Source organism: Telopea speciosissima, chromosome 9 (assembly GCF_018873765.1).
Source record: "Telopea speciosissima isolate NSW1024214 ecotype Mountain lineage chromosome 9, Tspe_v1, whole genome shotgun sequence".
In the NCBI taxonomy this organism is placed as follows: Eukaryota; Viridiplantae; Streptophyta; class Magnoliopsida; order Proteales; family Proteaceae; genus Telopea; species Telopea speciosissima.
In genome coordinates this window covers 16659089-16730895 of record NC_057924.1, presented here as the reverse complement: position 1 = coordinate 16730895, position 71807 = coordinate 16659089, and the positions used below count along the sequence as shown (strand labels likewise).

At 37.9% G+C, this 71807-nt stretch overlaps 4 protein-coding genes across 5 annotated transcripts; 1 reads left to right on the top strand and 3 right to left on the bottom strand.

Moving 5' to 3' along the window:
- Nucleotides 1-15598: 15598 nt before the first annotated feature.
- LOC122640558 (protein DEHYDRATION-INDUCED 19-like) lies at nt 15599-23690 on the top strand. Its single transcript, XM_043833782.1, has 5 exons — nt 15599-15828; nt 15953-16092; nt 20928-21005; nt 21150-21433; nt 23174-23690. The coding sequence occupies exons 1-5, from the start codon at nt 15747-15749 to the stop codon at nt 23280-23282; spliced, it is 693 nt and encodes a 230-aa protein (XP_043689717.1). The 5' UTR covers nt 15599-15746; the 3' UTR covers nt 23283-23690.
- A 3273-nt stretch (nt 23691-26963) lies between these two features.
- On the bottom strand, nt 26964-29955 carry LOC122639462 (reticulon-like protein B18). Of its 2 annotated transcripts, XM_043832330.1 has the most exons (8): nt 29360-29955; nt 29115-29268; nt 28947-29021; nt 28723-28864; nt 28561-28630; nt 28383-28448; nt 28161-28283; nt 26964-27128 (listed from the first exon to the last, which is right to left on the bottom strand). In XM_043832330.1, the coding sequence occupies exons 1-8, from the start codon at nt 29898-29900 to the stop codon at nt 26998-27000; spliced, it is 1302 nt and encodes a 433-aa protein (XP_043688265.1). In that variant the 5' UTR covers nt 29901-29955; the 3' UTR covers nt 26964-26997. The 2 variants fall into 2 exon arrangements, with proteins under 2 accessions (XP_043688265.1, XP_043688266.1); XM_043832331.1 differs by lacking the exon at nt 28723-28864 and having other exon boundaries at nt 28947-29019; nt 29112-29268.
- A 12019-nt stretch (nt 29956-41974) lies between these two features.
- On the bottom strand, nt 41975-44953 carry LOC122639281 (D-amino-acid transaminase, chloroplastic-like). The gene is made up of 5 exons (XM_043832098.1): nt 44796-44953; nt 44546-44611; nt 43253-43428; nt 42189-42866; nt 41975-42075 (listed from the first exon to the last, which is right to left on the bottom strand). The coding sequence occupies exons 3-5, from the start codon at nt 43369-43371 to the stop codon at nt 41982-41984; spliced, it is 891 nt and encodes a 296-aa protein (XP_043688033.1). The 5' UTR covers nt 43372-43428; nt 44546-44611; nt 44796-44953; the 3' UTR covers nt 41975-41981.
- A 2533-nt stretch (nt 44954-47486) lies between these two features.
- LOC122640844 (probable aminotransferase TAT2) lies at nt 47487-52456 on the bottom strand. Its single transcript, XM_043834101.1, has 7 exons — nt 52107-52456; nt 51406-51745; nt 51090-51308; nt 49115-49174; nt 48242-48397; nt 48064-48157; nt 47487-47933 (listed from the first exon to the last, which is right to left on the bottom strand). Exons 1-7 carry the CDS (start codon nt 52448-52450, stop codon nt 47815-47817), a joined length of 1332 nt encoding a protein of 443 aa, XP_043690036.1. The 5' UTR covers nt 52451-52456; the 3' UTR covers nt 47487-47814.
- Nucleotides 52457-71807: the final 19351 nt, after the last annotated feature.

The window sequence follows — 71807 nt, the reverse complement described above, 5'->3', positions numbered from 1 at the left end:
ATATTTTGATTAGTCATTGATCCTAATACTCGTGGATTAATTTACAATGAGCTTGCTTTATTAGTGCATTATTTTATTTGATACTTGTGATCATGAATTGAGGATGTTGGTAGTGAAGGGGTAAACTGTGATGAAAATATCTACCGCATGGATTTTCATGTAACACCATTGGTAAGATTGTCCTTTTGTACAATTAAGGACAACTTAATGATCACCCTTTAGGATTACACCACTTGGTTTGATCTCGTTAGTCTATTTGGAATCATCAAATTAGGGGTTTTCTATAAAAGAGAAGTCTTAGCCCAAAATTTAGTAACACAACATTACTTTGTTTTTGGATTAAACTTGAAAGCAATAGAAAAAGAGACTTCTTACTCAAGAGCATAGAACAAAGGAGATTTGGGCTTGAAGGGAATTTGTAGACAACGATCAAGTGCATGTGCTGCAATCCTTTAGAAAAACATGCCAATAGTGCATTCTATATAACCTTCAACCTAGTATTGATTCATATTATTGCATGTGTTCATCGAGATCCTGTCTCAATTTAATTTTTGGAATGGTATTGGTATCGTTTCACTTCTATCGTTGCTATCAGTACCATCATATAGAACTAGAACAGAATTGATAAGATAAGTAGATTGCACCATTGTGTAAAACTGGGGAAGACCGCACCAACATGCATAATTGAAATGGACTCCATGAAATAATTGGATCACACTAGTGTGTAGAACTAAAACAGACTCCATGATGTATCTTGGAGTGCGCATGATAGTATTGTATTACCCGCAGGTGAAAAGCAAAGTTTTAAGGGAAATTTACGAAACACCCCCTGAAAATGGGTCGAAACTCAGATCACCCCCTGAAATTTGAAAATACTCAGATTACCCCCTCTATAGTAACGGTGTTAGTCTGCTGTTAATTATTATTGTAAAAGGACTATTTTAGCCTTGTACTAAAACATTAGAATTCAATTTACAATACTACCCTTCCTTCATCTTCAACCTAAGATACCCCACCCCTTCCTTGCAACTCCGCTGGCAGCACCGCCACCACCACCGCCGCCGCCGCCACTGCTTCTCTTTACTTAGGGTTTCAATAACCTTGCGAAGAGAAGCTAAAAAGAAATCATGTGCCCTTTTGTTGCTTCATTTGGGAACGAAAATCGCATGATTCCTTCGAGAATGGGGACTCAAATGAGCAAAAAGTGTAAGTTCATTGCCGATGGAGTTTTCTTTGTGGAGCTCAACGAGGTTCTCACCAGAGAGCTTGCCGAGGATGGCTACTCTAGTGTTGATGTCAGAGCTACTCCTATGCACACAGAGATCATCATCAGGGCTACTTGTACCCAGAACGTTCTAAGTGAGAAGAGCAGAAGAACCAAGGAACTTGCTTCAGTTGTTCAGAAACAATTTAAGTTCCCGAAGAACAGTGTGGAACTTTATGCTGAAAAAGTTAATAACAGAGGGCTCTGTGGTTATTAAAACTAAGATTTGATTTACTGAAGAAAATCAAAAGAAGGCACTGCCATGAGAGATGGGAATTTAAAGAAAAATTCACAAAATTTAATTCCTGAGATTTAAAATGGAAAACCCAAAACGAGAAGGTTCTAGGGTTTTGGTTCTGCCGATTTCGATTTCTGCAATTCTTGGGTTGGGAGTTTGTTCTGTTGGTTTTGGAAAGGGTTATGGGTTTTCTGATTTCTCATATGATTGTCTTCATCATTTTAAGGGCTTCTAAAATTTGGTTTGTGTGATCAGGGAGAAGAAAGAATAAATGGGAGTTTTTGCAGGGCTTTGGCTTTTCTTGGTTTTCTCTAGTTGGAGTTGGTAGAAGAAATGGGACAATGGAGAGAAATCGAATCGGCTGTTAGCCTTTAATCTTTGCAATCCTCCTCATTATATCCTTTTATATCTCTGCATTTTGCATTTCCAGAAAAAAAGAACTTACAAAGGATTTGAAATCCATTTCAGTTTTTCTGTTCATTGACATTCATGGGTTTTGAGAGGGTAATTGAGAGGGTAAACAAAATCAGTTTAGGGTTGCAGGTCGGTAGTGGAGGGTTACAAGTCGGTAGTGGTGGGTTGCAGGGGAAGCCCTTAGCTTTGAGAAACTGTAGGTTGCGAGCTCGGTTAGGGAATCGGAAGAATGTTGTCGCGACAGTGTTTATTAGCATCCAACCATAGGTACCTTAGATGAATCAGATTAAAAATCACTTTTGACTTTAATCTTGGCAAGCCATGTTTCAAATTCGTTGTCTTTCTTCACTCCGGCAAACTTCAATTTTGGAGTTGCAGGTCATTTAGGAAGAGAGTGAAGAACGAAGAGGAAAACATTCGAATTTGGGGGTTTTCTCTGCAAGGGTAATATTATAACTTTACATTGCACAAGGGTAGTTTAGGGTTTAAAAAAATATTTAAGTAGCTGACTTCATCGTTTAAGGGTGGATCACTAACGGTAGGGTGTAATCTGAGTATTGGGCTCTAATACAGGGGGTGATCTGAATTTTGACCCATTTGCAGGGGGTGTTTCATAAATTTCCCAAGTTTTAATTAATTGTTTTCCATAAGGTTTTAGTAAAAGAATGATAGAGTATGGTACAATCATATTTAATTTATGGGATCAGTCGATTTGGTATTTTATAGCAGATCAGGGAAAGCGGAATCGTGGAGGAGAATACAACCGTGATGCTTTAAATGTATTTTTTTATCCAGAATATTATCTGGGACACAGGGAAGCCCCTAAAACTTTATTAAATAATAAAACCAAATAGCAAACTACAACGGGGGGGACATAGCCCGCCTTACCTTGACCCAAGGAGACAAAAGAAACGCTCTCACAACTCCAAACCATAGAAAAAATAAAACCCCAAAAGCCCAAGAGTACAAAAACAATTAAAACAGAAGACAGGTAACCTAGCCTTATCTTCTCTAAGAATTCGAGAAAGGTCAGAAGGAAGCTCTCGTTGCGTGATGCTTTAAATGTAACAACCCCGATAGGACCAGAAAATCCTAATTGTTACTTTATTGGTCGAGTTTCAGATGACGATATCAAGAGATCCGACTGTTGGCTTTTCGCAAGCCATATATCATTAAAAAGTTTTTTTTTTCCGAAATTTATCCGATGATGTGAAGATAAGATAAAGTATGTTGGAAATACAGTCAAAATTATACTCAAAGCGGATGGACCCACAAAATAGTAATTCACATTTAATAATGGCCAAACGACGTCATCTTTGCATCAAAGGCTAGGTTTTGGGCTTGAAATGATGAAACAAAGTTATCCTAGAAGTTCAGCCAATTCTAATAAGGCATGTGCACTCAAGTCACCCTAGGGGAAACTGATAATTTTTCGTCATGCAGTCTTTGAGAGTAGTGTCAGACTCGATTCATCATCGTCTCAAGGATCCTCTAGTGTGACAAAATCCAATGTCTACAGAATGCCCCTCTTTTGCTTAGAGCACGAGTGGGCGAAAGTTGAAGACATGATTCTGTATTTTGTCACATTCAAGTTACATACAACATGCATATTGTTCAAAGGTGTAGGCATGGCTACCTTGGTAAACACGATTAAACGGATTGGTACTCAAGAAATTTCCAAGTTAAAAAATGGTAAAACGTAATGCATAGGATGTGGAAAATAAAAAAAGTTTGCGCAGGAAAATAAAGGTACTGATCATGGTGGCAGGCTGAGTGGCGGAGCGTGACTATGACAGCGGGAGCAAAGCCATGACGAGGATTCAAAACACTACAAAGGCATCAACAATAGAATTGTGCGAAAGTAGGATCCTTGCAAGTGTGTTGGCCAGAGCCGTGCGAAAGATTTAGATCCCTAAAAGGGCAACGAAAACAGAGCCCCGAAAAGGAAAATCCCTACAGGGGCAGCAGCTTGGCGGCAAGATGATGCTGGTGGCGGAAGCCTAGTTGGTTGTGGTGATAGGTGGTAGAGAGGGTTAGAGATCTCTGGACACAAAGTTACTTAGTGCACAACCATGGTTCTTATTCCATATTAGAATGTGTAAAACTCTTCGTGTTTGTATTCTTTATAGAATAATTTATACAAGTGTTGAGTGTTGTACAATGCAATAAAGTATAAAGATTGTAAAGTGTAAATGTAGTAGGTGGTAAATGGAACAATAGTACAAATGTGAATTCCTTAACATACCAGTCGCCATCTATAGAGGGACGAAGGAGGCTCAGTTAGGTCAATTTTCTAGGGTTTGTGTGGTTATTGAGGACTCACAGCCAAGGCTTGATGCTATTATGGTGGAAAGGGAATGCTCAGGTTCTTTGGAGATGTTTCTCTTTAAATAAGATTTTATCTGTGAGAGTTCTCCATCTAGTTGTGGGGTTTGTAACAAGTTTGACCATGCTATGGTGGCTTGTCGTGCCAAGGAACCAGAAGACTGTTTTAATTCAATACTCTCCTGATATTTGCATAGCTATCCAGAACTTTAATTTTCATAGAAAATGTCTTGATGAAGCGGATAAATAATAACTTTATTTCTTTGATCCCAGATGTGGAGGGTGCATTAAATCTGGATAAATTTAGGCTGGTCTTCTTGGGAAACTCCATTTATAACCTCATTTCTAATTTGTTAGCGATCATGCAATCAACTCTCCTGTCTAAATTACTATCAAAGGAGCAAGGTGTTTTTGAGAAAGGGAATATTATTTTGTCTAACATTAGTATGAATTTAGAATTCACAAATATCATGAGTAGAAAGGTCATATGGAGGTAGCATTGGCTTAAATCTGAATGTTCAAAAGGCTTATGATTCCCTAGGATGAGAATTTTTATTTGAGCTTCTGCGAAGATTCGGTTTCTGCATCAAAGACTGTTACTCGATAAAACCTTGCAATACGCGAACCATAGGTCCAAACTCTTGCTCAACCTATGGCAGAAAGACACCATTCGAGCATAGCAAACCCTCGAAAACCCTAGGCAGCAACCTGCAACTCTCCTCTCTCTCGTTCATTTCTCTCTTGCTTCTGTCATCGTCCTCACCTCAAGCTCGAGATCTCTGCAGCTGTCCCTCCACCGTCCAGGTAAATCTCTCTCTCTCTCTCTCTATCCCTCTGTATCTCTCTTTCTCTCTCTCTCTCTCGTTCATGGTGCTCACGGACTGTGAGCCGCGTCGTTCATGGTGGAACGGACTGTGCGTGTCCGGAGAAGCAGCAACCTGTGGAAAAGGTTAGAAACAGGGAAAAAACCCCTCTGTCCCTCTCCTTGTGCGCCTCAAATCCCTAAGGAACTGTAATTTTAAAACCCCTCTTTCGTCAAGTTCATTATTTGGGCAAAAAATGCAGGAGTGAGATTCAATTTGCATTCTCGAGGTCGAATACGACTTCCAGCTCCCAGCCGATATAGAGCCAGAACCTGTGCCTCCATTATAGAATCTATTAAACTTAGAAACGTTGGAAGCCACGGGCATGACTGGAACAGCAATCTTGGAGACCGGAGAAGAAGGAGCCTCTAAAACCGAGACCAAAGAAGTAGTTCGAATCGAAAGCGAATCTACATCGATTTGGATGTTCATGAAGTTTTATTTATTCAAAATAAATGGAAAACATGGTCTTCTTTCTTGCTGAGCTTGGTCTTGGTCTGGTGTGTTATGCAAGTATTATGTATTGTCCATCTATAGTAGCAGCTTTAGCAGTCTATGCTGCTAGATGCACACTGAGCAAAACCCCTCTGTGGAGTGAAATGATTAAATTGCATACTGGTGCTCTCTCCAGCTCTCGCCCATCTCTTGGTATTCAATGTTTTTGATGCATCACATTGTTCCTTTTTAGCATGATTTGCCATTTCATTGGCTCCAGGTCCTGATCATCTAGGGCACAAGTTTATTTCTACTTCTCTTTTGTAAGGCACTTATAAATCAGTTGTTTACTGTGCAGCAACTGAAGTTTCAGTTATAAAATGGCTTGAAAACATTATAGGAATTGTTTGTCTTACACCACTAAAGTTCTAATCTTTCCATAAGTGCAATCTGGGTTCCTTCTTTAAATGCTATTTTTGTGATTTCCATCGGATTTATTTCTTTATTGTGTTTTCTTCCTTTTGTAGGATCATTTCAAAGGTCTTGAATTGATTGCTTCCTTGCTGGTATGTTCTCTCCATATATTAGAAGTATGATATTTTGATTATTTGTTGTCCCTATATTAGAAGTATGTTCTCTCCAAAGTTTATAAAGTACCTCCTCTGGACCTAGCTTGATAAGAACATTTGGTTTAATAAACGAAAAATCAAGCCATATACCATAGTTCATACAAACTGAAGAAAACTAGCTATGTTAAATATGATAACTGCTGCCTACCTGGCCTCTTTGGATGGATGATCAAAATTCCCAACTATAATGATGATAATTTGGTCTTTGGGCTTGGAGGGGAGATTAAGATAAAATTCTAAAGATGAAGGGCTGTTAGGATGATAAAATTCTAAAGAACAGGGCTATTGAGACCCATTTTTCTCTCAGAAATTCTAAAGATGAAGGGCTGTCAGAAGAGAGTGCATGGACTAAAATAGTCTTAGAACCGATCAGTTTTTTTTTTTTTTTTTTTGAAAAAACAAAGAAAAAATGCTGTATGGAGTGCAATATTAATCAAATTAAATACATGTAATAGACTTTCCCTGAAACTATTACAGCATAAGAAGGGTTGTGGCAAGACCCCCATTGGGTATTATCATTGAAGCATGGTTTGTGGCATGGTCTCATGGTTACTTGTAAATGTCAAACTTTACTTGTTGGGTCTTTAGCTCAAATTGGTAGAGCACTTGGAACATGAGGATGTGTCAAGCATGTTCCAAGGGGATGGTGGTTCGAATCCACCATGACCCTTTTTATTCAACTGTTCATAGAAGACAATCATGAGCATCATACACGATGATGAGTAGTTTATAGAATCGTGTACCAAAAGCCAATCTCAGATTTCTCTTTGATGGGTAGTTTATACAGGTCCTGACTTTATGCTTGTAGTCTTGTAAACTACCCTTTGAGGACATGTACTTGGTGTTTCCGAGTGTTCCAAATTCGGTTGTTGGTTCATTATGGGGAGACTATGATAGCATCAATCATCCAGAGGAAAGCAGTGGTTGAAATGGAGTATTCAATGGATGATATGGGTTAGACAAGTTACAAAAAATAATTAATGTTGATGCCAAGGTATCTATCAAGTTACGTATTGGTTTATAACTTGTTTATTGATGTTGCCAATAATTATGTGTTTCTCAGGCTATTTCAGGATAAGCTGATTTCTCTTGTAAGGTAGTTCTGGGTTGGATTTTACTGCCTGGTATACATGAAAAACAGGAAGATGACTAGTGAAAACTGTGCTTTATTTTGGAGCTTTTTGTAAATTCTGTGCAACATTAACCATGTGCAATGTCTTGACCAATTGAGGAGAGATAGAGAGAGTAGTCCAGAGCTCTCACTGACTTGTACGAATCAATAATCAGTGATTCATTATATAGAAACAAAGAGGGACGGTGTTGGATCCTCATCACCTATACAGAGAAAAAGAAAAGAATCGAAATTGTAAAGCAAAGGGGTGAGAGCCATTTCCAGTTTTGCCATTTAGTAGTCACAGATGGGTTGAATAATCCGTTCACTCTCTCTCTCTCTCTCTGTACATGTTAGTATCTTTTCTTTCCCATGATTTTCAATATTTTAAAAATTGTTTTTTTTTTAATGTCCTATCATCCATGACTTTATATGTATTTTAGTGAAAATGACAATTTTATAATTTATATTAATCAATACAAAACTGTTATAGAAACAAGTTTTATCAAACACCCTTCAGTATTAATAGTGTTCTGAATACGTTTCTGGAACAGGTTTATCAAACACCTTTCAGGAAGCCAGTAACGTTATTCTGGTAACAGTAACACCAAAATACGTTTTTTGTCAGAAACGGCATAGAAACACTAGTAACGTTGTCAAACGGTGCCTAAGTGGATGAAAGAAAGATCTTCTATCTTTTGGTAAGCTGTCAATTTTGTTTAATGGGGGTCTGGTGGGTTTTTTTTTTTTTTTGGGTTGAACGGGGTCTACGTAAAGGAGATCCTCTACTCCCAATGTTATTTATCTTGGCAGAAGAAGTCTTGTGTAGGGGTATTTCATATCTTATTCAAGAGGGGAAAATTCAGTCTCTGAGAGCTCCCAAGGGAATTAGAGTTCATTCTCACCTGTTTTTTGCAAAAAATATTTTTATATTTATGAATGTAGTTACAAGATTTGTGAGAAATTTGAAGTCTTTCCTTAAAAGTTAAAACATATCCAGATTATTCGGGTTAGATCATCCAATTGGGAAAATAGTAAAATCTTTATGGGTAACCTTCCAGTAAATAGGAGAAATCAGATTGTAGATATTCTGGGATTCTCAGTTTCTTCCTTCCCTACTAGATACCTGGGCGTGGACATCTTCAGAGGAAGGGTGAAAAGGGATCTAATTCTTCCATTGGTGGACAAGTTTAAAACAAAACTGTAACGATGGAAAATTGGCCGATCCAATCCTATACCTCAAACCATGGTCTGGTATAAGAAAAGTGTGGGAATTTGTATTTTCTTATGAGATGTGGATCATTGGTGATTGCTCTAAAATTATCTTCTGGAAGGATAAATGGAATGGGGCGGAATCGATTGTAGAGTCATTTGGTTTGGGTATGGAGTTTTTTTTTCTTCCTAATTTCAAATTGATTTTATAGCTATACTGAATTGGAATTTTCCAGCAATGGAGTCTTCTCTTTGAAGTAGGGCTGTAAACGGATCGGATTCAGCTCGGATAGTGCTATATCTGCATCCGCATCCAATTAGCTATTGGACGGATTCGGATAGTGCTAAACGGATACGGACACGGATACGGATCGGATATTTTATCCGTTTACATGTAAATATAGCTTTTTGGATAGCTATAGTCTATCCGTATCCGCATTCGTTTAGCTTTCGGACGGATTCAGATACGGATACGAAAACGGATTTCGACTATTCATTTACACTCCTACTTTGAAGTCAATTTTTGAAAGGGGCAAAGAATATAAAGCTTTCTAATTGCGGAATTTAGCTCTTTTTAAATTGGCATTCAAAGCAAAAAGGACTACAGAGGTTATGGATTGGGAGCAAATCACAAGCTATGGTTACAAGAATTATAAACAATTCCATTCCTTTGATATTCTTGCAGCAATGGATTTATCTAAAACCATTTCTCTCTTCAATCCAATGGAGAATATCACATTGTTATAAGGAAGGAAACTCTGTAGCTGTTGCCCTTGCAAAGAAGGGAGCAACTCTTCGAGATTCAAAAAATTTGAATGACCCTCCTTCTTTTATATCTCAAGACATCTATTGGGACATTAACAATCGTTCTAGATATCGTTTTGTTAGTGAGAATCTATTTTTGCCTTGTTGACTTGCCTAAGGTTTTTGTTGATGATAATGCCGAAGGTAAGGTTTTTCGTGTTAAAAAAATAATGCCCAGAAGTGACGATTTGCAGAAGAAAATGAAAAATTAGAAAGCACATAACGCACAACATAAAGGATTTATGTGGTTCACCCCCAAGATGGGAAGCTATATCCACGACCGAGCAACAGAACAAGAATCAGCCCAGTTCACTTGGATAAAATCTAAAGCTTGGACAGCAAGCATTTAGATCTCTGTGGTTAGTTAATTCGACCACAGTCAGAGCCAGTTAAAGTCGTGCTTCCCTTGTGACTTCCAACCCGACAGGTGTCTAAACCAAGAGATGACACCTATGCCAATGAGAGATCCTATCTATCATCTATGATCAAGAAAATCACACACCGATCTACCATCACAACCCTATAAGTAGCAACATCTCCCCCAGGTAAAGGGGACTCTCTCATTTCCTGTTCTTTGGATTTGAGCTTTTTATCTGTTTTAGATATTTGACTTAGACATGGGAGTGTACTAACCGGCTCAGGCCGACACTCTCTTATCTTGTGTTGTTTATTTGTGTAGATCAGCTCGGTCAGGTGGACATCAGCTCAGATTTTGCCCAACACCCATAAATTTATCCTTCACATATAAAATAAATTAAGAGAAACAGAATACCACCTGGTCGCACCAGACACGCCGTCCTGGTGCTCTGACATAGAGGTGCACAAAATGACTACCCATACCTTGGTCATTTTCGAGAATCCAGGGGATGTGGTGGCCATATTGCGCCTCTTTTGTCATGGCGCAGGGGAGACGTGTTTGGCACGAGTGGCGTTGTTTCCCTTATAAGATTAAATAAAGACAAGAAGACAGAAGGACAAGAGAACCGAGGAGAAGTGTGGAACACGGATAAATGATGAAGCTGCAAGGGTCAGGTACTCAGGTCACCTGTCCCAAAGTCCATATCTTGGGGTGCGATTCCAAGTGGTGGATTTTTAACTTTAAAAGTGATTGGTTTTATTATTGGGACGAATCTACTGGTGGGCAGTCAACACTCAACAGTGACTCTAAAACACAAAAGCTACCTTTGTCTCATAATGGGGCTAAAATTGTCTACAACTCGGACAAGAAGAAAGAATCCATTACCAATCAGCGCCCTCATTATTCCCACCATCTCTCTCTTTCATTATTTATCATTCAAGGCATCATCTGCTTGCAGACACACTATTCCTCATATGCAAGTGGACCATGTCGATTAAAAGCAATAAAGCATCAATAGTAGTTTCAACTTTCAACTTTGATATCATCCAACCTGGTTGTTTGTGATTGTCCTTCGCTTTTATTATTTTTTTTTTTCATTGTTTGAGAATATTCTTATAATGTTGGCTCACTAAGATTGTACTCTCTTACCCCAAAAACAAAATTTTGTTCTCTCTTTGTTAAGATTGATAAAGGATTTTTTACCCAAAAAAAAAAAACAGAAAAGATAAAAGGAATAAGGTTAGATAACTCTTGGTAAAATAAATCTTAAAGAATTTGGATAAAGTTTGAATTCATCTATGGGGAAAATTTTTTTTTGGGGTGGGGGGGGGGGGGGGGGAGGACATGGATTGACCAGGCTGGAAAGAAGAAGTAGAAGAAGAGTAAAAAAAAAAAGAAAAAGGAACAGGAAGAAGAAGACAGGGTCATGTTGGGCTAAGCTCAGCTCGAGGCCTCAACCCTGACCTGTCCGTTGGGCTAGGGTATCTCAACCCCGGCCCTATTCGGGCTCAGGGTGGGCTAGGTCGGGCTTGGGCCGTCAAGGCCAAACTTGCACCCCTAATATAAGGGTGTCAAAACCTAGCCTGAACCAGTAAGACCAATCAAAAAAACCCGGACTGAACTGAACCGATCTTTATTGGATAGATTTTGGATTGGGGTATAATGGGACTGGCTGAAAATCGAATCGCACCGAACTGACTGATATCCAAACCAAAAATCAAACCGAATAAAACCAATAAAAAATATTAAGTATAAGGTTATGAATAGGTGAATCCATTGATTTCAATATTAGTAAGAAAATTTATGATTGTAAGGAAAATTGTTACAAATCAATGAGTATGTGGTTATGAATAGCAAAATTGATTTGTAACAATGCTTCCATTGATCTCCTTGTTCACTATACAAAATTAGTTGGATAGTCAAATGAATGATTTGATAGTAGAGTTCATTTTGTGATTTCAATATTAGTTATCTTCTCAGTGATTAGTTATTTATTGATTTCAATATTAGTTATCTTCCCCTTACAATTAATGATAAATAATGATATGATTTGTAACAATGATTTTGCTACAAACTCTATTTATCCATTAATTAATATTAGTTATCTTTCCCTTACAATTTATTCATCTTTGTTTAGATTACAATATGAATACTGTCAAAGCAATTTTCCTATTCATGGTTGTTTACTTGTTTGACTTGGGGAGGGTTAAAGTGTTTTTATCGAATCTTTTCTTATTACAAGTTATGAATGTAAGATTTCATTGTGTTTCAAACCTGAAAACAAATCGATAGAAACCGATATTAACCCGATATTGAAAAACTGAAAAAACCCGAAACCGCACCGGACTAGACCAAAATCGACCAAAAACCGAAGTTTGTTAACAGTTTGATTTTGGTCTAACTCATTCCGAAACCAAAACCAATTCAGCCTGATCGAAAAGCCAAACCGACCATTTGACACCCCTACCCCAATGTGCCATTTTGCATGCTCTCATTGGGCCCCCCACCCCCCACGTCGTAGGGCCACATTCCTCCATAGAGAACGTCGGTCCTTTATAGAAGAGGGTTATCTGAACAAGCAACAAAGCGGAGCACATCAATGAATAATAATGAAATAATTCCATACATTTAAGGCAATAGCTAGTTTTATGTATAGGTATCAGATCGACTGGTACGGTTGATCCGTTTTAATATTAACTATGATCAATATCGATAGAATACTGATACGTATCGTTGGAATCGACAAAAAGTAGTATTTTTTAAATTTTCGACAGATTCAGACCAATACCGTCCAATACATATCAATGTCGTTTTGGTATCGGTTATGACCGATATCCGATTTGATACTGCAAACTAAAACTATGGGCAAGATGTCATTTTATGTGAGGAGAAGAGAGGGAAAAAGAGTGCTAATGTACACTCCACATTGAGAATTGTTCTCGTTTTATTTTCTAAAAATAAAAAACTAGCAATTGGTTCTCTATAAGGCACTGATCAGCCATGCCTAAAACATTCGAACTACAAATAGCTTGTCTGATGGTTCAACCCTTTTCCTTGGATGCAGCTGACTCAATAAGTCATGTCCAACTACTAGTGAGATTGATGGTTTAAGTAATCGGTGTTGGATCGCTGATCCGTATTCGTATCGGTAGATGGGTTTGATTCCGTATCGTTGGTATTAATATAATGCTACAAATCAAGGGTAAATCTGTTAAAAAAATATCACCAAAAGTGAGGGTAAAACCGTTCAACACAAGTCGATACAGGCCAATATTTGTATTTGTATTGTATCGATATCGGCCAATATCAATGCCAATTACTTTAACATGGACTGAGATTACATTCTCTCTCAATGTAATGCCTTCTGTCTTTTTTATCATCCGAGAATGTAAAATCGACCTAGAATGCATACCAAACGTTGCCTAAAAATACTTTTTTTTTTTGAATCCAATAAGAGAATACTTTATCATAAGGTAAGAATATGTATAGTTCTTACCACAAAAAAACAAAAAAGAGTATATATAGTAGATGTGAAGTGATTATGTGGGAGCACATTAACTTGGTCTTTTTGGGTCAAATAACAAACAAAATATCATTAACGTGGTTCATGACTTCATGCGTAAAAAATTGGTCAAATGTTGCCAAAAAAATTAATAAAAATAAAGGTCAAATGTCAATATCGATCTATGGATGTAAGGCAATGGGGAGAGTTAATTGATGATAACCTTAGTGAATCGTTATCCCTTCCAATTCGCTACCTTCTTCAATTCCTTCAATTCTTCATGTGGGGGTAGAAATGATCATCCTACCCCCTGCCCCAAAAACACTGTCCAAGGTGGGGTCCACTCCCCTAATCCCCCCTATTAGAGGAATTGGAGGTGCCCATGAATTGGAGGTGATAATTATTCTAACCATAGTGACCATTGGACTGAAATAAACATTGGGCTCAACAATGCTTTTTTTCCCACTCAACACATGTGTATAATTGGAAAATCAGGTTTTGATTAAAATGAGTCACTTGAGTTGAATAAAAAAACATTAAACTTGATCAGGAGTCATGAAAACTCGCTCAAGTTCGAATCAATTCGAGTTTTTATTGATTTGGTGTTTGATTTGGTGTTTTTACTTGAGTAACGTGAAATTCACTTTTTATTAAGTCATGTACTATTCATGGACCATTAGTTTGGTCTACATCAACAAAACCATAGAATTTTTATTTGTTGTCTTTAATAGGAAAAAAAATCTCTATTTTGTGGTATTTCCTATGTCCTCTCACAGGGTAGATACCCAGGTGTGCTCACCCATTGGCCCAGACGCTTGTGTAGAGAATAAAGACCATGCGATCAAGTTGAGATCTGTTGCCCTCTTTAATATTAGCCCATTTTTTTCTTCTCATTTCTAGAACAATCATAGCTTTAATCCCACCTCATTCGGAGAAAGAAATGGAAGATATTAAAAAAACAAGAAAAAAGAAAACATGACTCATTCTAACCAAGTTCGACTCACCAGATTTTGAAACGAGCAAATCGAATCTAAAATCCTGATTTTCCAACTATGATGTGCATAGTGGTAGGTCTGATATTTGTTTCAATTTAATTATTAGGGGAATGTTTTCTGTGCCGTAGTGTAGCCTACGTCCAGGCACATGGGCAGCTTGTGCAGGGGTAAGATGGTCATTGTGCCCACCCCCATGTGCCTGGGCACAGGCTGTACTGCGGCACAGAGAACAGCGGCCCTTAATTATTTTGTAAATGGACATTAGCTCTTGGGTCTGTTAAAACCTTAGGATTGCATCAAATGATCTACTGTAAGTGTAAACCTTCTCCATTGTAGAGAAGGGGTTTACTGTGAGGTTGCATGGTCTTTGCGTCAATGTGGGACCCGATACGAGCATACACACAAGCATCTAAGGAGAGGGGCAAGGTGATAAATTCACTACCGCATGTGAGAGGGTGTAGGGAACACTGCTGGTTAAAAACCAGTATTTCTTTAAAGTAAAGTTGAATCGAGCATTTCCTCGCAAAGGAATCAAATTCTGATTCTCTAATCCAAGAATTGTTCAGATTCTCGTACGGCATCTGCCACACATATGGAATCCAGTCACTCTCTTGGATTCCATTTGTGCGGTAGATGCCGTACGAGAACCTTATCCAGCCTCCTCTAATCCACTGTAGATATTCATTAAAAAAAGGAATCATTTGAAAAGAACAGTTGGATTGATTGATTCCAACATAATCCGAATTGATTGCCTTGTTTGGTCCAGCTTTAAGATTATGGTTGAACCCATTCAACCACCTTGTTTTGGTAAAAGAATTGGTTGAACCTCTTGAATCGGACGGTCAGCAACTTAGCTTTGCAAAAACGAATAACCGGACCCAAGAGAATGGAAACATGTGGTTTCAATTTTTAACCCAATCAGCGGGTGACAAGAGAGAGAACCAGAGGTCACCCGTATGGTTTGAGGTATCGGTATCAAATCGCCTGATATAACCGATGCTACATTGTTTTGAAGGTGATCACTATCGATAAATGGTTGATATTGTATCGATGAAATGGTATGGACATGAGTTTAAATAGCCAAAAATCTGATTTTTTTTAAAAAATATCAGGGATAAACTTATCGGATATGACCGATCCATGTCGATACTATACTGGTATGGTATCGGTTTTGACGGTGACCGATACCAGTGCTCTAAAATCTTGGTCACCCGGTCCGGTTTATTTAAGAACAATGGATGTGAGTAGAACAGAGCCACATATTTTCTTTTTAAAATGGTCAGTGTATCGTCATCCTTCTCTCCCCCCAACTGCCATGTCTGGCTCTTGCACAGGCCACATAACCGTACTAACCTCGAAATAAAATAGGTTCTTCTCTCTCTCTCGGGGTTAATAAATCTTCCATTACCAAAGTTTCTTCGCAGCAATTAGTAAATCTAAGAAAAGGTCAAACATAATTGGGGAAAAAAAAAAATCTTTTCTAAGAAGAAAAATAAAGCAGAAGAAGAAGAAGAGAGGAGAAATCAATAAATCAAAAGTTTCAATTTTTTTTGTTATTTTGGTGTATTCTATTCATTCTTCGACCTCTCATGATCAATGGATTCCGATCTCTGGATATCTCGCCTTGCCGCGGCAAAACGCCAGTACGCGTTGCAGCATCATCAGAACTCTCAATTAGGTTTTTTTTTCTTCTTGATCTTGTTCCTTTTCTAGTATTGTAGGATTTTAATTCTTTATTTGATCTTTTCTTCTGTGTAAAAATCTGATGTTTTTTTTTGGTGGGTGGACGTGATTGTTATTAGATCGGTTGAGCATCGATGATTTTGAGGTTGAAGAGGAGGTTCGCCCTGATTTCCCCTGCCCGTATTGCTATGAGGACTACGATATCGCCTCTTTGTGTTCACATCTCGAAGACGAGCACCCATTCGAGTCCAAAGCCACCGTGAGTTGTTTCCTCCATTAATTGTGACTTGCGATTTTTATTTAATTTAATTTTTTTTTATCATCTATAGATTGGAAAACCCTCTTAAATCTATGGTTACATTGGTTGGCTGATTTGATTTTGTTTTAAATCTACGATCTTGTTCAACGTTTTCCTCCTATGATGATTTTCCCTTGATTTTTTTTTTGTTAAAAATGGCTGATCAGTCATCTTATTTTATTTTATTGTTGTTTGATTTGGTTGCTCTGATATTAGATTGCTTCCATTATTCGTATTTTGATGTTTGTACCTAAAGACCCTGTATCTACTGCTACCTTCATTTCTTACACTGTTGCTGTGATTTTGATCATTGTTCCCCCAACACCCCCCCCCCCCCCCAAAAAAAAAGAAGGTGAAACAATTATTTCGTTATAAGAGTTGAAATATGACACGGAGAAATACATAGGAGAGGTGTACCCCGATTTATTTTTTATTTTATGCTTTCTTTCCCTGGTTTTTGGTCATCTTTCTTGATTCTGGTTATTTCCTTTTTTTTATAAAAAAAAATAGTTGTTACACCATTTGGCTTGTAATTTAGCCACCCATGGCTATAACTGCATCTACCAAAGTGAAGTGTACAAAAATCAATTGCAAACAACATATTATGGTGCCCTGAAAAGTGGAGATTCACTTTGATGATGGGAATCCATGCGAGAAAATGCCATCTCAAACCCTGTCTTACAGGTTTTGAATGGGATGACCACTGCGGGGCGTGGATAGTTGTAAGTTCTTAACCTGGATGTAACCTGTTGGTTAATCTAGTTGAATTGCCAACCAGAACCCTGTTCTGGATGCCTAATTTGGCATGACGGTGGAGGAATTGCTGCCTGGGGAAATGATGGAGAGAAATGTGTGATAGTACAATTTCAGGATAAAATGCTTTCCAAGCAATTATTTGCATTTTGTTTTGAATTTTTTTATATTTCTACCAGTTTTTCTGATGTTTTCCATGAATTTAATTTTGCATTCCCATGAATTTGGTTATGCTTTTTCCCTTTTATTGGGAACCTGATGGGTTTCTAGCATAATTGTCATGTCATCTAGGCGACACAAGGTGTTGGAGGGGGCCTGGATGCAACGCGGTACCAACAAGGTGTCTAGGCGTCCGGCTAGGCAACCTAGGCGTCGCCTACTATGCCTTGGCAACTATGTTTCTAAAAGCATAAGGTTACTAGATTCAGAAATTCAGTGAAACCAAAATTGCAGTGATAGGTTTGAAACGAGATTTAAGGGAAATTTGATAACCAAGAACCAGAAACTCAGATGGCTTAAAAATTGATTGAAGGTCAAAATTATGGCCGAGAATAATTCTGCAAAAGATGAGTCTGATCATGGTCTGATCTGGAGTTATAAGGGAATCCTGTTAGGATTGTTAGGATTAAGATTCTTCAAAACAGAATTTCAGAAGTGTCCATCAATTGGAGATCTCATGGGGTTCAAATCAGCAATTAAAGAGTATTAAAACATTAAAAGATTTCAGCAATAGTATACGAAATACTAAGGCTCTCTTTGGTATGATTTTGATTTCAATTTCAATTTCAATTTCATATTGATTTCATGAAATAAGTCAACAAATAGATTTTTGGGCAAGAATTGGAAATTGTTTGGTTGCGTCAATTGAAATAATTTCGTCAAATAGAAATTGGTTTGTTAGTTCGGAGTTTAGTGTGATCGTTGTATTCCTTTAAAGCTTAAAGGAAAGTTCTATAGGACTGTTGTACAACCGGATATAATGTATGGGGCAGAATGTTGGGCTGTTAAGAAGTGTCATATTGAGAAGCTATGTGTAGCAGATATGAGGATGTTAAGATCGATGTGTGGAAAAACTAGGAAGGATACAATAAGAAATGATCGGATTAGAGCTGACTAAGGAGTTGCCCCGATCAATGACAAGCTCCAAGAGAGTCGTTTGAGGTGGTATGGTCATGTCCAACAGATGCCTAGGGACACCCCAGTAAAGAAGAGTAATATGATCTCGATTGAAGGGGTTAAAAGATCTAAGGGAAGGCCTAAAATGACCATAGGTGAAGTTGTGAGGAAGGACTTGCATAGCCTAGGTCACGTACCAAGTATGACATCGGATAGAGCCTATTGAAGGGCAAGGATCCATGTAGCTTAGTTGAGATTCTCTTGACCTACTGGGCTGTGACTTGTTCCTCTTACTTACATCTTCCATTTTCTTTGTATTTCTTTTTATTTTCCATCTTTCATTTATCATTTTCCATTTTTGCATTTCTTATCTCATCCCCCATCTCTTTATCCCCCCTTCTTTGTTTAGACCTCACTTTTCCCTTCTTTGTTTTGTTAGGATCCATGTAAGCCGACCCCATTGAGTTGGGATAAAGCTGTGTCTGCTTGTTCTAGAAATAGTTGATGCAGGTTCATCATAGAAATTGGCTTATTTCTTTAGAAATAGGCCTAGGGTTGGGTTATATACATGTTGGGCCTTTGTTCCCAAGGGTTTTGTATGTATTAGGCAACTTTAATGAGCCTAAACTAGGGGTACATAGGTTGCATATGGGATTAGCCCAATACTTAGTTTATTTTTATGTTTTTTTAATTGAACCGGTTCAAATTGGTTGCATCCAATTGGTTCAATTTAAGTGATCATGTGACTTGGTTAAGTGGTCATGTGACAACTTAAGTGGTCATGTGATGTAAGTTGGGCTGGATGAGGACTCTATAAGTCCAGACATGTTTTGAGTCTATTTCTTTTAGTATTGTAGTTTCCTAGTTAGTTTAAGTTGCCTAATAGGTTAGGGATAGGGTTAGGCCATTTCTTTTTAGTGTCTAAGTCTATTTTTGATTCTTCTATAGAAGTTTGTAAGGGAGGCCAGCATTGAACACTAATTTGATTAATAAAAACTCAGCTTTATGCTTGCTGCCTGTGCTCCATCGTGAGTGTGCCTTGTGAGTAATATCAAGGTGAAGGGATTGGTGGATCTCCAGTCGACTCCTTGCATCGTGAAGATCGGGAGGGCTGCTACTTATCTCCTTGCATCTTGTAGATCGGGAGACCCCATTGTTCATCTTCAAAGCTACTGCCATTGAAGATCTCTTCAAATCCAGTAAGTTTGAATCTGAATTTTGTTTAAACCTTCTTCTTCTCACTCATACCCTAACTAGGATTCCTCCATAATTTCAAAACTGTCCGTTAGTTTCAAACCAAACTTCCAGCATATAACCCCCACACTTCTCCCTACACTTGATTTTAAAACCCAGCTCATAATTCCCACTCTATCCCCTCCATTCCTCCACTCCGTTAAACCCAAAACCTGCAATTCAATTCTGTCCAGAATTGCAGAATTTTAAATTTATCCAAATCCAATTATTTTTATCCCATAATGACGTCCTAGACCTGCATATTAAAGTCATATAAGACCCATTCCCAAATTCCCATCCTAAACCTTAGAATTAACCTAAAACCTAGTGCTGTCCAGTCGAACCAGCAACCCCTTTTGCTATTGATCCTGTTATCTGGCTCCTAGTAGGTCTCTTACCTATCTAGGACTACATAAATAGGTTTGGTAGTCTACTTTTTAGAATAGATTTTCACACTTAATTGAATACATTTCTTTGAGAAAGGGTTCATTAAGCCTCTTAGTGTGAGGGAAATCTCCCATGCCACACCAATGGCAACGTGAGGAATGGTATCATCCACATGTGGCTCACATGGTCTGGAAAGGAGGAAAAAAACATATTAAGAGGGCATATGTTGCATTAGCCACATGAGTAAATTTTTCCTTACATTTGAACAAATTGGCCTACGCAATATGGAAGATTGAACATACTTCAGAGTACACCAAGTAGGCCCCATCAATTTGTCAAAGTGATGAAACAGATGTAAAAAATGTGGAAAAATTTGTTCAAATACTAGTCCATCTATGCTAGTCTTTAGTAAAATATACTAGAAAGTTACATAAAAATTCTGGAAACAGCCTTTTTATGAAAACAGGGGTAAGGTTGCGTACAGTATGACCCCTCCCCAAACCCCGCAGTGGAGTTGTAGAAAACAATGGAGTAATTACTTGAATATTGATAGAGAAGAAGAAGAAGATAGGACTAAGCATCCCACCTAGCCTCGACTGGAGCCCCACCAGCCATTAATGGTATCCCACCAGATAACACGGCATCTCACAGCAAATCTGAATCTCTCAGAATAAAGAAAAGGCTCAAGCCAAAATCTCATTAATCAAATTCGTGTACAAGGCTGGACCCCTGTACAAACTTATATGGAAGATTAAAAACAGACTTAAACACTAAAAAGGAAAGGCCTAACCCAATCTTTAAGTAATAAGATAGCATAAATTAACTAGGAAACTAGAATAATGAAGAAAATTGACTCAAAATAGGACTGGACTTGTAGAATCCTAATCCAGCCTAGCTAATACACTTAACAATTATTTAAATAAAGAAATAAAGACACTTACATAACTAATCCCGTATGCCTAGCCTCTACCCATATTATAGACCCATTAAAGTGGCCCATTACAATGAAAACACATTGAATCAAAGGCCCAACACATAAATAACCCGACCTTACCCAAAGCTTATTTTCAATAAAATAAGCCCACTTAGGTGATTTATCTGCATCAGTTATATTGCATGCTTAGGGGAAAAAAGGAGAAAAGAATGAAGAAGTATAACATCCACTCTCCAAGTTACCTTGCTTCTAATTCCACATAAAAGATTGGTGGAAACTGATTTTTTTCCTCTCATTTATGGTCTTGATTGATTTTGCATGGGGTTATGACATTACAAATCACTCACCTTCATTTGTACTCTTTTGTTTGCAGGTTTGTCCCATTTGCTCTGTCAAAGTTTCAAGAGACATGCTCAGTCACATTACACTGCAACATGGGCATCTATTCAAGATATCCTTTCAGATTTCATGCGGGAAATGAAATATGTTAAAAATAGTTTCTTTTATATGATTCTGGAGTGTCTGCTTGTGCAGTTAGTTATAAGTTTTTAATGAAGCTCAATGACACAGTTGTTCCCTTTAACTAAGAGATCACTTGCAGAGACGGCGCAGATTACGTAGAGTTGCAATTCCCAACAGTCAGACCCTGTCTATTCTGGGTCGGGATCTTCGTGAGGCCCATCTACAGGTGCTCTTAGGTGGTGGTGGATATCGGTCAAGCAATGCTACTGCATCTAATGCAGTTACTGACTCATTTCTTTCATCACTTGTATTGAACTTTCCCACATCTGAAGCAGATGAAATTTCAAAATCTGCAGCTTCCAGTGCTGAGGATATTTCCGTAAAGAATGTAACCTCAACACATCCATGGAAATCAAGGTACCCTAATCCCCTCCGCAAATCTCCCCCCCACCCCCCCCCCCCAAAAAAAAGAAGCCCCTCATTTGATGTGGATGGAGCTGTGTTTCATATTAAATTGCTTTCTACTTGACTAATGATGCCCTGGTCAGTTATTTGATACCTTTTTTCGTACATTATCTTTTGTGGAATTTCTTATCCCAGATTTCTACCATTTCCATATATCAGGCTCATATGTTTTAACATAAAATACTTTAACTTATCTGCTTGAAAATTAGTTGGTAGGTGGTTCAAGCTACCTAGATCTTCTCACTTGTATAAAACATTTTTAATGGCTCGAATATTAGGACTTGTACAAGCTATTTGTCTGATTTGGCAAGTATAATCATTTTTTGCAAAGTTAGTAGAGTAAAATCTTTTGGCTTTTAAATTTTATTTTATTCATAAAACTGCTGTTGCATTCTATCTATCTATCCGTTCATCCATCCATCTATATTTTGCATCCAAAACAATGGATTCTGAAGTCATTGCTAGCTAGATATTAGTTAATGTGTAAATATAATGAAAAGATTTTCTAGATTGCCATTGTTGGAAGCTCTCCTTCTCTCCTTCTCTCCTTGGTAGGCAGGTATATATGTGCATGAATTTCTGTTTGTATATGCTTTTGTTAGTTGTTTCTAAAGATAACAATATAAACTGCAAGTTCATATTTTTTGATTTAGTTATGATCATTAAAGCAGCTGTAGGTTACACTCACAAGTATGAATGTGATTCTGGTGAATATATCTATATCCATTTCTCTTGGTTTTTTTCCAGTCATGACTAGTCAAACAAAATTTATGCTGTTGATTGTCCCAAATTTTCTTATAATGCTTAATAAACTCAATATTTTATAAGAATAATAATAACTTATTCCATTAGCATAGTGGATCATTTATAATCTTTAGTTCCTAATATTTTACAGATTCCTAGAGATTCATAGGTAGTAGTAACTATTAGAATGTCGTGCACTTTATTTCCCCCTCTTTTGCTGAATAATAAATTGGATGTTCTCCATGAATGTCATACAGTACCCAACAACTATAGGGACCCCCTTATTTAAAAAAAAAAAAAAGGAAAAACAAGACCAACTTCGATGTAAATTGTAAAGTATAAGATATATATCAGTTCCTTTGGGCTATTCATTTCAATTCCTTGGAGTCAGTTATCTGGCATAGCACATGAACAAATAAATAGAAATTTAACATATGGGTTCTGTTTCCCAGCTTGGCCTTTACAGAAGACCTTCCTTTATAGCCCTATTAATTATCTGCAATGTCGTAGAGCAGGTGGGGCCTAAATTTTGTTTGCAAGTGGGTTCCAGGTTCACTTGCTCAGGTGTCAGTTTCAGTTCAAACGGAGTTTGCCATGTTGCAAAATAAAGCTTTAAATTCACTTAAGAAAAGGAATCTTTTGAAAAATGGTTGAAAACAAATGGATGGATGGAAATTCCAATACATGGAGGGGTATATACTTGAATTTGGCTCTGAAATTTGACACCGAGTGAGACTGCCACAATTGCCACTTGCGACGTCAGCCTTCCATGTTGCATAATTGGGTAGACCACGTAGGAAGGCCTTCGATGTGTGCCTGCAAAGAACCTTTTTCCATAATGGATCATTCTTTTTTATTATCAGTGCTTTAGTAGATATAAAGAAGGAAAACTATATTGAATGATGTTTCTGGAACTTTATGAGTTCTAAATTCTTTCTTTCCTTGCAGTTTCGATCCCTCATTGAGCTCTGAAGAACGGGAACAGAAGATGAAACAAGCTACTGTTAGAGCTGGTTTCGTGCAAGATCTGCTTCTATCTACTCTTTTTGGAGACTGAAAGAGTCAGTAGGGCCCCACAAACAAATGGTAAGTGATCTACTTGGTAATCTGATTGGAGATGGCAAGTTTGGGGTCCTGATGGTTGTTGGGTTAAGTGTATTTGGGACGACCCAATACAGGCCTTCTTCGGATGTTCTGAAGCAGCAGTATTAAATGGTGATGGAAGTATCCCATCCGTTTTCTGCTTTCTCATCACCAGAGATGTACAACGAGAAGTGGATGGTCTACTAGTAATTTGAGATTGACCATCTTAATGTTACCTCCCATTAGTTAATCTATTCTATATTATGACATTTTGATGCCTTATTCCTTGCTAGTAAGAGAACTTAGTTGGATTAAAATGTCTATTTGTGATTTCTTGTTTAATTAGCAAACCAAGAGGCTTTGTGAAACTTACTAGCGGTCACTTGCACTTGTTCATAGGAGAGTCCAAGAGCATCATTTTGCTAATTCCTTGTGATCCTTTTTTTTTTTTCTGGATAATATTCTTGGGGTAGGGTTTTTCTTCAGCCATGGTCACCAAGGTGTTCGGATGGTGTTGAGAGGGTATCAGAACAGTAATGGGGTATCATCGACTTCGCACTATAGAGGGGAAAGACACTAATAACCCTACATGGGTGTGTTTTTTGCTAAAATTAATTTCTTTTCCTGATCACTTCTTCCAACTAATACAGCAAGTCTCTCAGCTGCAGGTTGAAAACCTCTACCATGACCAATTGGGGATGGTTTTTCAATCCTTCCATATGTTTAAGATGCTGGTGTATTTTGGGAACATCATGACTTGTTCTACTAGTTTGGACAAAAAGTTAGTTTACAAGAAGAAAAACAAGAACAACAACTACACTGTCTACATGGATCCTTTCAAAACAACATAGGGAAAATTGAGATCCGCACAAAGGGGGAAAGGAAGTAAAATGAATGAAGAATAAAAATGAAAGAAATGAGATAAGAAAAGTGAGAAAAGGAAAATGAAAAATGAAAAATGAGAGTAAGAAAAAGATGATAACCCAGGAAATCAGGAAAATTTTAGTTACATAGTGTCGACGACGTGGATCCCCCTCTATTAGGCTCTAGCTGAGGTCATACTTGGCACAGACTTTGGTAGTATGGGACAATAGGTTAGTTTACTTGGGAAAAATCTCTATCAGGGCAGACTAACACAGCTAGCCATCAATTCAACTCCAGTCTTGTGATTGCTCTCCAGTTTTAGTAGTTGTAAAGGATACAGGCCTTGCTAAGATGGCATGGTTTCTTTCCACAGTTGAACTCTTCTTACTGAGTAATCCATTTGTTTGTTTTTAAAGGGAAAAACTTTAATCAAGTGTGCTAAGTCACTGCTAACAATTGTTGATAACAAACATTGTCCTTTCGTTTGCAACTTTGCATAGATATTTGTATTTGTGGAGCAACACGGTTTTAGTACGAGTCCCTTTCTGCAGTGTCGGTGTGATACTGAAGTCTGCAACCATGTTGAGCTTTCTGCTGGTATTTTAGACAACTTTTGGATACCTCTCACCATCTTAGGTAGGGCATCTATCTTTCACTTCTGGAAATCACAACCTCAAGAATTCGGTGTTATGGATTCGTCGTTATGGAAAAAAAAAAAAAAATGTATCCCCCACCCTATTTAATGGTTGGGTGGGTGTGTCTAAATTAGGCTTGCCGTATATTGACTGGTTGAAACCTGAGACCGGCCGGATTGATTGTGATTGGGCATTCTTGATGCAATATAATGGCCCAATGGTTGTCTGTTTTTGGACCGATCGAATATTGTGATCGATTGATGGTCTGATCTGATCGGTTGACACCCCTAGTTGTAATGCCCAAAAAAACATTGTATTGGAGTCATAAGCTGCTTAGGAAAACCCTTGTACTTTTTAGTTGTTACCAAGAACTAAAAAGAGCAACCCAGTTCATGAGGCTCCTGCTATTGTAGTAGGGTCGGGGAAGGGCAGATATATGCAGCCTTAACCCCTGCTTTGCAGCACAGACTATTTCCAAGTTTTGAACCAACAACCAACAAGTTGTAATAGTGCAAAACCGTTGACCAGAAACTATTAAAGGTGAATTTCCAATCAATTTTTGAAGTTTCAGATCTCTATGACTTCACATGTGTAGAAACTAGAAACTAATTAGATTGTCCATATCTTGAGTCTCATCCTGAGCTGCGATGTGAATATCATTGACGAAAACCAATTAAGTACCTCAAAAATGAAAATTTCAGACATATTTTGCCATTAACAAACTGTAAAATTCGAAGGAATACTTACTGTTTGAAGAGATATTTATCTAGGTGTTATTACTACTCGTACAACCCCCATTCTCACATCCATAGTAAATTCGAGTTTAATACGTGAATTATATGCGTCCCTGTATTTTTAGATAATGACTGTAATTGTTCACATATTTCCAAAGAGTGAAAAACACGCGCACTCTATATTATTCCATATTAAACGTGTAGTATATGTACTTTTTTCAACCGTTTAAATATAAAAAAACAAATGGAAAAACAGCGGCACACGGTTGCATCAGACATGTCATCCCTACGCCTTAACACAGGGGTGCACAAAATGACCATCATACCCCTGATCATTTTCAGGGTTTCAGGGGGTGCGACGTTCGTAAGGTATTCTATCTCTTAAGTCTTAATTGAAAAATAGAGACAGAACTCATAAGAGAATACTTTTGACAAGAATATGAAACTGATATAAAACTCCTTAATGATGCAGCTTGATGCTCCTAATTTCAAAGTTTCATATTCTTGTCAAAAGTATTCTCTCCTGAGTTCTGTCTCTATTTTCCAATTAAGATTTAAGAGATTGAATACGTTAGGAAGGATAATCTTATGTGATATACATGTTTGTTGCATAGTGAATATATGCTCATATTTTTTATTAAAAAATTATATTAATATGTACCGTATTATTGCCGCACAGATTTTTTTGTGCCAAATTTTTTAAAAAGTATTATTGATGCACAGTTTTTTTTTTTTTTCTTTTTTGATAGGTTATTGATGCACAGTTTGTTTAACTTATCCGTGCCCAACTTATTTACTCTACCATAAAATTGTTCTATCTCATCCGGTTAAACCTACATTGATGGTTAGGTTTTTTTTATTTTTTTGGATTGATCTCTTTTAGTTCTTAAATTCCTCATTGAAGGTAATGTTTAGATATGAAGAAAAGAAAAAAAAAATGAATTTGAGGAGAGAGAGACATAAATCAATCATTCATGATCTTTGTCTCATTATATTTTTCTCTTTCTTTTCTTGGCATCCAAAACATAGCCATGAAAAGAAAAGAAAAACATATTAGATGTGTACGAATAACGAAAGGGGTAGAGGTATTTGATTGAAGAGAAAAAGATCTCTACTTGGTGGTGTTTTCTATGCCCTCTCAAAGGGACATCGTGAGATGACGTCTCTGCCCCCTGGGTATCTACCCAGGGTGCTCTCCCACCCGTTGGTCCAGATGCTTGTGTAGAGACCATGCGGTCAAGTAGAGATCTCTTGCCCTTTTGAAATTCAACACGTCTGTCCATGTGATAGAATAGATGCTTTGTGATATTTGGTAAAATAACAAACTTTTGTGACAATAATAATTCACCGTTTTTTATTTATTAAGAATTTATATATTCATATGTAAAAAGATGACACCGTTAAATATTAGGAAACAAGAATAATTATTTAATGTGGTCTACAACAAGCTAAACTCCTACTTCGGTGATCCCTTTTCGGCAACCACCAAAGCCTGGTGCTGCTGTCTCTGTTCATCCGCTTCTTCTTCTTCTGCTTCCGCTTGCATGTGTTGTTGATAGTATCGGAATGTTACTACAGAAATAAATGCTGCAGAGAGAGAATTAGATGAAGTTGAAAATGATAACAATAGCATACCATGTAGATTTTTTACAAATAACAAAATGACCCGAAATTGCAATTGCAGGCACATGCGATAGGTTAGTATTCATAATTACTTGATGATTACAATTAGGATGCGTTTTCTTCCCTATCACTATGCCTAGTGAAGTATAAAGCTTCACTATTTGTCACATAACAATACATGGGTTATTTTCCATGTGATAGAAGACTAGACAAGCATCTCATTAATACAATTTCAGCTTAAAATGAGTGAAGTAGCTAAAATTACACAAAAATGTCAGTTCCTGTGCCCCAGTCACAGTCCGTGTGAATTTACCATTCAGCCCCCAATGAAATAAAAAATCACACTCAAGTACATCCCCCTACACAGCCTCTCATTGGCCCTCACGCTGGTGTAGGCGCTACACGACCCTTGTATTTTATATTCATCTTCATTGGATGGTATTTTGGTAATTTTATTAAAACTTTGAATCAAAGTTTGAGCAACTTTTTTTGCTTACTTTGGATTAAAATTTGACCATTGAGATCTACGTGAGGTCTGCTATCACATGAACTATCAAGTGACAAATAGTGAAGCATTATACTTCACTAGGCATAGTGAGGCCTAGAAGGACCTTGGATGAATTGAAAGGATTTCTATGGACCAGGGAGTTGAGATATAGGCATAAGGCCAAATGTTCTCTGTGCCGGGGCTCAGCTGCACCCAGACACACGGGGGTGGGCAAAATGACCACCTTTCCCCCTGAATGGCAGCACAGGCTGCGGCCAGACATATGGGGGGTGGGTGAAATGACCACCCTGCTCCCCCCTAAATGGCAGGCCCATGTGACTGGGAACAGGCTGCACCGCGGCACAGAGAACATCAGCCCTAAGCATAAAAACAAACTTATGCAGATACTATGGCAAATGAATATGGAAGTAATTTGATGGACATACTCACATACGTCTGTATGCAACGGATAAAACAGAAAACGTGCAATGAAAGAAGTGACAGTGTACCTGCTAAAACACGGGTCTTCACAGAAGACAGATTCCAAAAGACTGTAGCTGCTGATGCTGCCACAATCTTCTTGTGAGAGCAAGCTCCCCATGCGTCCCATACACAATATCTCAAGTACTCAACTGCTTAATCAGAACAGACATTTTTTACAAATCTGTTTAAGTGAGGAACACCTGTCGCTTGAAAGCATTGGGGGAAGGAAGGTTCCAACTCCACATTACCTTTTTTATTTATCTGCTCAGAGTAACAAGAATAGAACTTGGGGGCAGTGAAGCTTACAAAAAATCCTGCATAGATTTATAGAATCTATTACAGAATTTGTCTAAAGAAGAAGTAAAAGCACCAGAAGACAATGCAAATAGAATTTGGGGATGTGGGTTTAAGACATTTTTGGCTAACCAATTGCAATTAGTTTCCTTATGGTTATGAAGTGGCCATATTCAGCTCCGAATAAGAGTATGGGTGCTACCTGCACAAGGAAACATGGGCTTTTGAATTATCTCTTTTGGCAATTCATAAACATGGGAAGAAGAGGAAGGATAACTGAGATAATGCTCCCACTTTTAGAGTCATTGATGGGTCTCCTGAGAAGACTTCTCTGGTCTTAGCAATAGCAAGGTTTGCAGCAGGAAGGATCACTCGAGCAGCCCGTATAATGTCGTCTTCTTTCAGCTTGAAGTCCTGCTTCTTGGATTCCTTGTTTCTGCAATGTCACCTCTACAACTCAGGGACAGAAAGATGAAATATTGAGAAGTACATTTCAGAGAAAGTGAGTGTTTGAATACCTTTGGGATAATGAATTGCAGAAAAATGATAAACCTAAAAACAAAAGACCAAGTTGGGAAACCACGGAGAAAAGGCTGCAAGAGATTCAGAGAAGCCAACTCAATATTTCCAAAATCACAGCAAATTGGAAGAATGTAAGTCCAGAGAAGACAGAGGAAAATGCCTACCTAAAGCTCAATCCTCCTGTAAAACAAGAAGACAGGAAACAGAGGGACCCAAACCCAAACCAGAGGCTTGATCTGGCAACATCCTTCCACATAATAAGGTCGGATATCAGCTGCCCAACACGATCTAAGCTACTTTGATCTTCATCGCTGCTTCCTGGGTACCAAGAAATAAGCATCAAAATGGTAAGAATCAGAGTTATACAAAGGGGAAAAAGCAAAATGAGGAAGTGAAAATCTGAATATACTTGGGGATAAGCTTGAACAAGGAACTAAAGGGACTAGACTTAGATTCTCCCTTCGAGATCGATTACTCTGTTTTCTTCTCCTTGGTTTCCCAACCTCATCTCCCAGACCCACATCCCTTTCTTCTCGGATCTCTAGTTCCATTCGCTTCCGAGTCCTCCTTGCGTTTCTTGGGGAAGGACATGCCAACAGAGCCATGGAAGCAGCTCTGCTCTTGCATCTTCTGCGATGGCTTACCGGCTCAAGGACTTCTTCCGCCATTTCCGTTCTTTCAAGGAGCCGGGTTCTGGATCGTCGAAGAGGGGAAGGAGAAAGGAGTAACAGTTCTTGAAGAGGAAGAGAGTTGGTGGAGGATCTCAGAGAGAGACGAGAGGGCGAAGGAGTTTTCTTAGGTTGTGGAGAAGTGGAGGGAATGGGATCAGGAGCGAGATTTTCGGCTTCGACACCTAAAACCCCGATTGGAGGGAGAGGAGAAACAGATTTTCTTCGTAGACGGGGACCCGATTGATGAGATGGGGGAGTAGAATCCATGGCAGCATGCATCTTCAGACTTCAGTAGTTGGTTTTTGCAGGAAATTATTGGCTTTGCGTTGGATTGATAGAGAAGGAGAGCAGTAGATGAAGAAGAGGCTTTGCACTCGCTGATGGTGATGATGAAGTAGCCGTTGGAGGTATTTCTTTAATGGATTTTCACAAGTTTGAAATTTGAGGTGATTGGGTGGGGACCATATTACCATAAAGGACTATAAAACGGTAAGAATCGGACGGTGATTCTCCTTTTTTAGGTATTTTTTTAGTTCCTTTGGTTCGGTTTGTAGGGTCGATTTGGATAACCAAAAAGTCTTGGTTTCTTTGGATTCCGGAATTCTTTGGAGGCTTTGGACGGTCAGGGTTTGAACATATAAACTGTAGCGTTTTTTTTATTTTTGGTAGAAAATGTAAACTGTAACGTTGGGAGATGTGTAATTGTAATGTTACATGATAATCTTGTTGTAGCCGTTGCCCGTTGGTTGTGTATGGGCTATTTGGCTTAGATTCATCTTTTTATCCATTACTTTTATTCGAGTACTAAATAATAATGCTGAGGGTTTTAAAGAGGAGAGAGAAAATGATTAAAAAGAACCAGAGGCCTAAAGGTAGGGGTGTCAATTCTAGGCCCGCTTGACATGATCGATCGAGCCTGTTTGGTTAAAGCCTGGCCCGGTCGATTCCAGTGTGAGGTCTAAGCCTGTCGGGCGTTCAACTGGACCGATCGATTCCAGGCCCGACCTAGCCTGCCCGATTACAACTTGACCTAACGGTCCTAACCCAATTCATTTAAGATTGCTTGAAATTCCCAATTTACCCTAAGATACATTTTTTATTGATTAAGTTGATTGGATGAGTAGCTGGGGGCATAACTAGAAATATAATTTGGACATGTTAGAGCAATTGATTATTATTTTTAAGCTTTGGGTTGATTGACCATACTTTTGATGTCTTTAAAAAAAGAGTAAATGACACTTGAGATACCTAATGTTTGCAGAAAATACATCTTGGGTACCTAACGTTTGCAATTTCATGTCTTGAATAACTTACATTTCACTAATGTTACATATGAGGTACTTTATGTTTCAATAATATTACATTTAAGATTCCTTATTTTTTTTCATAATTCTAATATTACCCCTCCTCACCCACTCGCTCTACTGCTCTTTTTCCCGTTCCCTTCCCTCTTTGCCATGCTGTATCACCATTGTTGGGCATTTCTCTCTCTCTCTCTCTCTCTCTCCAAATCTCCCCCTACCCTGTCCCGGCCTTAGCTTCTCCGCTTAACCCTCGTCCCCCACCTGTTGCCCCCACCACCAACTTCTACCTCCACCCTCCCGTGTCCCTCCCACACGGCTCTACTTATTCCCGCACCCCTCTCTCCTCCTCCACCCCTCCCCATTCTCTCTCTTTCTCTCTCTCCCCTTGCCACGCAATTCCCACAGCCCCCTCCCCTGCCTTCGCAATTCCTGTAACCCTCTCCACTGAATCCATTCGCTTCCTCAAACCATGGAAGAATTGGAAATAAAAATCAAGGCAGTCACATTTTTTACAGTTTCAATTTTGTGTGGTTCCAAGACTTTAAGGGGGAACAATGGGGTTATCAGAAAAAAGAAGGGTGGGATGAGAGTGGGGATTGTCGAATCAGTCCTGACATGTGGATTGGAACTGGGAACAAAAGAAGCTCAATCAAATTCTCACTGGGTTTTGGTGGAATTTTCAAGGAAATTAGAGAAATTGTGGAGAGATGATCGCAAAATTATGCAAAATGAGGTCATCACTCATTGCTCATTGTAGTAGAGAGGGAATCGCTAGACAATGGGACGGGCTGAAAGAGAAACTCTTATGTCTCTCGCCGTCTGTCACTTTGTAATTGCTTAATTTTTCTCAGATCCCAATAATCTCTCTCGTCCTCTTTCGCAAGACCCAATTGACAAAGACCCAAGTTAAGAGGGAAATGGAAGGATAGCTTGAAAGGTATATCTATTAAGGGGTTACAGGGGAGGGGTATTGCAAGAGGTGGTAGTAGTGTCGGAGGCGGTGACGGTAGTGGTGGTGTTGCGTTGCTGTAAAATTATGTTTTGGGGGTATAATTGGAAATATAAAAATAGGCACCCCAAATATACTTTCAAAAACATTGGGTACCTTGGGTGGATTTTGTCTAAACGTTGGGTATCCCAACTGTCATTTACTACAAGAAAAAACTCATCAATCCATTCAAGGTAGTGGTTTCACATCTCCTAGTGGTAATCAATCTGTTTATCTCTCGTTGGTTATGTCATTTAATACTCCACCAACGTCCACATTTAGTGCTCCTCCAAAGTACACTTAGTGCTCCACTAACATCTACATTTAGTGCTTATCAATTACCATTTGTGTTCAGCGGTTACAATCCCAGTGAAGCAAATGTGGTTTTAAGTGCATCCCGTGAAGCAAATGTGATGATCTAGGTTGTCAAGCCTGGTGCTCCAATGCCCACAGTGACTTTACCAAGTGTGAAGAATATGTTTAATATATCTTCTTGTTTCGTTAGCTGGACTATCAGCTTCGTTTCTAGGGATATTATTGGTTGTATCCATTCCCTAACTCGGAAGGTCTCGTTTATGACATGTAAGACAGGGTCATATTCCATTCATTGGTTTCTAAAGCTAAATGTTTTTGAAACCTTGTGTAACACATGTCTTCTAATTATCTAAATAGAATTTTATTTTACCAAAAAAAAAAAACCTCTAATTGAGCCTTGTGTGCTATTTTAAGTGGTGTTTTTTTTTTTGGGGGGGGGGTAAGAAGTGATGCTCTTTCTTTACACTATAAAAAACATTTAGGATGGAAATCTTAATGATCAAGTTATTATTTAATTAATAGATAATGGATTCATTAAGATGAATAAATAATGAATATCATCCTATTAGCCCGGTTAAGGCATGTTTAAAGACCGTTTAGAATTAAACAGGCCCATAGGCCAGTTAAGGCCCAATTATAGTAGCCCAATTATAGCCCGAGACCGATCGAGCCTGACCAGGCCCAACACGATTAGCTAAATGAGCGATCAAGACGCAAGACTTGAGATTGATAGAGCCCGGTTAAGCCCGACCAAGCCCGACAAGTTGACACTTGACACCCCTAGCTAAAGGGACTAGACAATGTGGGAGATCTTTTACCTAAATAATAAATGGGCAAAAGATGGCTGCCTGGTCAAGTAGCCCCTGCACCAGTGTGGGGGCCCAATGAGAGCATCCAAGTACATCAACATAGATGAGATTTTTCATTTCACAGGGGTAGAGTAGGTAATTTCAGCAACTCTTGTGTCTATAATAATAAGTGAGAATTTTCTTTTTTGTTTGGGAGCATATGTTTTGCCAATAGGAAACACTAACTCATACCCCCCCTTTGGAATAATTAAAGTGAGGCAAGGCAATTCATTAGCAACTTGGGAATCATCATTTTCTATTAATTTTGGTTCGACCTAGCCCTGTGATTCTGGTTTCTATTTGGAATCCTATTCTTTACTTGTGAGTGACTTAGGATACCATCATTTTGGTATCAGAGCCAAACCAACAGTAGCTCTAAGACTCTTGAATCTCTTGCATAATTATTTAAGATTATGTAATATATTTATCAAAATATGCCAGTAATATCTGAAGAGGTAACCGCCCTAAAACAACGTATAGATATTCTCTCTCATACACCATCTCATGAAACTAACGATGAATTATGGATGGGTGATAGATTTCCAGCTCATTCCACCACGAACCATATCTCTCGTGCAATGAGAGGACCACAAAGACCTTCAATTCCCTAGCTCTATTGGAAGATGCCCTCCATAGCCTTCTTATGATTGGACCAATAGATTTAATGGTGACTCCCAATGAGTAAGGCTTGAGTTTAAAGAATACAATATGAAATTAGGTCCCAAGTGTTCCAAGATTAGTTGAATAGTTTGAAAAACTATCTTGAATGGTTTGATTTGACAGAAGTCCAGAAGATATGATTTGCTAGGGCCAAGTTAGTAGGATCAATAAGAGAGTGATTGGATCATTATGAACGACGGATGCAAGCACGATGAACAACTTTACTACATTGGCTAAGATGAAAGGGAAAGTTCACAAGCAAGAACATGCCTACTAATTACAAAGCTCATTTGAATTATAAGTTAAACACTTTTCGTTAAAGGAAACTTGTTCAAAGAAAATTATATGGAGCATTTTGATGCTCTTGTTGCACGCACGAGACTCTATGAGGATGACACAATTGGTGTCAAAGTTCAAATCTGGTTTGAATCCCAAGAAATGTAAAGAACTGATTGTACATGACATTTATGGTCTATAGTATTGCTTCTAGAAGGCGTTGTTAGCTGAGAAAAATGTGAGAGGTCCCTACAGAGGCTCACATTTCAAGTTGGAGAGTACTTGAGGAATCCTACTGGAGGAATCCTACAATTACTAGACTACTTGTTTGGCAACCATACACACCTATGGTTGTAAATGGATAACCAAAAATTTGAATTCGATCCGTATCTGTATCCATTTAGGGACATCCGTATTCGTTTAGAGATATCCGAAAAAAAAATTCAAATACTCCGATAAAAATTCATCCAAAAAAAAATCCAAATATTTAATAATAAAAAACTTAAATAAATAATGATCTTGCGGGTTTTTGAAGATTCAACAAGTTCTAAAATATTAGGAAAAGAGAATCATGATCTAAGCGATATGGATTAAGAGTGAATTGTATCCGCTAGGGGGAAGAAGACTCAGGTTACACAAGACAGAGATGTAAACGGATGGTCAAAAATTCAAATTCGATCCGCATCTGAATCCATTCAGAGGTATCCGTATTCAACCAGGGAATATCCGGATCCGATCAAATCTGATCCGTATTCGAGCCGAATCCGATCCATTTACAAGTCTATCTACACCTCTTACTAATGTTAAGGGCAAGACCCTTATGGATGACAACGACAAGATGAAATGTTATCACTGTCAACAATATGGGCACTTCTCAAAAAAAATTTTAAAGCGACAAAGAAGTACCAATGATGTTACTGTTTATGAGACTAATGAAGAGACACAATGTTGTGATGGAGTTCCACTTGATGAAGAAGAGACATTAGACCATGACATTGATAACATAGAGAAGACCTATGAGGTCAATATGATGTGTTGTATTCTAGCCACTAAAATGAAAGGGGACGGATTGACAACGTAATTGTATCTTTTATACCTGTATGAACAGAGGACCTAAAGTGGCTCAAGTGATCGTGGACAATGGTAACTGCGTCAATGTGGTATCAAAAGGTCTAGTTTTCAGCATAAGAAGCATACATAACATTACCGTGTCTCTCTCCTCAATGACTTTACCCTTGAGGTTGACCAACAATATTCGTTACCACTCAAGTTGGGAGAATATGAGGAGTTTGTTTGGTGCGACATTATTCTCATGTAATTGATAGATGTGTGGCTGAGACAGCCTTGCCTTTTCGATGGCGATATCTTGGTAGGCGAAATCAATAATCAATTTATCATCATTTTTCACAGGAAGTCAATGATCTTTAACCCTATCAATATTCCAGTCAAGAGAGCACAATAGAAGATAAAAACTAGCAGATATAAGAAGGTTATGAAACTAGGAGATAAAGGGCAGCCTAGTGACAACAAAATGGTGTTAACAGTACTCCACAAGTAATTCATTTAAACCAACAAGGAGGCAGGTCTTATATTAGCTCTTATTACATGGGAAGTGGCCCATCAACCAGGTTAAGTTTTTCAAATCTATACAAAATCTAATTTCTGACTTTTCAGACTTCATACTTGATGATCTATTAGATGAATTACAGTCAATATGTGATTCTCAGCACACAATTGATTTGATATTGGGTTCAGTATTTCTTTACCTTATAGTTTATCGTCTTAGTCCAAATAAGCATGCCAAGTTGAAACGGTAAATCAACAACTTATTAAGGAAATGTTTCATACAAGAAAGCTTGAGTCTGTGTGCAATCCCCGCATTACTCACTCCAAAGAAGGATGGTACATGGTGGATGTGTATTGCTAGTAGAGTCATCAGTAAAATTACCATTAACTATAGATTTTTCATTCCTTGATTAGATGATATACTTGACATGCTATCCGGTGCCATGGTATTTTCTAAAAATAGACCTTAAGAGTTTCTACCATCAAATACGCATTCAGTTGGGGAATAAATGGAAGACGAGATTCAAAATAAAAGATGGACTATTCGAGTGGTGGGTTATACCATTCGACTTAACCAATGCACCTAGTACCTTTTTGCATATGATGACATAGGTACTCCGTTCTTTTATTGGTCATTTTCTTGTTGTTTACTTTGACAATGTTCTGATTTACAACAAAAACAAGTCGATCATATGAATCACTTACGAAATATTTCAATTTACAATAAATAATAAGATGATCATATGAATCACTTATGACACATTTTGAAGATACTTCAAGTTGAAAATCTCTATATCAATCTCAAGAAGTGTTCATTTATGCTATCAAGGCTAGTGTTCCTTGGAGTCATCATATCATCAAAGGGAGTTGAAGCTGATTTGGAAAAGATCAAAAACATAATTGATTGGCTTTCACCAAGAACCCTTATGGAGACACATTTTCCATGACCTCGTTTCATTCTTCTGGAAGTTTATTTGGAATTTCATGGCCCTGATCATAGAATGTACTAAGCAGGCAAAAGGTAAGTCGAAGTGGACCCCCGTGGCAAACAAAACCTTTGCATTGATCAAGAAGAAGATGACAAAGGCTCCCATGTTGCAATTTTCAGACTTTAACCTAGTGTTTGAGGTTGTTACTGATGCCTCACATATTGGTCTTAGAGGATCTCTAGCCTCCTACAGTGAGAAGTTTAATGACGTCAAGAGGCTTTACTCCATCCACAACCTTGAACTTTACCTTGTGGTTTAAGTTTTGTAGTATTGAAAGCATTACCTTATTAGTAAGACCCTTAAGCGATTGCATTCTCAAAAGGCCGTTAGCCATCAACATGCCAAGTGCGTGACATACCTCTAGGAGTTCATTTTTGCACTGAATTATAAGGCCATAAAGGAAACGTTGTAGTTGATGCTTTGAGCCTTAAAGTGTTGACCATACATACTTTTTCATACCATTTCATCAGTATCAAACACATTCGGGATGAATATGCTTCAGATAAGGAATTCTCATAGATTTTTTAAGAATTGCAACAAGGTGGACATAGTGCTATGGAAGATTATCCTAAAAAAAAATACTGTTGATCGAAAAAAAACTAAGACCAAATATGAAGGCTAGGTGGAGTTGGTACTGGATAGACCACTCCAGGGACTTAAGTTCTTGGGTCCACCCCAATAACTACATATTACATAACAATTAATATTATATTATCTCTTTAATTAATACCCATATTTCGTTGTAGCATCCACATGCCCACCCTTAATAATATGTACACTCTAAAATTTCTCATTGAATTATTGGACTAATTAATACATTAAATTATTCTAGTATTTAGTTATGCAAAATTAAAATATAGACAAAGAGTGTATCAAATTATTCTTGTTGTAATTTATTTCTTGTGGCAGACCCCTAAAGGAAGATTTAGAAATAAAATCGTATAAAAATTAAATAGTTATTAAAAAAATTTCTTCATATGTGAGTTTCTGCCTGAAAACAAGAACAACATAATTGATAAATAAGTTTCGATTGTTTGAATATTTAGTCCAGTTGATGACGTTGGAGTTTTTGATCCAGCCAAAAACAAAGGTGGACGCTAAGGGTTTGAGAAAGATAGAAACATCAATGGACTAACCTTTGAAATAGCCTTGCGCCTAAAGCCTAAATGCTTGCTCCACTCTTGAAGTTGTGAACTTTGCTTAGTTGGCAATGCTTTGTCGGCAATTTTCTTTCTGTTGTTTTGTTGTTAAGGTTATAAATTCCCAAAATCTAACCTAATCTCAGCAAGACAACAACACAATAAAAAGAGAGAAGAACAACCCATCAATATTCTTACACACATTAGATATCTAAAAATAAAACTAAAAGAATGCTACTTGGTCGCATGGTTCCTGCATTTAGACACAAGAGTGCGAATTTACCATCCCGCTCTCCTGTGAAACCAAGAAACCCATCCATGTTTATACCCCTATACACACTTTCAATGACCCCTCTGCAAGTGCAAGGGTTACCCGACTAAGCAGTTTGTCCATGATGGTTATCTCTTCTTTGGGTCCTAATTGTTCATTCCAGAGATTTTTTTCACGTCATCACCTTATACGAAAACTGCATGGTGAAAGATTGGGTGATCATTTTAGCAAACATAAGACTCTTCTATAAGTCTCAAATCAATATTATTGGTTTCACATGTCCCAAGACGTTGATCATGTAATCAAAAGTTGTCATGTATGTCAACTTGCCAAAGGGACAAGGCAAAACATGTGCTTGTACTATCCTTTCCCCATTCCAAACACACCTTTTGTCCATATTAGTATGATTTCATATTTGGATTACTTATACCACAAAGGAAAAACATGACTCTATATTTATGGTGGTTGATCACTTCTCTAAGATGGCGCATTTTATATATTGTCAACGGACATATGATACTTCACATATTGCTACTCTCTTTTTCAAAGAAGTAATACAATTTCATGGCTTACCGAAGTCCATTGTTTCTGATAGAGACATTAGTGATCATGAGTTATTTTTAAAAAACCTAGTAGACGAGGATTAGTATAAATTTATAATTTTATATAGCCTTTTATCCTTAGATTGATGGGAAAACCAAGGTGGTTAACCAAAGCTTGGGTAATTTGTTACAGTGCCTTGTTCACAATTATGAAAAGAAGTGATCATTGATACTAGATGTAGCTTAGTTTGCCTACAACAGCTCTGTCAATAGGATGACGGATGGTACTCCCTTTGAAATTCTGCTTAGAGTTCATCCCAAATAACCCATCAACCTTATCCCTCTACTACTTGAGGCATGAGTTAGTATTGAAGCTAACGAATTCTCACGCCATAATTCTAAGGTACAAACAGATATGCATAGACGGATCAACCTTAGTAATAAAGCCTATAAGGTGGTTACTGACAGTCATCGGTGATATGTCGAGTTTCAGCCCAGAGACATGGTGTTGGTTCGTATTGCCCCGAAAAGATTTGCTCCACATGCTAACATAAAATTGCATCCTCGGAAAATGGGCCATTACAAAGTGTTGAAGAAAATGATCCCCAATGCCTATGTACTTGACCTTCCACCAGATTTGGCCATTAGCAAAGTCTTCAATGTGGCCAACCTTACTCTCTACTTGGACCATCATTTCGATGACGGAGATACTGAACATGCTTTAAATATGTGGGGGATGATAAGTATATCATGACATGAAAAGGGGGTGGTTATCACTCTTTCCTTGTCAAGTGGAAGGGATGACCACGGATGGACTGTACTAGATCCATGAAGATGACTTCAAGTGCCTAAACCCTAACTTGTATGAACAATATATGGCACTCATGCATTCATCAGAAACAAATGAAATCAAGCTGGGGAGAATTGACGTGGATCAAAGGTTCCAGCAAAAATATATCCACAGGAACATAAAAGCCCAACCAACATGGAACCATGTTTATTTGTCTTCATGAGCCAAGTCCTAGCTCAAAGCCTAAGGCCAATTTTAGTCCATGTGTGAGGAGGATTTTCTAGAAGCATAATGGTTGTTAACAAAGGAGGTTCCATTTTCAATAAATTAGGTTTCATTGCCAATGTTCATTAATGAAACTACTATTTCTTGTAATAGTTTTACCATTATAAAAAGAGAAGAGGCCATTATAGTAGCCATGAATTTGACAATAAAAACAGAACATTGTTATGTGCTTGTGTGTGGATGTGAGATGCCTCATGTTATCAACCCTTGGTGAGATTCCAAGAAGTAGATTGGTGGGAGACCAACATATCCTCTTATTCTACCCAACTATTCATCTTCAAATTCAGTCTTCATCCAACCTTGGTGCATTCAAGCTATGAATGGTAATATTGCTAAAGTTTTTCTTATGCATCACTAAGTTCTAGTTCTATTATTCCTAAGTTTTCTTTTGATTTTTTTATTCCCCTTGAGTTCAGTCATTGATTAAGTTTCAGCCCAGCATCACTGACACTCTTTCCAGTTGGGTAGATAGTCCCTAATTGAAGGAGGACACCTGGCTGCCATGGGTTACTAAAGCTTCCTTTTATGATTTTTAGTTGTGGTATACTCCTGTCCATATACAGATCCTTTGACCAACAGTTTGTGAATCGTCATTTTCTCTTAATTTTGATTCAACCTAACCCTCCGATTCTAGTTTCTATTTGGAACCACAGTCTCTACCTATGAGTGACTTAGAATACCATCATTGAGCTACATAGTTAAAGTAAGAAGCTTGAAATGTTCTGTTTCCTTCCTTTTTCTTCTTTGATTTTTTATCATTTGTGAAGTTGTTCATTAGAATTGGAGGGGCACTGATACGTTTCTCTAGATGCATACATAGAGTTTAGCAGTGTTAATATTCTTAGATTGACACTCATGGAGGGAGACATTTTGTTCCAGCTAATGGAACAGAGCAGAGTCCTTTGAAGGGGCGTTGGGGAGAAGTGAAGGTACAAGTTTGAGCAGGTAGGAGGATATCATGGTTCAAGTGAACTAAATCAGAATGCTGCAGTAGGAGAATTGATATGCTTGTACTCAGAAGTAGGATGCAATAACTGTTGGATAAAGAGTTGTGGAGGGGAATGGAAAGGCTTGTTATTGTGGCCATAACTGAAGCTATAGAGGAGATTGCCTATTCACCTGTTGTGCAGTAGGCAAGCAGAGGCCTCTCTTTGGCCTTTTCTGGGTAGACCAGCTACGCCAGGTAAGTCCATTTGAACAGTTTCTGATTTTCGAGCAGTCGGTGGATTCAGATGTCAACAACCCAAACATGAGAACTTTAAATTTATGTTACAGAAAAAAGCATGACAAGCAAGGGTATAGTGGTGATCTAAAGGTTGAAGGGGCTCGTGCAAGTCCCTTTGATTGTTAGGGTTCAGAACATCAGAGGCTTTAAATCTATGAAAAGCAAGGTTGATGTGGAAGCTAGCCTGATTCATAATTTTAAGTTGAAACAGGTTTTGATGAGACCTCATATGTGAATACTGATTGCCTTTTGTTGTGACCCTGCAACTTACATGCATAGGAATGGAGAAACAACTATGACCATGCTTTGGGTGCTAGATTTGGGTGTGTGGAACAAAGTCATGATGGAGGTGGGATCATGTCAATTTAGATCTATACTAATGGATCCAGAAACTGCTAAACATTTGACTTGGTCATAATGGTGGCTGATGTTTCTTTTACATATGATTTTCAGCCAAAATATTAAGTTCCAGTTCTCTAATTTATTTGGCTTCTAAACTATGACTGCAAGCTTATATATAATTACGACATATTGAAACATCCATCAAATGACCATAGGTGCAGGCCTAAAATGACCATAAGTGAGGTTGTGAAGAATGACATGCATAGTCTGGGTTTTGTGCCAAGTATGACCTCAGATAGAGCCTATTGGAGGGCAAGGATCTACGTTGTCGACACCATGTAGTTAAGATTTTTCCTGATTTCCCGGGGCTATCCTCTTTCCTCTTACCTTCATTTTTCATTTCACACTTTTCTTATCTCATTTTTTTTTTCATTTTTATTCTTTATTCCTCTTACTTTCAAGTCCTTTGTGTTGATCTCAGTTTTCCCTACTTTGTTTTGAAAGAATCCATGTAGCCAAACCCATTTAGTTGGGATAAGGTTGAGTAGCTGTTGTAGTTGTTGTTGAAATATCCATCAAATGATAAGTGCAATATAACCTCACACTAAAATCAAGCACATTCAAATTACTTATTCTTTTTATTGTTTTTGGGTAGAAACATTCAATTACTTATTCAACACCTTATTCTACTGCTGTTGAGATAAAAGGAAAGAGTAAATACAAGAAAATATATAAGGGCAAGTCTTCATTACATGACCAGCAATGATGGAGGACATCGATATCTTTGAAGGAAACATTGCTGTGATCACTTTCTGATACCCTACACATAAGGAATGCATAGCCTTTGAGTTTCTGGACCTGCTACCATGTCCTCCCATAGCAGATCTGAGAGGGCAAGTGTCAACTCTCCCACCCTGCCTGCCAAGATAAAAAAGAACACTTTTATCAGCAGAAAACAAATAGTTTTTCTTTGATATAGAGGAAAATAAAATCATTTAAAGACTGATAAAACAGCTTTGAGGAATACTTACCATCTCCTATGGGTTTTCCGTCCCACATGATAATTGGTAATATTGGAAGACCACTTCCTACAAACATCATCTCTGCTGCACTTTTGCCTTCTTCCAGGGTTATATTGGTAGTGTTCACACTCTTCAAAAGGCCCTTCTCAACCAATTTGGGTGCCAAAGCGATAAGCCTCTTTGCAGTGCATCCACTAAGGATCTTATCAAATGAGGGCAACAGAAGCTCCTTGTTGTGGGTTATAAAAGCAACATTTACATTTGGTCCCTCTGCAATATAACCCTCATCATCCAACCAGATGGCAGCAAATGCTCCCTTCTCTTCAGCTTCCATTAAGGACAAGGTGTTTGGAAGGTAGTTCACATTCTTCATGGTAGCAAATTCTGGTGCCTTCATGGGTACAGTGGATGTTACCACTTTCACCCCTTCTTTGCATTGGGAGTAGTTATCGGCAATGACTATTGCATAGAATGCAGATGTTGGGCAGCCAGCAGGTGAGAGCAAGAAGTTCCCCGGGCCTGCACTCAACCAATACCTCAAAGAGCCTTTCCTGCACTGTGACACTGCTGCCAGCTGCACAAGAATGCTTCTAAGACTTGATCGAGGGAAAGGAGAACAAATCTTTGCTTTTGATGCTGATCTCAAAAATCGGTCCAGATGGGTGTCCAATTCATACAAGTATCTGTTAGCAATGACAAATTTAAAAACTGCAATGTTTAATAGGTTCAAGGTGTCATGGAGCAATCAAAGGTGAACCGAAAGTTTTAGTGGCTTAGGTCCGATTTCAAGAATTAAGGGAAAACAAAGAAGTGAAGGTGAAGCAAATCAGTAACTTGATCTAACAACTGGAATTTAACAAGTATCTTTTGATGGCAGTGAAGATTGGGTTAGATGATCCAATTCTGTTACAAGCAAAACAAGTCTGACCACAGAGAAGAGCGTAAGATGTTACAATATACAGTACTCTGCAGTGTACTTGGGGTCTATATTGATGCACTGGCCAGTGAGCATACGAGCCAAGGTCAAGACATAAATAACTAATTATCAAAAAAGAAACAATGTACCTACCCATCGAGAATCATCGCTGTATCAAAGACACCATGCCCTCGGTGAACCATATGATCATCGATTGGAATAACCATCATTGCTAGGTCAAGAATAATACCACCAAAAATACTAGAATACATTGCTGGGTATGGTTTCTTTTCCCCTGAGTTCCACTTCTCTTGCAGCTTCGTAAGCAACTGAAGATAGAGTTCAAGAAGAGAACATAAGCAGGAGCAAGAACAACATCCAGTCCCCCCCCCCCCCCACACACACACAAAAAAAGGTTACAATGACATGGAGTTTATGGGAAATGCAGACATCAGTTTCCCGACATGATTAGCAGTATGGCATTGCAGGTGATGATAATTTTTCCTACGATTTGTGCATAGTACAAAGTCACAGCATGTGATCCAGTTTTTGATTAATCTCACACTCTGAAACTACAGAAATGGGCCAACTTTTGGATATATGCCAAAAGGACCAATCAAAGCCTGAATTTCCTGCTAGTTCATAACATTTTTCCCTATTGGTGAACCTTTAGAGTAGATTTCACTCCAACAGTATATAGCCAACCTTGGAGAGCCGCCTGGTCAGATGGTGTCTCTATGCTCTAGCTACCAATTTTGTATGAACTCATATATATGTACTTCTTCCTCATTGATATCCCCCCCCCCCTTTTGGAGGTTTTGGAAGGGTGACATGATTCAGTTGCCTCAAACTATTTTATTCATTTTTTTCTTCTGTCTTTGTATGTGCCATGTAGGTACTAAACCAATATGATGGGTTCAGTATGTTTTAGCACAACAATAGTCTGTTCAGAATTTTCACATTATTCTACACAAACCAATCAACAGAGAACCAAATGAATGTGAGGCAACACAATAAAAACAGTAGTTACATGATTTTCATCCCATCAACTAAATTCTTTCATGCTCTGCAGCAAAAAAATTCTAGTGACTGATATTCCCAAAAACTAAAGGTTGTTAATTAACCTTTATCCGGTGGTACATCACCAACATTTATAATATCTTATGCCATTTCACCCACTCTTTTTCAAAGGGTTGGGGAGAGGGGGAGGGGTTGTTAAGCATTTATCGCTTTTTTTTTCTCATACACTTCAAATTAAGGTAAATGCAAGCCATTGAAGCATTATATCTTAGGCCAAAATAAATTGATAAAAGTGTCAAATTCTAACCCAAACATGGAAATCCCATTCTTAACCCATGTGGGATCCTTACAGAAACAAAGGTGAAAATGTGAAATGATAATTGAAGTAACTATAACACGAAGCATAAGAAGTACAAGGGTGTTCACCTCCAACGACGATGAATACACAGGAACCACAAGATCGCTACCACTGTCAACCTCGGATACAGCTATGCATATCCAAAAAAAAGAAGGAAGAACCATCAGATTTCGCTCAGAAAGAAAAGAAAATGTAGAATCACAGTCAATAATAATAATAAAAAAGAGAGTATATACAGAGTGAAAGAAAATGAAATGAACCGATCATCATCCTTCAAAATATGAAGTTAAATGCGAAATGAACAACGAAATATAATTGTTTACTGACCAGAAGAGGGGTTCTCCATGGCAAAAAGGAGATGAGAGTGGAGACGAATCAAGGAGGTCTCAGACCGTTGGTTCCTCTTTCTGTCCACTATGATCAAGCTTCTTCCTCAGGCTCCCAGAGAGAGAGAGAGATAAGTAGAAAAACAGAGATGGTAGAAGCAGAAGAGAGGAGCAGAAGTGGAGTAAGACAAAATATTTGGTCTGGTTGGTTTTAACTTTCAAGCGTAGTGTTGACATTGGAATCCATTTGGGACCCAGTTATATATTGCTCGAAAAAGGCACAAAGCTGGAAAGATTAGTAGAGGTGCTGGTGATGTGTCATTTTTTCTTTCCAGCAAAGCAAACAGCGTGATTAATGTCCATATTTTTTTTTTTTGGTAAAAGATAGATTTATTGAAGATCATGCCGCGGCATCCAACAAAGTACAGAGATCTTGGAGCTAATGAGTGGAAAGAGGTCAGACTGTCTTACATGGCATTAGCAGTGGCCCCCTAGTTAGAATACAAGGTACATTACACGACATTAATGTCCATATTCATGCTGGAATATAATGAGGTGCGCAATATATATATATATATATATATCAATCTTTGTTATTTTGATCAAATCTTTCTTTCCATTTTTTTTATTTTTTGGGTTGAATGCTTCGCTCTCTCTTTTCTGTTATAGAGGAACGTAGAAAGAGGGTTTCTTTTCATTCCATTCGCAAATTTCTTTCTTTTTCTTCTGGTGTTTTCCATCTGAAATCTGCAAATCGAGATCTTAACATTTTTCTCTTTCATGGACGAGGTAGAAAACCTAGAATTGTTTTCTAATCCTCTTCAGAGAGTCCTCTCTGTTGGATTGGTATCTGAACCAAAGGGTGTAACCCTTCGAACAAGCATCGAGCCTAATGGTTGCAACCCATCCGAACAACCAAGTGCAAGCCCATAAATAGTTCACGAATTCAGTCATTCTCATATAGTTTTTCAAGTAAGATTATTGTTCCTACAAAACAATGATTAAGTCAAGCCTGATTTATCTTGGAAAGCAGATTTGCCGTAACCCATTACAGTAATAACGGTGCAAATATTGTCTTAAGGACAGAATGTGTTCGTTCAACTTAGGCAATCTCAGTATCCCCTTCATTTTTGTTTCAATTATTCTTACAAAATGTTTCACATTTTTTTCTCTATTCTTTCGTTTTAGATCTTGCAAATCGTTAGTCGAACTAAAAGTTTGCTCCGGTTGTCGTGATAGTTTCTTCATCCTTGATGATCTATATATCAATCTCTGTGATTTTGATCAAATCTTTCTATCTTTTTTTTTTTTTGGTTGAATGTTTTTCTCTCTCTGTTTTGTTATAGAGGAACGTAGAAAGAGGGTTTCTTTTCATTCCACTCACAAATTTCTTTCTTTTTCTTCTGGTGGTTCCCATTTGAAATCTGCAAATCGAGAACTTAACATTTTTCTCTTTCATGGACGAGGTAGAAATCCTAGAACTGTTTTCTAATCCTCTTCAGAGTCCTCTCTGTTCGTGATTTTGAACCAGAGAAAGAAAGTACAGTGAAGAGTGTTTTTCTGCAGCAGTTAAGTAGTACATTTAATGATTTTCAGAAAAAATTGGTTGTGAACATTTACTACAACAGCCACCGACTCTTAAAACCTTTATTTCATTCATCGACTCTTCAGTCGCTTCTTCAACAATCCCATTTGAATTCTGTAGAGCATAAACAGCCCGATCAACTAACCCTAATTCTTTGCACATATGGAAACCCTTATAGAAAGCGTAGATATTCCCTAGATTTCCTCCGGGAACAAAAACCCAATCGGGTACTTCCCAATCGAATTGTTGCAGTATCTCGATTGCAACGGTCTTCTGGCCGTCAAGCCTCAGACTGTTCAAAGAGTTTGCAAGATAGATGGGTAGCTCCACAGTAACCTCTCGAATCATCCTGATTCCCGTCTCGAGCAGTGTAAGAGAAGATCCATTAATGGATTGGAGTGGATTTGCAGGTTTGGGGGAGCTGAGTTGCAGGTTAAACCAATTGGGGAAGATGAGGGTTGGGCAAAAAGGTTTTCTAAAATTACAGGATGGTTAGAAGAAAGGGTAATTTGGTCAATAAATTTTTTTTTAACTTCAACACTTGAAATTTTTTTAACTTTAACACTTGAAATTAACGGCGTTGCCTTAAATGGCTTTAGGTTTAAGAGGAGTAAAGGGTATACGTGAAATTTTCAAGGGATGCGTGTGAAATTATCAGAAGGGTGCCTGAGGAATATTGGATATATTTTAAGGGGTATGTATATTTAACCCATAAATAAACGATTTTGGCATTGTTGATGTAACCTTCAAAATCTGATAGTGTTGATGAGTCATTTTTGTCATATTTATATCTGCTTTAAGCTAATAGCTCAAGAATAGTTTATAAATTTTACCTTCTTTGATATGGAAAGATTTAATAAAGAAATGAATGCTGACTAATTAATTATGGAGAAATTTTTCAAGTTCACCCAGGAATCTTCCCCTTACAATACGTTTTGCTTTTTTCTTTCTTTCATTTTTGCCCCTCTGAATGATGTACTGTGAAGGAGAAGGATAGAAAAAGCTGTCATGTGTTGAGATTAATAGCAACTTGGTGGAAAGATCCAATATGATTTTATGAGATTAACCTCATGCTTACACTGCCATTGAAAAAGCCTGATCAGATATTGGAATAGACACTAATGTTGTGAAATATGCTGTTAACTCCTTTCTAATCTGATGGTCATCAGAGATGTTTCAAATGAGGACACTTATCGCGATCATGCTTCAAGCTTTGATATTCCAAGATAAAGAAAGATCTTGTAAATGAAAAATAAAATTACTTCATTAAAATTATAATTATTTCGTTCAGATGATTTCCTCCTGCTAAAATGCTCAATAGACCAAAGGACAGGTAACTGGTTTCAGCAAATATAATGGAGCTTGACATCCAACGAGCAGTTGATGACCTCCTCTCCATGGTTCATACAAATGATAGGTAGTTCCCTTACTTTTGCTTGGAATGCCTCTGGCAAAAAACTTTTATTCTCCCCAAGGCATCTTCAAGAGAACATGGATCAATAGCAAAGGAGATGCGGAGCCAGTTTTTCAGTCCCACCACAATACCTGCAACAAATGTCATTCCTAATCCATTACAAATGACTTAAATTCCAGAAGATTAAAGGTTTGATTAGTGCATGATCAGCTAATTCCAAGATTTTAGCAGTTCTCAGCCCTTCTTTTTTTTCCCCCTCACCTGGAAGAACAATCACGGATTCCTCTTTGGCCAACTTGAAGCAGAAGTCCATATCATCCTTAATGTCTTCTAGAAGTCCCAGATTCAGTTTTACCTGCATTGCAAAAAATGAGCAAGAATATCTCTAGCACCTATTTGATTCCAAGCACAGAGAACTCCATTTTCCCAGGTTTCTTACCATTACAAACATGGATCCCTCTGCTTTATGCGGACAAGTAATGCAATCAATCTCCTTTAGCTTCTGATAACAAATTTCCGAAGTGTGCTCCAAGGTATTTATGATATTCTGAAAGAAATCTTCTTTTGTTTTCTCAAGGATATGAGGAAGTGCCCCCTGTGCATTAAACATTTTGTCATCAAACATCAAAGTAAGGAAGACAAGTAGATGGTTCTGAAAACAGCTAAATTTGAACAATGGATACGCACAACAGTAAAGGTTTTAGAGGTGAGCTTCAAATATTCTAAGTGAAATGGGAGAATTAAAGATACACTATACATTTCACCTGATTCCCCCCCCCCCCCCCCCCCCCCCCCAAAAAAAAAAAAAAAGAGAGAGAGAGAGAGGAATGAGAAACTTGTTTGTAAACACCAATTAAATATTTTAAGAAATAAACTGACCAAAAATTTAGAATTGTTATGGCCACCAATATAATATCCATGATAGAAAAAAAAGGAAGATGAAAAAGCATTTAAAGTTAATCTAGATAGTCAAAGCCAATATATAAAGGAAATACATATGGTGATTGAATAATGCCTAGAGAAAAAGCTTAGGATACCTTCAATTGTTCAGGATCCTCTATTATTTGGTATTAGAATGGGAGCCAGAGAAGTTAACCTGAGTCTATTTATGTAGTATTCTTTATCACACATGATTTGCATGGAATTGTGTGTCAATTTGAGTGCTTGATTTCTCGATCTTCTGTGGTTGGTTTGCCCAGAAATCAAATAGTTTTCAAAACCTAGCAACCCTTGAACTACATAGCAGGATGTATGCACAATTTGCTATCCAGAAAAAGTAAGTCAGAAATAACCATGCATCCGAGATACAAACCTGATTAAAGGTTGTTGGATCAACAGAGATATTGAGATACCCCTTAATGCAGTCAACAACCTGAGGAAAATGACAATAAAATATAAGTTAGCACAGGCTGCCACATTACAAATCTATAACCTGTTAAAATCTTAATCTGCTTATGTACAAAGGCAGTTGGAAAACATCATATGGTTAGTATATTGTTGCCAAACTATTTCATTTTCACAACACATTTTCTTGATAATAGAGAATGACAGCACAAGCTCACTGAAAGGAAACCAGTGAGTCATTGATGATACTCATGGCCATGAGAAACTAAAGGATGATCTTGACCTTTTATGTTTGATTAATGAATCACAAATTAAAAGTGTAATCCAGATCCAAGAAGAATTCACTCTGATTACAATCTTTTCATGCCAAGACCATTAGGCATCATCGTATTCATTGACAATAAACATCATTGAGAATCATAAATCATAACCCTTCAGATCGATAACTAAGCCAGATAGACAATGAAAGTGTGAACCACAACATTCTCCATCATGGCTTTACTAATTTAAGATAAGGTGTTCCTTGCATATCAGAGATAAGTCTACAAATGTCAGGAGCTACTCGTTACCTATTAATACTAAAAACCAATATTTAAAATGAAGTGAAAATAAGAAGGCCATTTGTTGAGCATGCTCATGTTTCTAAGTCGGTAAATGCCTCATTACTAATCCAATTTTTTTTATGACAACCATTTAGGTGGAACATAAAAAGAAAAAGAACCATAAAATGTGGATTCTATACCATTGTTTATGGACCTACATGCAGAGTAAAGTCTGACAACTGATCTAAATACGAGTATATGCAGAGAAACGGGGCAAAAAGCTCAGCAACAAATAACAATTGAAAATTATTAGGTGCCAGGATTTTCCAAAAGGAAAACTTAGAAGTCCAACCATACTGATGTACATGGCAAAGGGGATCTAGATGAGAGAGTGCACAGGCAGACAGCAGGTAGACATATACACAATCAGCCCTGGCCCAGTCCAGAACTATCCAATATATATATGAATATATGCTAGCCTAGCTAAAGGCACAATAAACAATTGCAACTGACATTAAAGTGGAGTGGTTAGGGAAAGGTGACAAACGAAAATTTGTTGTTAAATGTATCACCTTTTAAGAAAAGAAATTTCTATGTTGGATAAGATTCAATCTTCAGACTCAAGATCCCCCACCCCGGTTTTAGGAATAAGCATCGAATCGGCTGAGTCATACTGACCAATATGATACGAATATGGTTTTTACGTATCTGTATCGATATCGATGGCCACCTATACCGTCAATTAAATTCATATCCCCCCCAAGTCCCAATTACTGAACAGAGAGATTAACTGGGCTAAGATAGGTTTGTTTTAACATAAACGGAATATTTGTGTCAAAAAAGGAGACCCACCATAGAAGGATATCCGATCTGGTCTGCCATCCAGGTGGGGTGGGCCTGAATGTTAGGCTTAAAATCCAGGTTTGCCATATGGACCTTACTTTTTTTTGTATTTGGGAGAAGGCGTATGACATATATGGTCCTTGCATCCTGTTGTCTGGCCCTGCCAACAAATTGCCATCTAAGACTGAGCTGGCTGTTTCATCCTAAGCCATTTTTCTTCTTATCAAGCGATAGAGAATAATTTACAATATCTGAACAATATGCATACATACCTACTTATCACTTGAAAACAAAGTATACGCAAACTATAGTTTTGCCAGTTGCTTCTTTACTATACATCCACCATTCCTCCTTGTATACTGAAGAAAGATGCAAGTAGTTCAGCACTTGGGCTTTCGAATTCCTTCAATGATTATCTGTATAACAGATGACTGCTCTATGCCCAATATACGTGTGTGTTATGTAACAGAGTGTATTGTAGGAAATGGAAGAAACAGCAGATGATGCTAAAAACAATGTAGGATGAGAACAGGGGATAAAGTTAAGGATAAGAATTACCCTAGTTTTTTTAAGGATGCCATTAGGATCATTTGTGGCCAACCAACCGATTCTCCAACCAGGCACTATCCATCTTTTGGATATAGAGCCAAGAGTAAGGACTGGGACAATGGAAGCAAATACTCCCATCGGCACAAATGGCTTGCTCCCAAAAGTGATGTGATCATAAACCTCATCTGAAATTACCAGGATTCCAAGCTTTCTCGCAGTTTCAGCAACCTGAAGCAAAATAAAACATCCATAACCCCGTCAACATCAATTCTAATCAAGAATCGAATTTCTAAGGATAGAATAGAGATGACAGGAACCCACTCACCTTCTCCAAATGTTCATAAGTGAAGACATTCCCACAAGGATTGCCAGGGTTAATGATAACCATTGCAACTGTGTTCTCATCTGCGAGAGCTTCAATCGCATTGAGATCGACGTCCCAGCCCTTTTCAGGAAGAAGATCAAAAAATCGTATTTCGAGATGGCTATAAACCGCACGAGCCTCATAGATAGGGAAACCTGGTCTAGGAAGCAAAATATTTGCACCTGGGCGAGCCAAGGCACATAACGCCACTTCAATCGCTTGTGTACAACCGACGGTGATGAAAACATCATCAGCTATTAACTTGTATGGAAGATCAGCAGAGAGATGCTCTGCCACAGCCCTGTACTCGTGAAAGGGGAAAAAGATAAAGCTTAACTACTCCAGAATTATACAATTAATCTGAGAAAACTATAAATTACTCATTAGATATTATGGTATTAAAAAAGAATAAATGTTAACTACTAATCCTAGGTTAGGTCGATGGAATTGCCGAGAATCTAGTGGAGTAGAATAAGCGTATTCGAGCAAAAAATCCTTTTAATTAGCGTATTTGAAAAATGGCCACATGAGGTCAACAATGGGGGTAAACCTGCAACTGTAAAGTACTAATGGATTGGGGAATTAACCATTAATGAAGGAATCTTCATCCGAAGATGTTCACTTCTGATAAGTAGAGTGTAATTAGTAGTAATTTAATTTACCTGCGAGCAGAAGGGAGACCAGCAGTGGGAGCATAACAGTTGAAATTAGCAGAGTGAAGAGCATCGGCGATGGATTTCTCAGCTACCTCGGCCGTACGGAAGCAAGGAAAGTAAGAAGGATCGCCATGGCCGAGAGGAATAGTGGGTCTAGGGTCTGAAGGATCAAGACTATCCTTAAGCATGCCTAGAACACCTCTAATGGTGATTTCAGGAGGTGTGTCGAGTTCTTTGTTTCCTCTGAAACACCAATGAGTACCGTTATCCACCTTCGTTCCGTTCTGCAACTTCAAATTCAAACTCAAACCATTCTTCTCCATTATCTTCAAGCCATTTCCGTTCTCCATTACTCTTTCTGGAACTCGAATAAGAGAGAGAGACTGAGACCACTCTTCAGCTTCATACACATATATAGACGAGTCTGCCAAGCAAGCATGTAAACGATAACTCTCGTCCCTGGAGATTAACGTGACACGTTTCTCTTCCATAACGAAATGGAATAGGTCTGGACTTACCACTTTGACTGTGACATCCAGTCACTGGAGGCGAAATTCCTTTTTGCCAAATTTTAAGGACCCATAAGTCGGTGGTTGTCCCCTCTACTAATTGAAAGACACGTGTTAAATTTGAACTCCGTTTTCGGACCAGGTCAGCCATACTTGGCGTTGGGAAATCTCTTTCTGATCCGGCTCCTCTCCATTGCACATCATGTGGTTGGGGGGCTTCGATCCACCCCACCACATGAATCTCAATGCAATAATGTGTGGATCAAGGCCTCCCAGCCGGACGATGTGTGCTGAACATCGTCCCGTGCAAGAGAGGAGCTCAACTATCGGTGAGGATTTTGAGCCTCAAAATGGCAAAAATCAAACGCAAGTGGAACTTGGAGGGAACAGATGTACAGGAGAGGACAGTGCGGAGAACAGAGGGATGGGGTCGGAGTGTGGGATTGTGGGTGGCCTGTGGGAGACTGGAGAGAGATTGGGAGCGAGTCCTTGTAGCTCGTGAAAGAGAAGTCTGTTGCGTAAATTTGTTAAATACGGAATGTCACGACAGAAGGATTGAGCCTGATCTAGACAGGTCAGCAAATATATGTGGATCCACCCTTCGTTTTCATTTCTAGAATTTTAGGTCTTCAATGTATAGCATGGGAGAACGTGTCGTGTTCTTCTAAGGTTGGGGAAGGTCACGTGACTCACATAGTCACGTAGGGATGGCAAAACCTAATCCGAATCGGTAAAACAGATCGGAAAGACTGAAACAATACCTTGATGAATCAATTCAGGTTAACATGATTTCTTTACAAATTCTGTTTATCCATTGATTTCAATAATAGTTCTTTCCTTTTTCATTCATAAACAATGATTGATTTGTAAAATTGATTTCAATACAAATTCTGTTTATCCATTGATTTCAATATAACTTATCTTCCCTTATAATTTATTCCTCTTCATTTGTTCCAATTACACAGTAATACATCAAATTTATTTTCTTATTTTTTATTGTTTACTTGTTTGACTTGGGAAGATGATTTATAGTGTTTTTTATCAAATCTTTCTTTACTATAAGATATGAATGTTAGGTTTCATTGTCGTTTAAGCCTGAAAGCAAATCGATCTAAACCGATATTAATTGGATATTGAAAATCAAAATAAACCAAAACCATACTGGACCGAAATTAAAACTGGTTCAACCCAACCAAAACCAAGCCAAACCGACCATTTGACACCCTTAAGGTCACATTAGGGGTGTCAATTTGGCCTGGCCAACAGAGACCCCCCACCACCCACCACCCACCCACAGCCTGGACAAGACTTGGGCTGAGCTTTTCAGCTTGCAAAGTAAGCGTGGGCTACAATTTTCAAGTCCGAGGTGGGATGGGCCGAGCCTAGGCTGAAGTCTAGTTGAGCCTGGTTCGACCCAACCCTATTTACAATGTATAGGGCTGCAACAGGGTCAGATTGGTCCAGGTTTTTTAAAACCCCTGCCCAACCCTGAGTCCACTTAGCTGGACCTAGGCCTGGCCCAACCTTAAATCCAACCCTGACTCTCCCACAAGGTCAGGCTAGGCTAACCCTGACTGGCCCTAGTCATGGAGAGGGGGGAGAAAGATGCATGGGCTAGGATAGGCCGAAGAAAAAAAATATCAATTTTGTATAAAATAACATTATAATAAAATATATTATCACTTAAAATCATCATATGTAACATATTATAAAACAAAATACGTGTGACATTTAAAATTTATAATATATATTATATCGATATGTATTTCATAGTATAACTTAAAACAACGTTTGGCCCGGCTCAACCCAAGGCTCAATCCTGACCCGGCACGACCCTAACTTGGGACTAGAAATTTCCAACCCTAACCTGCCCTCAGGGACAAGAGGGTACCTCATCCCATGCCAAACTTGCACCCCTAGTAATGTATATAAATAAACGAAAGAGTTTGCTGCAAGATTATGCAGCCCCCGCAATAGGATCACAGATACGGGCTTCCAAGGGGAGGGGTGGGATGGGCAATTCATTGCCCCATGTGAGAGGTGCAAGGGATGTTGTCAGGCACCGTTCTGTTTCTCATAAATAAATTATAAATAAGGGATTGCATCCAAACTAGAGCTTCCCTATCTAATGGGACTCTCAAATTAGTCACACATTTTCTCTAACAAACCCCTCTAAAAATGCCCTAATTTTTTATTTTTTTTTTTTGGGGTGCAAAAGCCCCCAAAATCCGTCGGAGAGGGGGAAGGGGGGAAAATATAGAAGCCTCTAAGGGTAGAAATTGTTGACCATCCCACCCCTCCCTCTGCAATAGGATCACGAATACGGGCTTCTAGGGAGAGGGGTGTGAAAAAAATTCAAGCTAAGATCACGTGCGTTTCATATAGGGATGTAAATGAATAGTCAAAATCCATCTCCGTATCCGTTAAGCACTATCCGAATCCATCTGAAAGCTAAATGAATACGGATACGGATAGACTATAGCTATCTGAAGAACAATATTTACATATAAACGGATAAAATATCTGATCTGTATCTGTGTCCATATCCGTTTAGCACTATCCAAATCCGTTCGAAAGTTAATCAGATGCAGATACAGATATAGCACTATCCGAACCAAATCCGATCCATTTACATCCCTAGTTTCATATGTGCTTTATATTCAAATTTGCTAATTCACAAACAAAGACACTTCTTATTTATTACTCAATTATAATTCCCATCTTATATTACCAAAAAAATAATTCTCATTTTTCTATTTAAACTTTTATTGAAGGCTATAATCATCACTGAGGCTTATTATAAAGCACATATGAAACGCACGTGATCTTAGGTTGAATTTTTTTCACAGTGCCAATTGACTTGTTGGAACCATGAAGTGATGGAAAACTATATCCCCACAAGAAAAATGATAAGCAACGATGTAAAATCACATAGGTAAAGAAATCTGAAATGAAACCGTACCGTTGTGGCCCTGTGGGATTTCCTTCCTCTTCTTTTTTTTCTTTTGTTTTCTTCGCAGAAAAGTGTAGAGGGGATGGGGCAGTAGGATGAATAGGGGAGGGAGGGGTAGGGAAGGGGAGTGGCAATTCACGGGCAGGGGCACGGGCGGTGTGATGTTCAGAGGGTAAAGGCGGTGATTGCGTCATGGGGTAGGATATGGATTGCGTCAAGGGATCTGGGCCAAGAGGGATGAGTGATGGAATGGGTTGCGATGGCTTGCAGAGGGTGGTGGTGAGGACAAGATGCCATGGTGGGGGATTGCTACATGTCCTCCATCTCATCCCTCTTTAGGAAAAAAAAGAAAGGTGAAAATATATGTAGGAGTCACCACCTAGAGGAGGGTCTAGGACCCAAAATTGTATCCAAACTAGAACTCCCCCTATCTAATGGGAATCTCAAATTAGTCAAACCGTTTCTTGACAGACCCCTCTTTGCCCTAAGATCATGTGTGTCTCATATATGCTTTATAAGCCTAAGCAACACATGATGATTATAATCTTCAACAAAAGCTTATGGCTAAAAGTTTCATACACGTCGTGTATAAGAGGAATCTTTTATGCTGGTTTTTAGTAACCGTCAAATTAAAGTGTTTTAATCTGAACCATCCAAGGATAAAGTAATGGTAGATAACTCTTATATGGTTATTTTTTAATATTTTTTCAAATACGTGTAAAAGACTTTTATATTTATCAACAATGATTAAAAAATACAATAAAAACCGTCCTCTATCAATAATGATAAAAAAAAATCGAAATTTTTACAAAAAAGAAAAAAGAAAAAAGAAACAACTTCCATTTTTTTAAGTTCTCTGCAACCCACAGCCAACAGCTATATTACTCTGTAACCCAACCCCTGTACCCACGCAACCCATACCCAGCCGCTGTACATCTCCAACTACTACTCAGGTAATTCTAGTAGTCTAATGATCAGTTTCTGAATTTCTGCTGCTGTCGTGCTTTAGTTATCCCATTCACAACGAAGAAGAGGAATTAAGACCCACAAGGTTGAACCTTTCGACAATAACCAAAATCCGGTCTCAATCATCGTCTCCTTTGGTTAAAAAAGTCCCATATCGTCTCAGATATTCAGGTAGTGCTGATGGTGAGGGAAGGAGATTAAGGAAGACGAAAAGCTGCAAGAGCTTATGGGAACTGGAATACGAAGAGCTAAAAGGGTTCAGCGATCTGGGCTTCAAGTTCAAGAAAGAACTTGTGACACCACGAATGATGAGAATCATCCCTGGTCTTCAGAGACTCGAGGAATATGAAGGAAAAGAAGAACACCGATGCACCGACGAAGCACCCAAAGACGATGAATAACACCGATGCGCCGGCAAACCCTACTCTTTATACCTAGAGAAACCAAGAAATTCAAACAGAATCACAAATTATATATGTTCCCAAAATCAAACTATAACTGGAAAAAGAAAATTTAGAAATAAAAAAAAAAATAAGAAACCCATAAATGAAGCTAAAAGCAGTCCAGAATTTCGGCGATCACCAATGGGAAAATGAAATTACCCATGAACAAAAATAATAAAGGGATGAAATTCAAACGAAACTGCAGATTCTCTTTCTAATCTCTAAATTCCACAGAACTCGGAAAAGCAAAATTATGGGACAAAAAATTCGAAAGAACGCGTACTGAACCCAAAGACGTTGAAAATAGATATAACCATGAATGGTCATTATAATTTTGGATGTAATTTGGAGAAAAAATTGAAAGAAATCCAACAATTCAGAAGAGATCGTGGAACTATTTCCATTCTGCCATGTGAAATTGAAACGAAAGAAACAAATAAGCAAGGATTGGTACAAAGGGTGAAAAGGGCGGGAAGAACACAGTACCGGTGCTCTAATAACAGCTCCACCGATGGAAACGGCGGTAGCCATTGTGGGATCCAACTGGTTGTGATAGAAGGTGGAGCGAACTGAAAAAGAAAGAGAAAAAAGGATGAAAATTAAGATTCATGGCCGATTGAGAGTTGAGATTGAGGTGAAGAAACCGTGTTTTGCGGCAGAGAGAAAGAGAGGAAGAGAGAATAGATTTTTTTGAGCAAGAGAAAAGGGAGTTGCAGGGAACGAAAAATATGGAAATTATTTCTTTTTTTTTCTCATAAAAAAAATATCGTTTTTTTTAATCAATAAATACAAAGTCTTGTAGATGTATTTGAAAGAGTAATCGTATAGGATAAGTATCTATCATTACTTTATTTTTGGACTGTTCAGATTAAAACAATTCAATCTGACAGTTACTAAAAACCAGTGTAAAAGATTCTTTTTATACACGACCGTGCATGAAAACCATCCCCAAAATTTATATAGAAAAGATAGGAATTATAATCGAGTAATAAATAAGAAGTGTATTCCTTTAAATACATGATGAATGGCTACCAACCTGGTTATTGGAAAAATAAAATTACTGAACCTACAGTGTTTCCTACGCCTCCTCATATAGGAGTTTTTTTTTACTATTAACTCTCTCTCCATGAAAAAATAAATAAAAAATTCCATTGCGAGAAGACATAGGAAGCGTTGTAGATTCAGAGAACCATTTCCCTAAATTAAAGATGGAAGCATCTCATATTGAGCATATAATATGGGTTACGTACACAACAACTATGTATATGTGGGTTCCATGTCAATACATGGTTCTTACAATCATATAATATGGGAAGCCAAATCCAAATTTGTTATACTGACGTCTTAGGTTATTATTTAAATAATTTTACCATGTGAAATAAATAATAAACAAACATTGAAAATTTTTGATGATGATATTTTACATCATATTTTACCACCTAAAAATAAATTTTGGAAACTTTTTCAATAAGTAAACTTTTCATAAACAATGGGAAATAGTTTTCTGTCTGAGAGGGTGCCATACGCCAGCACTCTCATGTGTCTATCTCTCTCCTCCTCCAAAAAGGGGGTAAAGGTGTCTTTTCAAATGGGGAGGAGAGAGATAGACTAATGGGAGTGCTGACATATGCCACACTCTCGGACAGAAAACTTTTTCCCATAAAATTTTTTTGTTGATAAAATCTGGAGCCAAAAAACAAATTTCTTTACCTATTTCCAATCCATTTAGATAATTACAACTTAAGTGATGTTTCTTTTTATTCTTTTGTGGATGGATGGAATAGCATGATCGCTTGGGTGATGCAATTACTATTCTTTAAGATATGTTGTTGGTATTCTTCTTAGCTATACCAAAAGCCTAAATAAACACACCTTTCTATTATTAAGATAGTTCGGGATGAACACTGGAATCAAATTTCTTTAGGTTCTGTTTGTTTTAGCATAAAATCTTAGTTAAAAATTTTTATACATTAAATTTTATTTTGTAACTGTAAAATTTTACACATTGAAAATTTTTTTGATGTTTGTTTTCATAAAAAAAAAACACATTGGAACACTTTTCAACATTTAAAATTTTACATCTAAATTTTTTTGAAGTAAAAATTATCAAATAAAATTTTCCAGATAAAACTCTATGTCGAAACAAATGGAACTACCGAAAATTTATTTTCATGGTCATGATTAGATAAGAATTAAAGTGATTTATTGTTTTGAGCCACGTGAACAATTGATTTTGGTCAACTAACCGTTGGATTATTTCATACACCTTATGAATTAGTCACATTATAAATCTCATAGTCAAATTCAACCAAATACTCTCTCATGTACGTATGTCTTTGCATTCATTTATTTTCAGCCATCCATGTATACCCATGCATTCTTTCATAGTCTAGATTTTCAAAGTTCTGTTTAATCATTTGGTAAACTCTGGTAGTCTAAAATTTGAGGGTCTACCTCTCCATAAATTTGAAGTCCATCCAATTTGCCACAAGGCAGATATTTGGGCTTTTTTAAGAGGTTTGTTTTGAAAACATTTGCTCTTTTCTTTTAAGGAGTAGTTTTTGTAAGCTGAGGTTTAAACACACAATTTGTGGAGAGGCACCTAATTCTACTACACAAGAAGTTGAATGAAGATAAAATTTGTAAACTTATCAAAAAGACTTGGCCAAGTAATAAAATAGAACTTTGAAAAATCCAAACTACAATAAGAGACTACATGTTAGGGGTGTCAATCAATTGGTTTGGGCCAGTTTCGGTTTAGGTTGAGTTAGTTTCGGTGTAAGAATGATGAATCCAAAACCAAACCTATAAGGAAAGTTTGGTCTCGGTTCAATTTGGCTTCGGGTTCCATCAGTTTGTTATCTGGGTCGATTTCAATTTCAGCCCGATTTGGGTTCGGTTTAACATACATATTTACACAAAACTATGAAAAAATCTGATTTTATTTTTATTTTTGTGGATTTTGGATTGTTATGAGTTTCTTAGCAGGTAGATCGATTTGGTTTCGATCTCGGTGTCGAGTTCTTTTCAAGGTTGTAAAACCCCAATTCGCAACCTGTCCACTAAGCCATCAATACGATTCTATCCAGGCCATTTTGGTTCAGTTTGGGCCGGTTTATCCGGTTTGATTTCATTGTTGGTTTCTTTCGATTTTTTATTCAATCCGGTTTCAGGATTGTAATAGCCCAATTCGCAACCTGTCCACTAAGCCATCAATGTGATTTGGTCCAGATCATTTTGGTTTAGTTTGGGCCGGTTTACCTGGTTTGATCTCAATTTTGACACCCCTAGCTCTATAATCGCTACGACATAGCTTCTTTTGGATTTTAAGGTGACACATGATCTAATCGTAACCCATATAGATATGCTTTTCCAAGTGGACTCACCTAGAAAGGAAACCCAACATCGCTTTGGTTGGTCACTTTTTGTCATTCATAAGCGCCACACCATGTTTTAGTAAAATCAGTTCCGGAACACCCAATCCATCTTTCGTTTCATGGTCGATTACCATGTCAGCAAATCAAGTGGACCTAAGATCTGATCCACTCCAAATCGACTGTTTTGACAGAAAGTTATTTGCTCCTCCATTTCCTGCTCGGTTCATTTCCCCAAGTCCCTATAGGGTGGATCCCACCCAAGTAGTATGTTCGATTAAAGGATAAGGTGATTATTTTCCCCCATATTAAAATAACTTGGGAAAATAGACCGGGTAGGGAAATGATCCCTGTTTTGATCAATTCTGATTACATGCATAGTGGACACATGTCAGCATCTTATAATTTTAAAAGGGAATTTTCACTATAAGGATCATAGGCCAAACCCAGACACAATGGGGTGAAATGACCGCCTGGACCCCCATGTAAGGCGGAAATCCAGCCCCTGAGATGCCAGCGTGCGTTCTCATTTGCTGTCACGTGCGCGTGGCCCTGCACTCCTCGATAAAGAACGATCCCCCTTTAAAAAAAAACCCAAGGTAAAATCTTTCTGAAGAAAAAAGAGAGAGAAAGAGAGAAAGAGAGGGGTTGTAGAGTTTAGTTCCTTTGCATGTACATATGAAAGCGTACCATCCGTCTCAATATTGCCATTAACAAGGTGATGAAGGGTATTTATGAAAACAAAAGAGGTAGGTGGTTGCCTCTCACGTGTCGTGCACCTGCACCTACGTACAGAGGATCCAGTCTGGAGGTTTTGACCTATCCAAAATAATGGATCGTTGTCGGATGAATCATCAGGAATTTTTATCCTCTCAAGCCCGGTGCATCACACCACTTACGAGTGGATTTTTATCCTCTCAAAAGTGGTGCACCATCCGATACACAATCAGATGCACCGGAATTGAGAGGATAAAGATCCAACTCCTGAGACTAATTCCATCTCCGATTCCACTTAATTAAAAGTTGGTTAACATTCCTTTAACAAATGTGATAAATATGAGTAGATGAGGCTAAATAATGTGATGGAAGACCCCACACCCTTCTCATTAATATATTATGATAGAATGACAAATTAATTGGACTAAATTGACTGGCAATCGTCCAACCTTTATCATATTCTAATTGATGGTAGGGAGGAAAATTCCATAAAACTTGGTTTCATCTTCTAATTCTTCTTTTAAAACATCTCTGACGCATTGATCCACTACATATGCCGTGTTAATTTTTCTATACATGCATCATAGTTTGCTTGATTAGGACTACTTGGATGCTTTTCAGTGGTGAACCTAATCCTTTTTGGTAAAAGAAATTTTTTTATTTATAATGACTTAAGCTAAAATGGTTTCTCTTTTAGTGTATGTCTATTGTACATATGGTGCAAGCTAGCTAATTCCACTGCCTATCTGGCCGTAACTCTCATATGAAATTCACATTAAGAACTTTGGATTACCTTCAACACTATCACATGAATTTTTATCCTATGTTGTAATAACACAGTGCTGTATTGCATCATGCAGAACTGAAGAGGCCATGTGCGCCACGTGAGACCTGCTATGCCACATGGTCTCTGCAGCACAGCACGATGCAATACACCACCATGCTGTAACTGTAGAGGATAACGATTCCTATCACATGGCAACAAGAAACATATAAATGCATTTGGCTTGAAATCTACCAAGTTGGCCAAGTTCCTGCTTATTGGGTAGAGAACAAATAATGAATTGGATATTTTGTAGTATTGTGAGCTAGGCGGCTAGACCTTCGCTGTCCCTTTTGGCTTTAGCTCTTCTTGATAAATTCTGGTGATCATCAGATAAGGCATCACCAAAGTCATGTTATCTGATTCAATTTTATTGTCGATGTATGAAAGTGAAATCTCTCAATTGGTTTGAAAAAATAAAATAAAAAAAAAATCTCTCAAGTGGAATGGAATACGTAGACGGATTTAGTTTATATAAAAATTAAAAAGAATTAAAAAAAAAAAAAAAGGCTACCTAGATTATGCACATGTTTCTCATTTTATTAATGCATAGGATGACGTAAATGACAAAAAAGCTGGGCAAGTCAGGGCCAACCAAGTCCGACTAAATTGTAGAGAGCATTTTTTTTTTTAAATTTCAAACCATCACAATTCTGCTAGACATAAACCGTGCCCCTTACCGATGGGTTACGGCTTCTCAATTGAGCACATTTCACTGCCTGGTTTGGGAATAAATTCCCTTCATCGGCATTCTTTCTTCTTGGCGAAAATATAGTGTTCCACCGGGCGTGCCAAAATGTTTACCCTCTTTTCGGCAAAACGACGACGTGAGTTGAAGATGTGTAAACGTGCCGGAGTCGCAAGAACTCAAGAGATGATAAAATGATTGAATTTGACTTCTAGCTAGGAAAGAAAAGGATCTTTCCATTGCCTCGATCGCTCCAAGGACTTTTAAGATCACAATGCCAAGAAGGAAAAATATAGAAAAATTATAGTATTATTGATAACAGATTAAATCTAAGAAAGCTAAAGACAAAGATGAGAGATAAACTTTGATCATCTTGAAAAATAAAAAGACAAAGATGAGAGATAAACTCGATCATCTTGAATGATAAAATGAAAAGATAAAAGATAAAAGATAACATAAAGTAAAGGCTCTTGTAGAGTGTTGTGTTGTTGATCCGGGGATCCTATCCTCTGTGGCTGAAACTCCCTTTTATAAGTATCCTTGGGGTAGTTTCTGTAGTTACTAGGTAGTTTCATAACTACCCATTTCTCAACCGTCCGTCGGTCACACACATTTTAGTTAACCTCTGACCATTCGTCGCTCACACACAATTTGTCAATCTTTGACTATTCGTCGATCACTCATAATTCGTCGGTCACTGACCATTTGTCAGTCAGTCACTGACACTTTTCTTTTCCAATCACTGACTGACAAGTTAGTCTTGACTGAAATAGATTTCGGTCTATTTCTCTGCTGACTGAAATAGAACGAAAATAGGGTGTAAACACACCCTTCAAGGTATTAAATAATTTGTCACCTTACTCTTTTCACCATTTTGGTATGACACATAATTCTTTTCTAACAGGATAATAATATTATTCCACATATATACTAAAAAAAATGTGTATGGCAATGACATATTTTGTTAATGACATAATAATATATCATTTTCAACTTATTTTTGAAAACACTATTGTATCCCTATCTTAAAAACTTTTTGAGAATAAGATAAGTGACAATTAAACACTAGGCAATATGTTTTTCTCTCGTGTATTTCTTTGTTTATAGTTTGATACTTTAGTGTATTAGTTGTAGAGAAAGAACACTAATCAATCTTGAAGTATGTGGTTAAACTGTACTATGGTGACAAGTACTGTAGGGCAGTACCAATTAGGGGTGTCAATTTTGCCCTATTAGCCCAAGCCCGCCCTGAGCCCGAACAGGGTCTGGGCTGAATTTTTCAACCCTGAGGGCGGGTAAGGGTTGAAATTTTCAGGCCCCGGGACAGGGTTGGGCTGGGCCATGGGAGGCCCGGCCCAACCCTGTGTCAGGTTATGCTTTACAATTTATTGTTTATAGTTTACAAATTTTTTTAGTATCTAATTATCTATTGGTTTACCCAAAAAAAAGGCTAATTTATATATTAAATGAAAATATTTATGATTTTCAGATTGGACTAAATTTTTTAACCCAAAGAAGAGTCTAATAGTCAATTGAATATGAAACAAATCAATACCCAAGCACATGTTTCTCATTTTATTAATGCATAGGATGACGTAAATGGCAAAAAAGCAGGGCAAGTCAAGGCCAACCAAGTCCTACTAAATTGTAGAGAGCATTTTTTTTTTCTTTAAACCATTACAAATCTATTGGCCATAAACCGTGCCCCTTGCCAATGGGTTACGGCTTTTCGATGCTCATTTCCAGCAGAATTGCCCCTGGTTGAGCACATTTTCACTGCTTGATTCGGGAATAAATTCCCTTCATCGGCATTCCTTCTTCTTGGCGATAATATGGTGTCCCGCCGGGTGTGCCAAAATGTTTACCCTCTTTTCAGCAAACACCGACGTGAGTTGAAGATGCGCAAGCATGCCAGAGTCGCAAGGACTCAAGAGATAATAAAATGATTGAATCTGACTTCTAGCCAGGAAAGAAAAGGTTCTTTCCATTGCCTCGATCGCTCCAAGGACTTTTAATGATCACAATGCCAAGAAGGAAAAATATAGAAAAATTGTAGTATTATTGATAACAGATGAAATCTAAGAAAGCTAAAGACAAAGATGAGAGATAAACTTTGATCATCTTGAAAAATAAAAATAAACTCGATCATCGTGAAAGATAAAATGAAGAGATAAAAGATAAAATAAAATAAAGGCTCTTGTAGAGTGTTGTGTTGTTGATCCGGGGATCACATCTTCTGTGCTGAAACTCCCTTTTATAAGTATCCTTGGGGTAGTTTCTGCAGTTACTAGGTAGTTTCATAACTACCCATTTAGCAACCGTCCGTCGGTCACACACATTTTAGTTAAACTCTGACCGCTCGTCGCTCACACACAATTTGTCAATCTCTGACTCTTCGTCGGTCACTCTTCGTCGGCTACTGACCATTCGTCGATCACTGACCATTCGGTCGGTCAGTCACCTTCCGTCAGTCACTGACCATTTTCTTTTCTGATCACTGACTGACAAGTTAGTTTTGATTGTAATAGATTTCGATCTATTTCTCTGCTGACTGAAATAGAACGAAAATAAGGTGTAAACACACCCTTCAAATTTGTAACCTTACTTTTTTTTGCCATTTTTGTATGACATTTTTTTTCTAATAGAATAATAATGTTATTCCACATATATACTAAAAAAAATTTGTATGACAATGACACCTTTTGTTATTGACATAATAATATATCATTTTCAACTTATTTTTGAAAACACTATTGTATCCCTATCTTAAAAACTTTTTGAGAATAAGATAGGTGACAATTAAACACTAGACAATATGTTTTTCTCTCGTGTATTTCTTTGTTTATGGTTTGATACTTTGGTGTATTTTTTGGAATTGGGAGCTTTATATATATATATATTTTGTCTAGAGGAGGGGGATCGAACCGGGAAGGGGATAAGGTACCAGCCAGGAGACTCGTACTTTGGTGTATTAGTTGTAGAGAAAGAACACTAATCAATCTTGAAGTATGTGGTTAAACTGTACTATGGTGACAAGTACTCTAGGGCAGTACCAATTAGGGGTGTAAGTTTTGCCTTGTCAGCCCAAGCCCACCCTGAGCCCGAACAGGGTCTAGGCTGGATTTTTCAACCCTAAGGGCGGGTTAGGGTTGAAATTTTCAGGCCTGGGGATATGGTTGGGCTGGGCCATGGTTGAGGCCCGGCCCGAACCTGTGTCACGTTATGCTTTACAATTTATTGTTTACATTTTACAAATTTTTTTAGTATCTAATTATCTATCAGTTTACCAAAAAAAATGCTAATTTATATATTGAACGAAAATATTTATGATTTTAAGATTGGACTAAATTTCTTAACCCAAAGAAGAGTCTAATAGTCAATTGAATATGAAACAAATCAATACCCAAGCACATGTTTCTCATTTTATTAATGCATAGGATGACGTAAATGGCAAAAAAGCAGGGCAAGTCAGGGCCAACCAAGTCCTACTAAATTTCAAGGTCAATCAGGGGCAATCCAGCCCTTGGCAAAAATTAGGTTTAATCGAGGCCAGCCCGGCCCAGCCCTACCCGATTAAGGTCAATCAGGGCCGGGCTGGGCTAGGCTGAACCAGACAGGATTGGACCTGGGCTGAGATATCTCAGCCTGACCTAGGGCTAGGTTGGGCTTGGATTGAGCTAAGAGGACTCAGGGTTGGACTATGGTTTTAAAAAATCCGACCTAACCCGACCCTGTTTCATCCCTAGTACCAATCAATCACGAATCTTGGTGGTTGTAAGAATGTCAATCGGGATGATTCCTAATCAGTTATGATCCCAGCGGGTCAATATCAATACCGTCTGGTTTGTAAATGCTTCCAAAAGTGGGTTCTATCCCATATAATAATGGGATGATTCAATTACAGTTTCTAAAGTGTTCTGGCACTACTGCAATGTCAAAAATTCCAAATATTTTCTTAAGAATTGAAAATAATTGAATATATATTCCTAACATACAAATAATAAAAAATCTATTCATATGCATGCATACAACACCAAAAGGTAAAGAATAAAAATTCATTTCTCATCATACAAATAAGTCCAAAAGTCTTTACTTTCAAATCACTAACAAAAAGATTAAGGCAATTCTTGATCTCTTCTCAGATCTATCGGGACAAGAAATAAATCTTTCTAAAAGCGGTCTCCATTTTAACAGAAATGTGCCTTCTTCAACCAAGAAGACTCTCTCTGATCTAAATGGGATAAAAGAAATGACAAAAAACTCTATGTGTCTGGGGACTAACATTTTTCCTTGCAGGTCCAAAATAAGGGAATTTAGTGGAATTGTGGCCCGAATGCAAAAAAAGCTTACCGTTTGGAAATCAAATTTATTATCCTTTGCAGGTCGTAGGGTATTAATCCAATCGGTATTAGCTTCTACCCCAGCTTATATTATGAATTGTTTCTTGTTACCTGGACAAATTTGCAGGAACATTGATTCAATTTACCTCAAGTTCTGGCTTGGAAACAAGAACAACAAAAGGAACTCTACACTCATTGCATGCGAAAAAATGTGCTGCCCAAAATCTCATGGTGGCCTTGGTTTTCGAAAAGCTGAGATCCACATTAAGGCACTATTATTAAAACTTAGATGGAGGGTGATCACCGAACCGAGCTCTCTCTGGGCTAGAGTTCATAAGGCCAAATACTTTCCTAAGACCTCCTTCTTCGACCCTGCCACTAGATCCAAAAGAGGTTCATAAATCTGGAACAGCATTGCGCATTTAACCCCTAATCTTGAAAAGATGGTCATTAGGAAATTAGGGAATGGTGTAAACACCTTCTTTTGGACTGATATGTAGAATCCATCTCTTCCTTTAAGCCTAAAAAATTATACCACCTCTAGTCTTTCTATCAAGGACACAAGGACCACCATAGCTTAGATTGAATTGGAGGAGGGTCTCACTCCTAATTTTGTTCCATCCCTAATCCCGGCTAACCTACACCCCATGATTTTTAATTTTAACTTAAATAATTCTGATGATAGATGATGGTGCACATTGGCCAAAAATGGCAAATTTAGTACTAAACTAGCTGCTAATTATCTTCTCTCCTCCCTTGCTACCACTAATCTTTATTTTCCTCATGGTGGAATTTCTTTTGGAAACTCAAGATTCACCCCAAATTTAAAATTTTCTTCTGGCGTGTGATACATGCAGGAATTCCAGTCAAGGCTTCCGTTTCCAAATGGCTATAGAACTACCCTTCTTGTGCCTTCTGTGGAAATTGTATCGAATCCTACTAGCATCTATTCCTTTCATGCGATTGGGTCAAACATATTTGGGTGGCTGGACCTCTGGGATTATGTACTGAATCTCTAGTCTATGATTCCCTGAGCGACTTTTGTTTTAAATTTTTTTCATCAAGACAGTTAGATAAGGCCTCAACTACCTGGTTTTTTGAGGTGTTTATTATTACTTGCTTTTTCATATGGTCGGCCAGAAACAAAATTATCTTTGGTTCTGAGAAACCAAATGCCATATGGGTGATAAACCAGGTTTCACGCTGGATAGCAGATTTACATTTACACCCCCTTCCTTCTTCGCCCAATGATGTATTTAAGTTGCTCGACAATATTTGCAAACTGGTTTCATGGAAATCTATTCCTCAGCTTAAATATCCTATTTTGATGTGTGCAGGAATCTAGACCCCAGGAGTAAGACTGGCAAGCTGGTCGTATATTTTTTGATGGATGGAAGGTTTTTGTTATTTGTTGTAGGAAATATTTTGTCTTCTACGCTATGGGAACCAAAATTGTACAGTATCAGGACTGGTCTAGATCATGCAGCTCATATAGGTTTGGAGATCAAGGAGATTCGGTGCTCAAACCAAATGATTGCCAATGCTCTTCCATCCCCTACTAACTCTCCATGGCCTTGGCGATGCATTAAAGATCTAATGTATATAAGTGATAGATCTCTAAACATTACCATTACTATTGTTTAAAGATAACTTATGTTTAACTGTAGCTCTTAACCTTGCATCCTATGCGCAAGACAAACACTATGCATTCTATCAAAATCTATAAGTACCCTTCCTTTTTGTTTTCAAAAAAAAAAATAAAAAATCACTAACAAAAAAAAATTCCCAAACCAGTTAAATAAACATCTTCCATAAGGACATAACCCTTAAATTAGGTTTATATATGCCTTTTAAATGGACCCAAGCAGTTCCAATTCCCACCGGTTTCTTAAGTATGTGTTTGGTTGAGGGAGTTAGACAAGTTAGATCCCGGCGAACCCAAAACTCCGATCACATTTGGTCGTATGCTCGCCAAGTATTGCTCCAGAGATGGTCTAAAGTCATCTCCTAGTGGTGGTATTGAGGTAGGCATGGACTTTGGTTGGATTTTTAGATCGAAGATCCATCTATGGATGTTATGCATGAGTTGGGAGGGATTTGGATTTTGCTTATGAAAGGTGCATTCATTTTTGATCATCCATATGAAATAGGAAGTAATGGAAAAAATGGATAAAACGAATGTTTTTTCCACAATATTGGTTTTGGTCGGAGAAAAGACAATTGGATAAAAGATTAAAAATTGATGAATCTCTGAGGTGCTGAGTTCTAAGGCCTAGGGGTCCTGCTGCCCATATCCGTTTTGAGAAAGGACAAGAGATAAAGAGGTGCCAATGTGATTCCTGTCCTGAATTACACAGCACACATGCAATGTCAATATTTAAAAAATGGTGAATGATATCCTTTGTTGGAAGGCCTTCAATGGATATCATACATGCCACTACTCCTGTGTTATCTTCTTGGGCATGAAAATTGGTTACAAGTTCTATCCCTTTATTGAAGAAAGGCCTTTTTATGCACGTTTGTAATGGGTCTATGATTAATCCCTGGCAAGGCTACTGGATTCCCAATTATCCACCAGGATCTGCTCCTTTCCCAGTTCCTTTCAATGCTCCAAATAGGGTAAGTGAGTTAATAGATTTTAATTCTAGACTATGGAAAGAAGAGTACGTTCGTTATTGGTGGCCTGATGATATAACAGATATTATATTGGCTATCCCCGGCCCCTATTCCTCTTCAATCTTCTGATGATCGATTTATTTGGATTCCAACTAGTAATGGCAATTTCTCAGTTTCTTCGGCATACAGGTAACAATTGATAGTGAAACTATCCAAGCTAACTCTATTTGGTTAAGACTATGGCACATTCCAACGGCTCCAAAAATTAAAATATTCTTATAGAAGTTGATTCAGGGTCGATTACCAACAGCGGATCTGCTAAAGGGTTGGGGAATAAACATATCGCCGCAATGCCACATATGTTCGGCTGGATTGATAAAAACCCAAATCATCTATTTTTAAAGGGTAATTTACACATACCATCCCTGAGGTTTGACGAAAGGATAATTTTACTCCCAGTTTTGAAAAATTCTATGTACCTCCCCAGGTTTGTAAATAGTAACAAATAAGGCCATTCCGTCAGTTCATGACTAACAGTGTTAAAACTAAGAGGTGAACTGACAAAATTACCCTTGCAAAAAAAAGATAAAAACAAAACCTGCAACTCATCTTCCCCAAGGTTTAAAAATCTTTCAAACCCTTGAGAAAGTTAGGGTTTCAAATTGAAAAAAAATCCCAAATCAAAACCCTTTTGCACACGTGAGATATTCACTAACATCAGTCAACACTGAACCACCCCCCAAAACCCAAAAAATTAAAATCTTCTTCATTAATATTGTTTTCCCATAAGCATGCCTCCTCGTTTGTTCTTCTTGTTTTTCTTTTCTTCTTCTGCTTACTAATTGTGTCGCAGCTTTCACTTGGATCATCAGTTGATGAAGAAGAAAACCTTTTGATCCACCGTTGTGCTCCCTTCCACTCCAACTGTGGGGAATTAAACATCAGTTACCCCTTCTCCATATACCCAAAGGAAGAATGTGGGTTAGGCGTCGTCCATTGTTTTGACAACTCAATAGCACAACTTGTCAATTCTACTAAAGAAGATCCGGAGGACATTTTGGAGGTTAAAAACATCGACTACAAGGAAAAGATGATTTTCATTCATGATCGAAATTTCTCGAAACTCATAGGACGGAACAGCTGCTATGAACTCTACGATTTCACCTTCCCATCCATTTCCGGGAATCTTACCTTTCAACAGAAAAGGCCCCCCCTCTTTACTTTGGAATATGCGAGGCCAATCTTAGTATCCTCGCAACAGAAAAAGATAACGGTTACGAATTGTGGGGTGTCAGACGCTGTGGAGCACATGATCTTCACTACTCATCCGGTGTCGTCGATTTCCCGAAAACTCCATCTCCATCATCTTCGTCTGAATGCAACATGGATGAGTTTCCCGTGGATTTTTCTGGGAAGGATCGCGGCCTCTTGAATCGGTTGTCTCACTGGTTTCGTCTTCAATGGGAACTTCCCCTTGACTGTTATCGGTGTGAAGGTACACCCTGTCTTGAACAGATACAGAACAAAGGACGTTTCTTTTTGGGTGTGGTTCAGTGTTGATTGATGTTAGTGAGTATCTCAGGTCCGCAAAAAAGTTTTGATTTGAGGGTTTTTTTTCAATTTGAAACCCTAAATGCCTTAAAAGATTAAAAGGGTTTTGAAACCCTACAACGGAATCTTCCAGTTTTTTTTTTTTTTTTTTTTTTTGCAAGGGTAATTTTATCAATTCACCTTTTATTTTTAACACTGTTAATCATGAGCTGACGGAATGGATTTATTTGTTATTATTTATAAATCTCAAGGGGGGTATGCAGAATTTTTCAAAACTGTGAGGTAAAATTATCCTTTCATCAAACCTTAGGGGTGGTATGTGTAAATTACCCATTTTTAAATTGTCCAAAGGCTCAAGCTTTATGGAAAAGAACTCGGCTACTGGAATGCTTAATGTCGTTTGATATTACAATTGTCTTCGTCAGCCTATCCAGTCTCATTCACCTAATGAGGGGAGAGAATAAGATTATCAACCATTGCAAGTAGTTTGTGGCAGTTACGGACATCCTATATGGGCTTTGTTCATGGAGATTACCTTCAACCAAACAATTCTATAGCATCCAAAGCTATACATTTAGCCAAAGAATATTACAAAAATGTTCCTCAGTCAGCTAAGCAACGTCTCAACACTCAAATTTGCTGGAAATTGCCCCCATTAGGCACAGTCATAATAAATATTGATGGGGCAAGCAAAGGGAATCCAAGCCCGGCTGGTATTGGAGGAGTG

Bases quoted from the DNA above. Each gene is read 5' to 3' on its own strand.
- LOC122639281 (XM_043832098.1), bottom strand. From the start codon at position 43,371: ATGTATTCTAGTATTTTTGGTGGTATTATTCTTGACCTAGCAATGATG. The intron at 42,867-43,252 runs GTAGGTACATTG...CATTGCTAACAG, and splicing joins ACAGCGATGATTCTCGATGG to ATACTTGTATGAATTGGACA. The intron at 42,076-42,188 runs GTATTCCTCAAA...CTTGGCAGGCAG, and splicing joins AAACCCATAGGAGATGGTAA to GGTGGGAGAGTTGACACTTG.
- LOC122639462 (XM_043832330.1), bottom strand. From the start codon at position 29,900: ATGCATGCTGCCATGGATTCTACTCCCCCATCTCATCAATCGGGTCCC. The intron at 28,865-28,946 runs GTATTCAAACAC...GTGACATTGCAG, and splicing joins TGCAATTCATTATCCCAAAG to AAACAAGGAATCCAAGAAGC. The intron at 28,449-28,560 runs GTTAGCCAAAAA...AAATCTATGCAG, and splicing joins AAGGAAACTAATTGCAATTG to GATTTTTTGTAAGCTTCACT.
- LOC122640844 (XM_043834101.1), bottom strand. From the start codon at position 52,450: ATGGAGAACGGAAATGGCTTGAAGATAATGGAGAAGAATGGTTTGAGT. The intron at 48,398-49,114 runs GTTTGTATCTCG...TTTAATGCACAG, and splicing joins ATCCAACAACCTTTAATCAG to GGGGCACTTCCTCATATCCT. The intron at 47,934-48,063 runs GTGAGGGGGAAA...CATTTGTTGCAG, and splicing joins ATCCGTGATTGTTCTTCCAG to GTATTGTGGTGGGACTGAAA.
- LOC122640558 (XM_043833782.1), top strand. From the start codon at position 15,747: ATGGATTCCGATCTCTGGATATCTCGCCTTGCCGCGGCAAAACGCCAG. The intron at 15,829-15,952 runs GTTTTTTTTTCT...GATTGTTATTAG, and splicing joins TCATCAGAACTCTCAATTAG to ATCGGTTGAGCATCGATGAT. The intron at 21,006-21,149 runs ATATCCTTTCAG...CTAAGAGATCAC, and splicing joins AACATGGGCATCTATTCAAG to TTGCAGAGACGGCGCAGATT.